The 72,089-nt window shown below is 43.0% G+C and overlaps 1 protein-coding gene across 5 annotated transcripts; it reads right to left on the reverse strand.

Moving 5' to 3' along the window:
• Positions 1-962: 962 nt before the first annotated feature.
• Positions 963-27,678, reverse strand: LOC133219095 (heterogeneous nuclear ribonucleoprotein K-like). 5 transcript variants are annotated; one of them, XM_061366161.1, is made up of 16 exons: positions 27,583-27,678; positions 26,355-26,433; positions 26,159-26,238; positions 25,165-25,262; positions 21,580-21,636; positions 20,062-20,105; positions 19,063-19,135; positions 18,404-18,517; positions 17,161-17,289; positions 12,464-12,771; positions 12,074-12,128; positions 7,810-7,860; positions 2,663-2,684; positions 2,506-2,573; positions 1,905-2,074; positions 963-1,123 (listed from the first exon to the last, which is right to left on the reverse strand). In XM_061366161.1, the coding sequence occupies exons 3-16, from the start codon at positions 26,205-26,207 to the stop codon at positions 1,090-1,092; spliced, it is 1,272 nt and encodes a 423-aa protein (XP_061222145.1). In that variant the 5' UTR covers positions 26,208-26,238; positions 26,355-26,433; positions 27,583-27,678; the 3' UTR covers positions 963-1,089. The 5 variants fall into 5 exon arrangements, with proteins under 5 accessions (XP_061222145.1, XP_061222144.1, XP_061222142.1 ...); XM_061366160.1 differs by having other exon boundaries at positions 963-1,062; positions 2,506-2,588; XM_061366158.1 differs by having other exon boundaries at positions 2,506-2,588.
• Between the last annotated feature and the right edge of the window lie 44,411 nt (positions 27,679-72,089).

Consider the following 72,089-nt stretch of genomic DNA (forward strand, 5'->3'; position numbering starts at 1 on the left):
TAGTAGCTGGACTTAAACCATGACAGCTGTTTAGAACCAGGGGTATTTAACCTCAACTCAGTGGCATCAAAAACTTTTTATTTATATATTGTCACCAATATGTATATACACAGTTCAAAGAGGACCAAACACTTGCAAGAACCTGTCAAAATTCATACCATGTTCATGTTAGTATTTTTGTACCTTTTCCCTTTTCCCAAATAACAAAGCTGAGCTAGTTTTTACACTGTTTCTTTTATTTGTCAAACCCCATATAATTCCATCTACATTAAATAAGCAAGCTTAACAGAATTTTCATTTACACATTGTCTTGGGGGGGGGGGGTGTTTGCATGTATCTGTTTGTGGGTGTGTGCATCCATTTTAGATACTACCTTATGCATATTAAAAAAGAGACCACCAATAACAGGTTCACTAAATTTATTTAAAAACCATAAAATATATCTTAAAAAAGAGCATTACATTCTGCACACTGCTCTAGAAGAATGCCAGGGACATGTGGACAGCCTGTTTTCTCCCCTCTTAAAAAAAAAAAAACCCAACCAAAACCAAACAACAAAATAGAAAACAACCAACCACAAATCAACCCCCCTCCAAAAAGAAAACACTCATGCACAAATAACCAACACCACATCCCCTCACCACCCCGCAACAAGGAAAAAAACAAAAAACCCCAAAACAAACAACTCAACCCAATGTACATAAAAAGCAGGGCCTTCACAATAGTTACAGAAAAAACATTATAATTTACCACCACCAAACAAAAATAAAATCCACTCTGCTGCTGTTTCAAAAAAATCTCAGTGCTAGTCTTTTGCGGCCTTTCCCTCCCTCCCTCAAATATTTGTAATGAGTTAAAATATTACATCTGGTGAACAGCAGATTCCACTACATCTCAAATGCAGAACACATATGAAGCAGAGGAATGTTGGCTTTTTAAACAGAAGAAGGTATTTGAGAGGAAAAAAAAAATAAACTTTCTTTTTTGGGGGAGGGGGAAAGGTGCAGGACTCCTTCAGATCTTCACTAGTCTTAGAAAAACTTTCCAGAATACTGCTTCACACTATAAAAAAGAAAAAATAATCTTGCATTAGAATCCTTCAACATCTGCATACTGCTTCACACTATAAAAGAAAAAGAAAAAAAAGCATGTATTAGAATGATTGACCATACATCTTGCATCAGTATTCACAATGGTATTCTTAAACTACAAATTCCCTATATATTTAAAAGTAAAAAAAAATGATGGCTAGTAATTACAGGCATATAATTTTAAGCATATTTAAATATTAGTAACCAAAAGCCAAGCATTCAAGTTAAACGTTAACAAATGCTATGATAGCAAACATGTTATTTAAGCAAAATTAAGAAAACTAAGTTCAAAACTGCTAATATTTGCCAGAAGAGAAAGCAATGCCAGCAAGGTATGAAAGCTGCAGAACAGCACAAACTGATTTCAACTTGGTCTGTAGAGGCATGGTCTGTGCCATATGGCAGACTGTAATTTGTTGTCGGTTAAGTTATGTAAAAACAACAAAATCACTAGTCTTCCACACAGAACTAGACCAATGTCCACTGAACTCTTCTATATTTTCTACAGGTTCTAAGTAATTTATTACTTATTTTTTTTCTTCTTCTGGTGAAAAGAATTTTTCACCAGTTAAATGAGAGAACAGCTTGGTTAAAGTGTTTGCCATCAAGATTAGTTTTGAGGGCAATTTCATTTTACTTATAACAGAGAAAAGAGGAGACTCAAGGCAATACTACCCCTGAGAAGTTAGGTTCAATAGTTACTTAAAACCTGACTTCTGAAAACTATATTGCAGAGAAGAACAGCTTTAGAATGTAGTAGTAGAAAAGTCAGTTTAAAATTGACAGCAAGAACAGTGTTAAGCTTCAACTTGCCTGTTCTGCAGTAAATACTGAGCATTTTGTATCTGGTCCTGTGTTCCCGTAATTGTTATTATTCGATCTTCTGAGCCTTCTAGTGGTTCATCAATTTTGATTGAAGCTCCTGACTCATGACGTATTTGTTTGATTCGCTGGCCTCCCTTTCCAATAATAGATCCTGCCAGCTAGGGAAGAAAATAAAGCATTCATTTCTTGATAGAACTTTCTCTGCAGAAACACAGTACTGTTCAAGTAGCTTCCATCAATTTAAACAGTTACAATGAAAGCTTCCTCTTACAGCCTCAAAACATCTTCTGTAATGTTTATTATATAAACACAGGTGTGATAGAGCTGGAAGAGACAGAAGCTTATTTGTAAAAAGAAGTTATGTAGACCATCTCTATTACTGAATAACAACAACAAGTTCAGTGCATCTCTAAAGTGAAGAAGAAAACGTCTTTAAGAATAATCTTTCGGTGATTTAGAAACACTTACTGTATATTAAAAGCACTTGTCAAGCATCCCAAATGCTTCTGATTTACTTACATAGCCTAAGAAAAGGCTGTGACATTCTATCTATTTATACGTAAGTGTAAAGCAAGTCAGCTGCACTTACATCTTTGGGAATTGTTACTTGTGTTGTGATGATGGGCCCACCAAGATCTCCATATGAACCACGGCCCCCTGTGTAAGAATAGTCTGATTTAAACATATGCATCAAGCCTCTTACTAGCTAAATGAAATGTATGTCAAAATTCTCTATAAAAACTTACCATATCCAGAGCCACCCTCAAACTATAAGAAAAAGAGAAAGAAAATCCTTAAATAGCAGGCAGCCATGATCATTAACATATTTTCATCTCAAGTATCATACTATTAACTTTGAGCTTATTTTATGCAAAAATCCTAATCCGGAACCTTATTAAAGGCAAACTGTGAACTGTGGAATAAGGGAGATCAAGAACAAGGGGGAAGGGGGAAGGAAGGAATCTCCAATGACAACCTCTTAGCCTGTTCTATTAAGACATCCAAGAATAAGTCATCAAGATCCAGACATACCAGCTTACCAAGCAACCATACCAATTCCGCTGGTAAACAGCTATTAATGCAGAAAGTCCTGACTCTTGGACTAAACTGACATTCAAATCAAAAGATCAGAGTTCAGCCTTATTACTACTACCTATACAGCTGAGTAGAAATTAAAGTCTTAGTTTGGGACAAGATGTTTACCTGGTAACTATCAACCCTCCTACTCTATCTGTATCTTGAGGAAATAACTTCATAATTGGTCTCTTCATTCAGACTACACTACAATGTTTTGTATCTTAGAAATGACAATCATGACAGGTTATTTTCTCCTCTCTACAGTTGTGGCCCACGACATTAGAAGAAATAGACAGACCCAGTCCATTAATACATGGCTCCATCAGTGGTGTCACTGCCACAATTTTGTTTGTTGGGTTTTTTTTTTTTGTTTGTTTGTTTATTTTTATAATAGGATGGCCTGTGCAGCACCAGGATTGCTGATGTCAGATAGGATTCACCTTTTCCAAAGGATGAAGAGGGTCCTTGCTCATGAGCTAGTGGGGCTCATTAACAAGTTTTAAACTAGACATGATGGAGGAAGGGGGGCAATATCAAGCTCACCCATGACAAGGTGTGGGATGATATACCAAGGTTAGAGGGTCAGGGTGCTACTGAGGACCTTCAGGCCAGTGGCTCCGAGACATGTTGGTCACACTGTAACACACTTGAAATCTTACAGAGATAAGGAAGGGGCACCTGAGGAAATAAGAGCCAACAGGGAAACACCAGTGAAACACTTCATAGAAATCAAGAGGTGCTCCTCTAAGGAGACAAGGCCAGCAGCCCAGCTGAAGTGCTGCTACACCAATGCATGCAGCATGGGAAACAAACAGGAAGTTGGAAGCCACCATCAAGCTAGAAAGCTACGACCTGCTGGCCATTACTGAAACTTGGTGAGACAAATCCCATGACTGGAGTGTGGCTATCAATGGCTACAGGCTATTCAGAAGGGATAGACAAGGAAGGGTGGAGGGGTTGCCCTCTATATCAAGAGATGGACAGAGCATGAAGAGTTGTTTCTGAAGAATAGCTACAACCAGGTTGAGAGCCGATGGGTAAAAATGAGAGATCAAGGCAAAGGGAACCTTGTGGTTGGTGTCTATTACAAGCTGCCCAATCAGAGGGAGACTACTGAAGCCTTCTTACTCCAGCTATAAGAGGCTCTTGTCCTGCTAGGGGACTTCAACCACCCTGACCCCTGCTGGAAAAGTAGCACAGTGAGCTGTAGTCAATCCAAGAGACTCCTGGAGTGCACTGAGGATACCTTCTTAAACCAGGTAATAGACAGCCCTACCAGGGGGGATGAGACAGTGCACCTGATGGTCACCAATGCAAGTGAACTAATTGGTGACATCAAAACTGGAAGCATCCTGGGCTGCAGTAATCATGCACTTGTGGAGTTCACAGTCCTAAGGGAGGCGAGACAGGCAAAATGTAGTCAGGACCTTGAATTTCAGGAAAGACAACTTCCAGCTCTTCAAGAAGTTAGTCAATAGGACCCCCTGAGAAATTGCCCTCAGGAAGAAGGGAGCAGAACAGACATGGCAGATCTTCAAGGACACTTTCCACAGAGCACAAGAGCTCACGATCCCCCAGTGTAAGAAATTGAATAAAGAAGGCAAGAAGCTGGCATGGCTGAGTCAAGAACTGCTGATCAAACAAAAGGGCAAGGCAGTGTGAAATTCACAGGCAGTGGGAGCAGCAACAGGTAACCTGGGAAGAGTATAGGAACACTGTCCAGTTGTGCAGATAGGGTCATGAAGGCCAAGGCACAGCTGGAACTGAACTTGGCACGGGATGCAAAGAACAACAAAAAGCTTCTATGGGTATGGCAACCAGAAGAGGGAGGTCAAAGAAAGTGTGCCCCCCCCCCCCACTGAGCAAGACTGGTAAACCTGTAACAGTGGACAAGAAGGCTGAGGTACTCAATATTTCTGCCTCAATCTTCATTGGCAGGCTCTCTCCCCACACCTCTTGAGCAGATGAACTGCAGGGTGGGAACTGGGGGAGAAAAGTCCCTCCCACTGTAAGTAAAGATCAGGTCTGTGACCATTTGAGGAACCTGAACATACACAAATCTATGGGATCTGATGAGATCCATCCCAGAGTGCTGAGGGAATTGGCTGATGCAGTTGCCAAGCCACTCTCCATGATATTTGAGAAGTCGTGGCAGTCAGGTGAAGTCCCTGGTGACTGGAAAAAGGGCAATATCACACCCATTTTTAAAAAGGCTAGAGAGGAGGACCCCAGGAACTACTGACCTGTCAGCCTCACCTCTGTGCCTGGGAAGATCATGGAATCGATCCTCCTAGGAGCTATGCTAAGCCACATGAAGGACAGGGAAGCGATTTGAGACAGCCATCATGGCTTCACCAAGGGCAAGTCCTGCCTAACCAACCTAATGGCCTTCTATGATGGAGTAACTACATCAGTGGACAAAGGAAGGGCTATGGATGTTGTCTATCTGGACTTCTGAAAAGCCTTTGACACAGTCCCCCTGCAACACCCTTCTCTCTAAACTGGAGAGACATGCATTTGATGGGTGGACTGTTCAGTGGATGAGGAATTGGCTGGATGATTGCATCCAGAAGGTAGTAGTCAATGGCTCAGTGTCTGGATGGACACCAGTGACAAGAGGCAGCCCTTAGGGGTCTGTACTGGGACCAGTACTCTTTAAAATCTTCAACAACATAGTGAGATTGAGTACACCATCAGCAAGTTTGCAGATGACACCAAGCTGAGTGATGCAGTTGAAATGTCCAAGGAATAGGATGCCATCTAGAGGGACTTGGACAAGCTCAAGAAGCGGGCTCATGGAAACCTTATGAGACTCAGAGGCCAAGTGCAGGGTCCTGCACCTGTGTTGGGGCAACCTCTGGTATTAAATACAGGCTGGGGGATGAAGGGATTGACAGTACCCCTGACTTAGGGGTATTCATGGATGAAAGACCAGACATGAGCTAGCAATTTGAGCTTGCAGCCCAGAAAGCCAATCATATCTTGGGCTGCATCCAAAGAAGCATGGCCAGCAGGTCAAGGGAGGCGCTTCTTCCTGTCTACTTTGCTCTGGTGAGACCCCACCTGGAGTACTGCATCTAGCTCTGGAGTCCTCAGTACAGTAAAGATATGGACATGTTGGAGAAGGTCAAGAGGAGGGCCACAAAAATCAGAGAGATGATGAGGTATGGCTGAGAGAGTTGGGGTTGTTCAGCCTGAAGAAAATTCCAGGGAGACCTTATTGCGGCCTTTTAGTACTTAAAAGAGGCCTGTAAGAAAAATGGGGAGAGACTTTTTAGCAGGGCCTGTTGTGATAAGATAAGGGGGGATGGTTTTAAGCTAAGAGGGGAGATTCAGGCTAGATGCAGGGAAGAAATTTTTTATAAGGAGGGTGGTAAAACGCTGGCACAGGTTGCCCAGAGAGGTAGTAGATGTGCCATTCCTGGAGACATTCGAGGCCAGGCTGGATGTGGTTCTGGACAACCTGATCTAGCTGAAGATGCCCCTGCTCCTTGCAGGGGGTTTGGACTAGATGACATTTGAAGGTCCCTTCCAACCCATACTAATTACAGCTATTCTGCTAAAACTACCGCATACCAAATTCAAATCACTACAATGCAGCGCCCCTGAGTGTTTTATGTTCAAGATTTGTAGACTGGCACTTGATATCAAGTACTTAATTTCATCTAATGACCTCTAAATATGCAAACACCCATTTTAATATCTTCCTGTAGAAGCAGAGACTAGATGTACACATTTCTCTAGAATTCAATTTTTATCACTGAAATACAGGAATTTGTGTGAATTACTTGTTTGCAGATGTTGCAATGCAACAACTTTGTCCAAAAAACTATTTGCTTGCTAGCTTTTTGAAACAGCATCAAAACGGTAGCTATTCAGAAAAAAATTGTTCATCTATTTCCAAGCAATCCATATTGTGCAAGCACATCGCTTAGCAATACAGACCATAATACAACATAATAGAGCTCATAGTGGAGTGTAAAATACAAAAAAAAGGACACTGCTTAGATATTAATTCAGAGGTTGATCAGAGCTAGCTGCATTATTCCACATACATACTCTTCTGCCTATTTCTGCTGATATTTTGCACAGGGAAACCCTTTTTCAGGCTAACTTGCTTCAGTGAGCAATCCTTTTCTTGACTCTTGCTGCTGATTCTCCTCCCCAGCCTACAATACAGCAAATGAGTAATTATAACTGCAGTGGTCATGTAAGCTAGGAACTAAAATTTAGTATTTGGCAGCACTTTGCCATCTTCCAGAGGGCATGAACACTTGCTGACACCTTTTGAACTTTTGTTCCTGAACCCCCCAAGAGTAAGAAGCCTGATCAAACAGAAATCAAATGGAATACTTTCAAATATTTGGATAGGTAACACATAATAGTTTATCTAGAACTATAAGAATTATTTTTAACATTCCTTATTTCAAACAGGAAAAAACGTAATATGAAGTTAACATAAAACACTTCTATATAGATGCATCTACAGGGTCTTGAAAAGCAAGACTTACAGTGAATTACAACTTAGAACGCTAAAAATAGGGTACAAAAGAGGCAATACAACAAAAACTTCTCTTAGTTGTGCTGCTGCATACTTCCATTGTGGAACATTAGCTACCTGCATAGGATTCACTGTTCAGGACAAACTGCCAATAACATGAGTTAGGAGACCAGCTTCAGGGATTTTTCAACAGATGCAAGCTGCCACTGACTACATCCAATCTCAAGAAATTCCAGTTATCACTTAACCAATTAAAAAGATTTTTCTCAAAAATCAACTATTAAACCAGTCAAATAAAAGCATGAGCACACTCACCAACTCTGGTGGCTGCATGTCATCGCAGGCATCCACATGACACTGCATCATCTTTCAGACACAACATAATAGGAGGAAAAGAGGAAATAAATCGGAATTAAGGCCATGTCATGGAGGCTTATAGCTAACTTGGCAAGAAAACACATACCAATATAGAGAGACATTTTCCTGCACTATTTAAAATACTACAAAGTCTCAAAAGCACATGATATTGACCAGTTACAAGATTAACTCCTTTTTATTTTCACTGCAAGAACTGTAACTGGTCGTATCTTCCTTGTTTCTGTGGTGTAAAGATTTTCCTCTTACAAAGAGCATCAGACAGCTAAGGGGAAAACAAATGTTGAACAGCTTGTTGTTTTAAACACCTCTGTATACTAAAACTACTATATACTAGAAGATGCTACTACTCCCAGATACCAAAGCCTTCTATTTCTCTCATGCATTTAAAAAAAATCAAAAACACCTCCCCCCCAAAAAAACCAACCCCAAAACACCCCACAAAACACACACCAGAAAAGGAATTTAATAAAAAAGTAATTGTCACTGATATATTTATGTCAACAGCAGGTCAAGCAGGAAGGACATGGCTTCTCATTTTATTATTTCTATACAGAATCATAGAACAGTTAGGGTTGGAAAGGACCTTAAGATCATCTAGTTCCAACCCCCTTGCCATGGGCAGGGACACCTCACTCTAAACCATATCACCCAAGGCCTCGTCCAACCTGGCCCTGAACACTGCCAGAGATGGAGCATTCACAACCTCCTTGGGCAACCTATTCCAGTGCCTCACCAGCCTAACAGGAAAGAATTTCCTCCTTATAACCAATCTAAACTTTCCCCGTTTAAGTTTTAACCCATTACCCCTTGTCCTATCACTACAGTCCCTAATGAAGAGTCCATCCCCAGCATCCTTATAGGCCCCCTTCAGATACTGGAAGGCTGCTATGAGGTCTCCACGCAGCCTTCTCTTCTCCGGGCTGAACAGCCCCAACTTTCTCAGCCTATCTTCATATGGGAGGTGCTCCAGTCCCCTGATCATCCTCGTGGCCCTCCTCTGGACTTGTTCCAACAGATCCATGTCCTTTTTATGTTGAGGACACCAGAACTGCACACAATACTCCAAGTGAGGTCTCACGAGAGCAGAATAAAGGGGCAGGATCACCTCCTTCAACCTGCTATAAGTCACTAGGCTAAACTAACAATCTACTACTGCCTAATTATATTTGAAAACAAACTAGTTTCTAATTTACTTTAAATTACTACTAAGGCAAAAGCCTTTGCTGGGTTAAAACACGCAACACAACATGAATAGCACATTATATATAAGTGCTCATTTAAAACAGTTCCCAAATTATCCTGCACCTAGTATTTTAAGATACATAACAGAATTTTCTTATCTACAGACTCATTTGTGCTAGCTACTACTGGTAACCAAAGGAAATGAAATAGAAACCAAATGAAACATTGATTGGTTAAGACAACGGGCATAGTACTGATAAGAATTTACTGACTTTTATATCTATAAATAATACACATGCAGTATTAACTGACATCAAATTCCTTACTGTAACTTTCCTTTGTTTTAAAGGGACCGGCCTAGAAGAGTGAAATTTTATTTTTTAGTATTTATATAGATAAATGTGACAAACATCTCCATTGATTTTTTACATGCTCCCTAATGCCTTAAACATGAAGCACTTTTAACATTTTTAGCGCATGTACCTTTATTGAAGTGCTTATACAGATGTGTATACACATGGAATCATATATGATGTTAGGAAATATCTAGAAATAGGAATCATTTGAATAAGCAAAACCAGATTAGATTTCTGAACATACACTGTTTTTAAACAGACATTCTGATTTAGTTCTCAATTAACTCAAATTTGAAGATACTTGAAAGGAAAGGAACTGATTATTAAAAAAGGAGGGGGATTAAATGGCTTTATATGCCCTTCTCCACCCTGGTATGCTTTTGTGTATTTGTATATCTAAAGCACCCATGCGGATGGGAGTGTTAAAGAAATAGTGGAAACATATTCATGCTTTCTCAGCTATCAAAATAGCCATTAGATTTGGAGTAGTTACACCCTAAAATATATACCTCTGTAATAAGAGAAACAATGTGTGTATGTCCATCAGTAAAATGCCTCAGAATAGAGATTTTTACATGTCTATAAAAATATTCCCCCCCCCCATCTTTGAATTAAGGCTGTCAATATTGTCACATCTCAGAAAATTCAAGTTTCACCATCCAATCTTGGTTCACTATCTCACAAGTCTTTTACTACTGAACTTTTCCACCTTTAGCAGAGAAGAGAATCAGCAGAAAATTAGGATTTCCATAGATTTGATATCTCCAAGATTTTGGTCTGAAAAGTGAACCTATTCTTGCCTTTTAATAGATTTACGTAAAATGTTAGTCCTGCTCTCTCAAAGTAGCATTTCCCATGCGTTACTTTACAAATCACATCAATGTCAGTTTACTCCAAGTTTAAACGTTTTGCTAGAGAATGGTTTGTATATGAAATGCATAGTGGCAAGACCACCTTATATTTCTGGCATGATAATACTTCCAGCTTAAGCCTCTCAATCTATGGAAAGACTTCTCATCTGTTTATACAGTTAAGGATAATGTGATTATTGCTAGCTAAAACTAGAAATTAAATACAATTTGTCTTTGTCTCATTGTAGACAGGCTATGAAACTTGTGCATAAAGCAGCCAAAGCTGTATGGAAAATGAACAGAGATGACTCCCACTTACTTGTAGAAACTCATGTCAAGAAAGCCAAGTTCAACCTGTCCAAAGTCAGACTAAATAGAGTTCAAATCGATTTTCTATTTTAAATTAAATGGAACAGAACTAAAACACACTATTTCCAAAGCTAAAGATTCCATTCAACCAAAAACCAAAGGGCAGGCTGTTCTGTTTTATATACAGATACTGGTTTTACTAGCTACAAATCTGAAAATACAAAAACTGAGCTCTGAAAACATAATACAAATAAAGGATCTTAGAGGTATAGTACACAAGTCTTCTAGTTTCTTAAGATCCAGAGTAGCATAGGCAACTTAGTGGTTCTGGTGGTGTTTTGGTGTTGGTGTTGGTTTGTGGGTTTTTTTGGGGGGTGAGGAGGGGGAAATAGGGCTTTTTTTTGTTCATTTTTAGCAATTTTAAGTGTCTTTCCTTTCGATATATTTTGACATGCTTGTAACAAGTACTTCCAGTGTGTATTACTGGAAGCAACTGCCTCTTCCTCCCAGAAGGAGGCAGTGTGTAAACCTTATCTAAGTAGCCCATTCCATAGCTCCTCAACTTCTTCCTATTCCATTCATTTAAACAAATGAAAAACAAACAAATCAAAAACCAAAAAACCCACCACCAAACAAAACCAAACAAGCAAAACAAAAAATCCCCAAACCCACCTAACCTGTCATCTTAAGGAATGTACCAAACAAAACCAGGGAAGAAATAAAGATTATTAATCAAAGATTTACCTCCAAGATGCCTATGTTTTCTCTTCCCAGGAAAGAGGGTACAACAGTCCATGACTACCAGGAAGTCACATTTCAGAGTACAACACAGAAGAGTATCCTTAGGCCTTTTTTAATTCTCCCAACCCCCCAACGTGGTTGAATGTACCTAACTTCATTTAAAATTCAACTTATCAGTGGCCCTGGCTCCAAAACATTTTGAATTACAGTAGATATTTTTTTGCAGACACAGTAATTGGCATAAAGACAAGAACTGATTTGAAAAAGTAATCATCTGCCAGACTATCTAGAGCTCTTTATAAATATCATTCATGTTCTCTCAATCCTGCTAACATCTGCTGGAAAACAGTTTTGACATGCTTTCTTGATCTGAAAAGCCTCCTGACTCCAATTTCTGTCATCCCAATTAAAAAGTTTAAAAGAAGGTCCATGTAATAAAACCTGCAGGGACTGTGCTCCACCAACTTTTATTCCATTGTTGATAGAAATCAGGGAGAACCAACGAAGAAAAAACCCACAACCAAAACTCAAATAACCAAGCCCCACAAACCAAACCTACACAGCAGATAACATCCCAAAAACCCTTTACACCCCAAACAGTCATCATCTTGGAAGAACCATTTGTATGGCCAAAACATTTTGGCAGTATCAAAGTTTATCAGAAGCACACATGCCTCACACTTAAATGTATGCATACAAGAACAGTTTCCTCAGCTATCTGAAGTACTAACTAAACAAAACAATATGAATTTTAACTCCTACCATTCCATCATAACGGTCTCCAGCTCTACCCCTTCGGTCATAAGACATAAGATCTCTAAAATGAGAAAAAGCAGCAGCACATGACTCAAGTTATAAACTAGTTTATATAATCTAATTCAAGTTCTCATTATTTGCACACAACTATAAATTTCTGAATGCTTTAGCCAAGTTCTGAATAACATAAAATAAAGTCACAAAACTACATCCTGATGGACTGTTACACTGCAGAAATAACTGAATTCAAATACTCTGAAATTCTCTGGTACAATATACACTCAATCCTGCATAATCATTACCATCATGGAACGTGAAACAAGTCCTGGCAACATAAGAACAATTCAGCAAATTTTAGTCAACTTAAGTTTTGTAAAATGCATTTATGCAACTTACCCACCACGAGGAGGTGGTGGAGGAGGAAGAGGAAGATTACGAGCTCTGCTGCCACCTCTGCCACCATGACCTGGTGGAGGTGGTGGAGGTCCTCTGCGAGGGCTCATATCATCATAATCTCGTCTTGATGGAGGCATGGGTCGTCCACCACGACCAGGAGGCATTCGATCAAAACCTCCTCTTCCACGCATTGGAAAGCCTACTGGACGTCCCCTTCTATCATCAAACATCATTGTGAAGCCACCATAGTCATATGTTTCATCATAGAAATTGGGATCATAAGGCTGGGCCCGTCCTTTAATTGGAGACTAAGACACACACACACACACACACACACACACACACACAAAAAAAAAAAAAAAAAAAAAAAAACACACCCAAAACCAACAACACCGATCCCCCCAGTTAGCATTGGCTGTTAAAATTACATTAAATCACTACATTAAATGAATATAAATTTATATGTTCTGAACTTATCTCTTGAGGCAAGGGTGCATAATGGGCAGGGCTACACTCAATGTGCCCTGGTGGAGGTACTATTGCAGCAGGTGGCTGAACTGCAGGAGACTATCAGTAAGCTAATATGTCAGGGAAACTGACAAGGAGCTGGACTACTTGCCCCAGGCCCAAACTGTGCAGAGGCCACAAGTGTCCATCATACCACATACAGGAAAGGAGGGCATTAATCCAGGAAGTTGGAAGCTAGTAACAAAAAAAACACACACAAAAAAAAAAAAGGAGGAATAATACAATTAAAAGCAAGGGGGTTCCTCTAAAATCTGACATCCCCACCCAGAACAGCTTTGCAGTTCTGCAGGGGGCTAATAAGGAAATTCACACCTTAACAAATGAGCAACCACTTGATACACCATTAGAAAGGATAACTACTAGTGCCTCCAGGAAAAAGCGGCAGGTCAGAGCAGTAGGTGACTCTATTTTGAAAGGTATAGAAGCACACGTCTGTCAGCCTGACCCAGTCTCAAGGGAGGTGTGTTGCCTACCAGGGGCTCGGATCAGGGATGTTGTAGAGAGGCTGCCTGATCTTGTAAATCCTCCTGTTTCTCACTTCTAGTGGTCTATGTGGGCGCTAAGATAGATAGCAGTAGCCTGGAGAACACTGAGGACTACAGAGCCCTGGGAGAGGTGATTAGGGGCTTTGGGGCTCAGATAGTTGCTTCATCAATCCTCCAGGTTAAAGGAGGCACTTCGAAAAGGCCAGGCAGATTTGGAAGGTTAAGAAATGGTAAGAATGGTGGTGCCACAGTCAGGGGTTTGGTTATTTAGAACATGGGACTCGATTTGGGAGGCCAGGCCTACTGGAGGCTGGTGAAGCTGGTCTGACAAAGGGAAAGAGCTGCTTTGGTAGGAGACTTGCCAGGCTAGTCAAGGCAGCTTTAAACTAGATGTGTTGGTGGAGAGGGCGGTATCAATCCCTCCCAACCCTCCCAGTCAGTTACCAGCACCTGTAATAAATGTTTGGAGCCATGCAAAGATATTTCAGCTACTCCAGCCAATGAGTCAGCTTTATTTGGAACTGAGCTCAGGTGCCTTTATACAAACACCCATAGTATGGGGAACAAACAAGAGGAATTAGAGATGTGTACAGGGATATATCATTGGCAACACAGAAACATGGTGGGATGGCTCCTATGACTGGAGTGCTGGAAGGGAAGGTTATAGGATCTTTAGAAAAGACAGGTCTGGCAGACAATGAGGAAGAGTAGCTATTTTTGTCAGTGAAAGGCTGCAAAGTATGGAACTCTCTGGGGACAGGTGATTAGCCGACAAAGAGCTTGTGGGTCAGTGTCAAAGGGAGAAGAGCAATGAGGACATTACTCTGGGGATCTGTTACAGGCTGCCTGATCGGGAGGACTCTGTGGATGAAGCGCTCTATAGACAGATAGGAGGAACCTCACACTCACAGGCCCTTGTCCTTTTGGGGGACTTCAACAATCCTGATAGCTGTTGGAGGGAGGGTATGACCTGGTACAAGCAGATCAGGAGGCTCCTTGATTGTGTGGAAGACGACTTCCTCTTGCAAGTAATAGAGACAACAAGGAGAGGTGCTATACTTGACCTCGTGCTCACTAACATAGAGGGGCTGGTTGGAAATGTGACACTCCAGGGCAGCCGTGGCTGTAGCGATCATGAGATGATTGAGTTTGAGATCCTCAGGGTAGTGAGAAGGGCATGCAGCAAGCTCACTTCCCTGGACTTCAAGAGAGCAGACTTTGGCCTCTCCAGGAACCTGCTTAGTAAAGTTCCATGGAATAAAGCCATAGAGGGCAGGGGGGCCCAAGACTGCTGGCTGATATTCAAGGATCACCTGCTGCAAGCTCAGGAGCGTTGCATCCTGACTAGAAGAAAATGTGTCAGAAGGGCCAGGAGACCTACACGGATGGATAAGTTGCCACTGAAAAAACTTAAGAGGGAAAAAAAGAAGCTTATAAATGGTGGAAGCAAGGACAGGCAGCCTGGGAAGAATACAGGGATATTGTCCAGGAAGCTAGGGACCAGGTCAGGAAAGGTAAGGACTAGGAAGAATTAAATCTGGCAAGAGATGTGAGAGATAACAGGAAGGGCTTCTATAGGTATGAAGTGAACAAAAGACAGACTAGGGACAATGTGGGCCCTCTCCAGAAGCTATCAGGAGAACTGGCTACACAGGGTTTGGAGAAGGCTGAGGTTCTCAATGACTTCTTTGCATCAGTCTTCACTGGCAAATGTTCTGACCACACCACACAAGACTTGGATGACAGATGCAAAGACTGTGGGAATGAAGACTTTAGGCCCACTGTAGGAGAGGATCAGGTTTGAGATCTTCTTAAAAACCTCAATGTGTACAAGTCCATGGTAAATGATGAAATCCATCTGAGGGTCCCAAAAGAGATGGCAAATGAGGCTGCTAAGCTACTGTCCATCATATTTGAAAAAAATCACATCAATCAGGTGAAGCTCCCAACAACTGGAAAAAGGGTAATATAACCCACATTTTCAAGAATGGGAAAATGCAAGACTCAGGAAACTAAAGACCAGTTAGTCTCATCTCTGTGCCTGGAAAAATCTTGGAGCAGATTCTCTTAGAAAGCATGCTAAGGCACATGAAAAACAAGGTGGTTGGTGACAGCCAAAATGGCTTCACCAAGTGGAAACCCTGTCTGACCAATTTGATGGCCTTCTATGATAGGGCTACAGAACTGATGGACGGGGGCAGAGCAGTTGACATTATCTACCTGGACTTGTGCAAAGCGCTCAACACTGTCCTGCACGGCATCCTTGTCTCTAAATTGGAGAGACATCAATTTGGTAGGTGGACCACTCAGTGGATAAAGAACTGGCTGGATGGCCACACGCAGAGTTATTGTCAATGGCTCAATGCCCAGCTGGAGGCCAGTAATGAGCGGTGTCCCTCAGGGATTGGTGTTGGGACCAGTCTTGTTCAACGTCTTTGTCAGCAACAATGTCAATGGGACTGAGTGCACCCCCAACAAGTTTGCCAAAGACACCAAGCTGTGTGGTGCAGTTTATATGCTGAAGGGAAGGAATGCCATCCAGAGGGACCTTGGCATGCTTGTGAGGTGGGCTGATGCCAACCTCATGAAGTTCAACAAAGTCAAGTGCAAACTGCTACACCTCGATTGGGGCAATCCCAAGCACAGCTACAGGCTGAGTGGAGAAGAGATTCAGAGCAGTCCTGCAGAGCAGGACTTGTAGGTGTTGGTTGATGAGAAACTGAACATGAGCTAGCAGTGTGTGCTTGCAGCCCAGAAAGCCAACTGTATCCTGAGCTGTATGAAAAGGAGTGTGACCAGCAGGTCAAAGGAGGTGATCCTGCCTCTCTACTCTGCTCTCGTGAGACCTCACTTGGAAAATTTTGTACAGTTCTGGGGTCCTCATCGTAAAAAAGGACACGGAACTGTTAGAGCAAGTCCAGAGGAAGGCCATGAGGATAATCAGGGGGCTGGAGCACTTCTCAAGTGAAGACAGGCTGAGAAAGTTGGGGCTGTTCAGCCTGGAGAAGACTGCATGGAGACCTCACAGCAGCCTTCCAGTATCTGAAGGGAGACTACAAGGATGCTGGGGAGGGACTCTTCATTAGGGACTGCGATGATAGGACAAGGAGTAATGGGTTCAAACTTAAACAGGGGAAGTTTAGGTTAGATATAAGGAAGAATTTCTTCTCTGTGAGGGTGGTGAGGCACTGGAACAGGTTGCCTGAGGAAGTTGTCAATGTTTCTTCCCTGGTAGTGCTCAAGTCCAGGGTGGATGGAGTCTTGGGTGACATGGCTTAGAGCGAGGTGTCCCTGCCCATGGCAGGGGGGTTGAAACTAGATTATCTTAAGGTCCTTTACAACCCTAACTATTCTATGATTCTATTATTTTTCAATACTGACAAGGCAGGCATGGATGTTACTGATGCACATACATTTGTCTCACTCCCCAATTTAATATTTCTTCATTTTGCTAATATATGAAGCATGACTAACAGCCCACAGATACCTAAAATGGCTTCCATCTCCGATAAGTTACACCCCAGTTCTAGGAAAGAAGAATAATTTCAAGGGTGATCACAGTCTAACACTTATTTTGTTACTGAAGAGGCAGCACATTCAAAATATAAATGGAAAGATATTTTTTTCTTGCAAATAATCCCAACTTTCATGAATACCAATGAAAGAATAAATTTAAGACATTACCTCAGAGATAAGATCCAAGATAATCTTTATACATTCCACAACTCTATCAGGTTTTCCACCAATAAGCACCACTCTATCAGTGGAATGAGGACAACACTCTTGGAAGAGCTTAATGGTGGTCTGAGTGTTCTGTTGAAAAAAAAACCAAACCAACAACAACAAAAAAAAAAAAAAAAAAAAAACAAAAAAAGGTAACAAAACAAGCAAACCAATCTTTAAAAGAAGGAATTCAACACAATTTTATAAACTTAATGAAAACAAAATGGGTAAGATACAGACTATAACATTTTAAAAGAAACAAACAAACCAAGCCATTAAACTTGAAGACATTTTAAATTAATGCCTGCTTCCTAGTTCTTGAACAAATTTAATCTTCAGATATTATATTTTTTTAAGACCTGCAATGACATCAGTTTGCATGAAAAGCTAATGAACATGAAAAAAATTTTAATCCTTTCAGTTACAGATCATCTACATGGTCATTTAAATCAAATATTAGCAAAAGGACCAGATATCTATTATAAGCTTATGGGCTCTATAAGCCTCCATATATCATAAAAACATGCTTTGGATGCAAGACAGCAGCTTTGCCAGGATTATGTCTAGTCCTCTTGCCTTATTCAGTCCACACAAATAGTAGCTTACACCTAAACTGACCTTTAATTGCCTTTGACACAATGACAGTAAAAGACAGAAATCAACACTCTAGATTCAGAGACCACTAGCTTTTAAGAACAAAACATGACTCCTTTATGAGGAATACTCCTTCACAAAGGAAACAGTGGTCTTTGAGGAAGCAGAACTTAAAACCCCACCCCATGCTAACTTTTTATAGCAACATTCAAACAGCTATTAAATTATCATTTTTAGAGTTTATGGAAATTCATCCACACTAAACCATTTTCCATGCCCAACACCACCAATATAGTCATCATTCAGCAGCTCATTTCAGAAGAAGTGATGAATGGCATTTAAAAAAAATATCCTTTATTTATCAAGCTTATTGTTAATATGTTTAAAAGCTTTTAAGTCCTAGGCTCTATTACCAAAAGCCACTTTATTTCTGACTTTTTGCAAGAAAATTTTAATAAGTAACTCTGATCTCAGAACACATAAATTGTATATGAAATATGTTCTGAAGGAATTTCTGTACATATGATGCTTACACTCACCATTTATGGACACAAAACCCTAATCTGTTTATAGAATAAAAGTAGAACGTGAACAGAACAGGAAATAGTACCTCTCTGAGTTCTTTGATTTTAGCACCCTTGACACCAATAATTCCTCCTGCTAGACTTTGGTGAATTAGAAGCCTTAATTCACAGTCAAAGTCACTACCTTTGTAGTGTTGATACTGTAAGAAAGATACATACAATGAAAGAATAAAATATTACTCAAGGGAAAAAAAAAGGAAAATTGAAAGCATCAAAATTCTAGATGGGGGTGGGGGCTGTTAAGCTTTTTTCTTCAAGCATCCTGGATTAACTTAAATTTGTTGCTGAACTGTAATGCTGTATTTTCTGACAGAATCACGCCTATTTAAGTACTTTGCCTCAGCATGAGGTAATGTCAAATTAGTTTTCCTTATTTCTTTTATCATTATTATTGTATAAAATTTTAAGGTAACAAACAGCACAACACACTTGCTTAAAAAGCCAAGGCAGGATGGAAATTAAAATACAGCTACTTCAAACTGAAGACTAAATAAGCCAAGAGACACGTGTTTTGAAGGGAAGACTTCCAAATATTATGTTCTAAGAAGAGATTATCTCCATTAAAACAAACAAACAAAAGCCAACACAGTTTGAGAGCTATAGGCACACAACAATCATCCAGAATTATCTTGTTTTAAAATCTAAATTTATACTTCTAAAGAAGAAACAAACCTAAGGCACATACCTCTTCTAAAGTAGGGATAATCTTCTTCAAGATTTCTCCAATTGTCTCTGTATCTGCACTTATACTCAAGATGCTGTTAGAGGCCATAGTGTCAGAAAAGTAGTTTAGTATTCGTAGCTATACACAAAATTCTAACAAGACTGACTACACAGAAGAATTTACAATTTATATTCTCCATTTAAAGTAAACCTGTTCACTGGATTTACAACACATGCATCTTTGTTTATGCCCAATATATATGCATGATGAATGTAAGATTAGGTAGGTCTTGCAGAAAGAGTGAGAGAACATGAGCAAGCACGAACTTTTGGAAGGCTCAAATTAAGTGTGCAAGAAATCCAAGCAGAACTGAAAGTAGAAGTGAATATTCATGTTCTCCACCATCACTAATTTAGTATACCCTTGCCATTACACTGGTAAAACAGGCACACCTTCTTGTAGAAAAAGTGGGGATATGCAAGTGGTCAACATTATATCTAGAGTAAGGTTGAAAGACTGGTTGGAAATTAGATTACTAATAGGCTCCGCAGAAAAGGACCAAAAATACAGGAGGGAGAACAAAACAGACTCCAAACAAAAATATAACTCAAATGAGAAGCGAAGGAAAGTGAACTATAGTATTCCATCAGAAATAATTATGAACAATATTAGGGGGAGCAAGGTGGACGACAAAGAGCAAGAGACTCTTGAAAAAAACCTGAGTTATAATGCAGTGAATATGCAACACCTGAAGCTGCGCTCCTTCCATTGAAGTAAAATTAGTGGTTTATTTGGGTGGCCAACTCATGTAAAAGTTCAGTGACAAAAAGACTTAATGGGGAAAATAAGACAGAAAATAAACAAAAAAAAAAACAAACAACCAAACAAACAAAAAACCAACAAACCACCACCAAAACAATACACTGTCTATAAGGAGATACTATTTAATTATATAAAAGGTAATAAAATACATTTCTCTCTTTCTAATCAGGCAGCGATGCATAAACTGTTGGGACATACCGCTCAGGGCCACTGCTGTCTGGGACTGAAACACTTGCATTGTACTGCATTGGTCATTGGCGTTCGTGGATGTTGGCATTGGGCATGGGCATTCAACCAGAAGTTGTCAAGTATGGCACCCATATGGCAATGGGCACATTTTTGGCCATAGCCAACCAGGGTTTTCACATTAGCGTTCAGGGGCAGATGGGCCAACGTCATGGTGGGCAACGCAGGGGCAAGTCGATCCAGTACATGGGTAACGGAGATATATGGCCAAAAAAACAAGGAGAGGGAAAAGGCGGAAAAGCAATGAATTTTAATTTAAACTATACTCATTACTCTCAGTTAACGAAACAAGCTTAAGTTATTCTGAAGACTAACACAATAACGGATTGCTACACTGACTGTGGCTTAACAGTATGGATAATAATGAGTTACTTTATCTGACTAAACTTTTTTGACATACTGATGTTTCAGTAGCAGGCTGGCTACTGTGTAGCCACAAAAACTGTTGAGATCCATATTACTGAAACCTTGGGTGAGTTGGGAAAGTTTGTATTCCAGATCAATTAAACCATCTAGACTTAAACACACTAGCTGTCAAAGTTAGAAAGTGTATGTATGATTCCAGACCATTTCAGCTTCAACCTCAATTCTAGTTACTACAGTTTGTGAACTTAAGAGGGAACCGATTCTGTAATGATATATTAGCAAATAACATGTTGAACAGTCTCACTTGAAAAAATTTGCTGAATTGTAGCTGATGCTACAGGAGTGTAAAAAAATGGAATTTAAGAAGCACTGCTAAGTTTTATAAATACGTAACATTTATCCTGAACACGTGTCTAATCACAAGAGTCAACTCCCTATAAAATATGAATAGGTAAATAAGTCATGACCATTTCAAAATGCTTCCGAGTAACAGAATAAAATGTTTCTTTACTGTTCTAAACTCTTAATTAAACCATGCAACCTTAACATGAATGTCTTTGTGCTTTATGTTCAAGCTGTTAAAGTAAGAACAAAAGGACCATTATTTTGGTTGGTGGGGTTTGTTGTTTTGGGGTGGTTTTTTTTTTGTGTGTTTTGTGGGGTTTTTTTGTGGGCTTTTTTTTTTTTTAAAGGAAGTTTAAGAAGTCCTCTATCACTGGATTAAACCAGCCACCTGCAATAGTTTTCAGTAGTACTATAACCGATTCACACACATGGGAAAAGGTATGGTTAAAAATGTTAAGCTTTGACAATATTTCTAATTAGAAATGTTAACTCATTTGAAGTGTGTAATTTAGAAGAACCCTGTTTGAAAGCAAAGAGATTTAACATAAGCCTCTATTCCCACGTAATTTAAGATGGGCATTAATTACAACACAAGTGGAAAAAAAAAGTTATCTCCTCTAGTAATTATTATAAATGACTTACAGATTATTGTTATCTAGATTTGAATTTCTCATTTCCTAGAAATGTATGCAATCAATTTTTCAATGCAGTGCTCTGATAGAATTAGTGTTAAATTAATTCAAAATCATATATACTCACATCAGTACGAAGTGCCTTAATATTTTTGCCACCTTTTCCAATCACTGCTCCAGCATTCTGGAAAACAGTTTTCAGAAGTTACATTATTTAATACAGCACAGACTACATTTTTGAACTGAAGACCAAAACCAATGCATCTATTTCAGCATTACCTTGTGAGGTGCATTTAGGGGTGAGGCTTGTTTTGCTTCTGAAAGGTTCAAATTAAATAAAAACATAAACTGACATGGTTTTATCACGGGGGGGGGGGGGGGGGGGGGGAAGGTGGTGTGTCAAAACAGCTCTTATCATTTAACTTTGGAAAGAGATAAAAAATCACAATAACCATTTTAAATTTAAGTTTCTAGGTAATTCTGCCTGTGGTAAAACTATCTCATAGTTAGAGTATGACTGGAAAAATACCTTATGGGATTCCATGCATATTATGTAGGTCAAGGGTTTTCCTATTTAATATCTATAAATTCCACTTCTACACTCCATACATTTGATAATTTCAAATGCTACTTTTGATTTAAACCTACGTAACCCAACTGACCACTCAAGTAGGCACAGTCTGGAGCATGTAAAAAGCCAACAGTGTGAGGTGTCCCTGCCCATAACAGGGGGACTGGAACTAAATGACCTTAAGGTCCTTTCCAAACCTAACTATTCTATGAATATAAACAATCACTATTCACCAGTTGATAAAATCAACAGGAATAAACTCAGATACTCATGAGGGGCAATTATAAAACTACATGTTCTGACCACACCACCCAAGAAGGCAAACGCAGGGACTGGGAAAATGAAGTCCTTGGAGCCACTGTATGAGAGATTCTGGTTTGAGACCATCTGAAGAACCTGAACATACACAAGTCCAGGGGACCTGATGAAATCCATCCACAGGTCGTAAAGGAGCTGTCAAATGAAGCTGCTAAGCCACTGTTATTCACATTTGAAAAACCACGGCAGTCAGGTGAAGTTCGCAACGACTGGAAGAAGAGTAACATAACCCCCATTTTCAAGAAGGGGGAATTGGGTGACCCAGGGAACTAGAGAACAGTCAATCTCACCTCTGCGCCTGGCAAAATCTTGGAGCAGATTCTCCTGGAAGGCATGCTAAGGCACATTAAAAAAACCAAGGTGCTTGATAACAGTCAGCATAGCTTCACTAAGGGGAAATCCTACCTGACCAAATAGGTGACCTTCTATGATAGGGCTACAGAACTGATGTACAGGGGTAGAGCAGTTGATGTCATCTACCTGGACTTGTGGAAAGCGTTCGACACTGTCCTGCACAGCATCCTTGTTTCTAAACTGGAAAGACATTGATTTGATAGGTGGACCCCTTGGTGGATAAAGAACTGTCTGGATGGCCACACGCAAAGAGTTGTGGTCAATGGCTCAAGGTCCGGCTGAAGACCAGTAACGAGTGGTGTTCCACAGGGATAGGTGTTGGGACCAGTCTTGTTCAACATCTTTGTCAGTGACATGGACAGTGGGATACATAGAATCATAGAATAGTTAGGGTTGGAAAGGACCTTAAGATCATCAAGTTCCAACCCCCCTGCCATGGGCAGGGACACCTCGCTCTAAACCATATTACCAAAGGCCTCGTCCAACCTAGCCTTGAACACTGCCAGGGATGAAGCACTAACAACCTCCCTGGACAACCTATTCCAGTGCCTCACCACCCTAACAGGAAAGAATTTCCTCCTTATATCCAATCTAAACTTCCCCTGTTTAAGTTTTAACCCATTACCCCTTGTCCTACCACTACAGTCCCTAATGAAGAGTCCACCTCATTTTAAATGGGATTGAGTGCATCCTCAGCAAGTTTGCTGATGACACCAAACTGTGTGGTTCGGTTGATACATCAGAGGGAAGGAATGCCATCCAGAGGGATCTTGACATGCTTGTGAGGTGGGCTGATGCCAACCTCATGAAGTTCAACAAAGCCAAGTGCAAGCTGCTACACCTGGGTTGGAGCAATCCCAGGCACAGCTACAGGTTGGGTGGAGAAGAGATTCATAGCAGCCCTGCAGAGAAGCACTTGGAAGTGTTGGTTGATGAGAAACTGAACATGAGCCAGCAGTGTGCACTCACAGCCCAGCAACCCAACCATATCCTGAGCTGCATCAAAAGGAGTGTGACCAGCAGGTCAAAGGAGGTGATCCTGCCCCTCTACTCTGATCTTGTGAGACCTCACTTGGAGTATTGTGTACAGTTCTGGTGTCCTCAAAATAAAAAGGACACAGAACTGTTGGATCAATTCCAGAGGAGTGCCTCTAGGATGCTCTGGGGGCTGCAGCATCTCCCATGTAAAGAGAGGCTGATAAAGTTGGGGCTGTTTAGGCTGGAGAAGAGAAGGCTGTGTGAAGACCTCATAGCAGCCTTCCAGTATCTGAAGGGGGCCTATAGGGATGCTGGGGAGAGACTAATCATTAGAGACTGTAGTGATATGACAAGGGGTAATGGGTTAAAACTTAAACAGGGGAAGTTCTTTACTGTTAGGGTGGTGAGGCACTGGCATGGGTTGCCCAGAGAAGTTGTGAATGCTCAATCCCTGGTAGTGTTCAAGGCCAGGTTGGACATAGCCTTGGGTGGCATTGTTTAGTGGGAGGTGTCCCTGCCCATTGCAAGGGGGTTGGAACTGGATGATCTTAAGGTCTTTTCCAAGCCATCTTCTATGATTCTAAGAAGTCAAAATGCCTTGGAAATAGTTTCAGAGCACAAGGCAATGCTCCTTTAAGTTGCACAAAGGTAATTTACAGTTAATCTGTAACAATGTTGCAATGAGACAGTGAATGATTCTTTATGAGTAGCTGTGAAGATGTAACTAGAACAACAGTTATGATTCCATGATTCTATCTTTACCTGGCTATTTCAAGAACTACATGCAAATTTATCACTTTCATTACCTAGTTCACACATGATGCTAACAGCACCACAAACATTTTGCAGTACAACATAACTTGACAATTCATTCAGAGTTAAGGTAACATTCCCCTGCCCTGACACAAAAGACTGAGTTACTTCAGACAGTACAAACACATGTAGCGACTGGAAACACTAAAGATTTGCAAATAGCAATTTTACTGTGACAATTTATACTAGTCAATGAAGTGACTGCAATCCCTGAAACATTGCTCCCCTATTTCCTCCTGTTGAAGCATATAGATTTAGTAAACCTGTGAAAATTACCAAAATCCTGAGGAAGTCCTCAACTTTTCTTTCATGTTTAGTTTACAATCATAAGCTGACCATTCTCTAAAGAGTAATACACAGTCTTTTGCCAGGAACAAATAGGTTCCACTCAAACACAAGAAAAATAGCTTATAATTTCTATTGCTTCAATTAGTACTCCTTAAAAAAAATAAATAAAATAATCAAAGTAGTCCCATAGGTCATTAAAGACTCATCCTTAACAAAATTTAGTGAATATAATATCATAGCAATACACTACTATCATTCACACAGACTTACAAATGTTTCCAAGTTATTTTATATAAAGCATACATTCTTTATAAACATATACCACAACATACATTTTGTCACCACTGTCTTAAGTATGAGCAAGAACACTGCAATACTGAAAAAGCATACTTTGCTTTGAAGCAGGATGCGCAACTCAACCATCTCATCTGTATTACGAGATCTTTTGAAGGCCTGTTCTTCCTCCATATCTTCTGCAGGGCGTTTGCCTGTAGACAGGTCCATGGAGGGAGGGGGGAAACACAGGATGGATGGACACAAAAATATACTTAACTTTCTAAGGCACAATAAAATTGTATATCAAGCTAATGCACTGTATTCCTAATGAAGCATTCCCTCCTATTAGCCCAATGCTAACTTCCAACATCTACCCTGAGAATCTGTAGCACAGGAACAGGTTTTTATTTCAGTGTACATTTTAATTCATTATTGAAGACTCATTCCAAATCTGTCAACTACAGTTGAAATAAGAATTTTGCAAACTTAGTGAAAAATTTACAACATGTTGTTTAAATCAGCACTGAATCACCTACCTAGTATTTCTTTTATGATTGGGAAAATCTTAAAGCCTGAAAGACCAAAAGCAGTTTGTCCAGTACTAAAATACTGGTGAAACAATAGAAAAGCAGTATTTCAAATAGCTCTGCAAAGCTTGCATGAATCAACTCAATGCTAATGCCCTAACTCTTCTTCACTAATTACGTCCCAAAAAAAAAAAATTCATTTAGCTAATAAAGATATTTTACATATATATACATTCCTTCAAAGGACTGCAATGAATAAAATACATTAATAGATATGCCTGACAGTATTTTTTACATGATCACAGTCCAGATGAGCAGTGAGTATTTAGCTATTAAATATTTTCAAATCCTTAGTTATAGCTTTGAGTCATTTATGCCATGTCTAAAATGCTCCCACAGAAAAAATACATTTGTAATACAAAACCCATATAAAACCATACAGCACACTTAAAAAATTAAAAAAAGCAAGAATACTGCAATTATAAACATTTGATACGGCTAAAGCATTCTGAAATAACTGGAAACACCACGACTTAAAAAGGTGTCCCAACCCCCATAAAAGAGCCCTTTAAATAAATTACCATTTGTCTCTGTGTTGGTAAAGGTTTCCTCCTGTTGTTCAGTCTCCATTACCTTTTATTCTTAGGTGTGCAGATAAAACCTGTCGCAGAACAAAAAAAAGAGCCAGTACACCTATTTTGGGTATCCGTGTGGGGTGCAAATTGTACATTGCACTGAAGGGAAAACCAAAAAGATATACCCACTTCTAGAACTTACCAGTTTTATATATGCTTGCAGAGCAAAACTCAAGTGTTCTGGGCAGGATCAAAATCCAACAGCCTACTGCTTCAGAAGCCTATGAAAACAGCATATACCCTCTGTTCGCTTACAGAGTGTGATTCTCACTATAACTAAAAATGGGGGTTTGACCTGACTTTTTGCTGCAAAGCTTTTCTTTATAAATGAGAAAACATAAGGCCAAACACATCACTAAGAGAAGAAATAAAGTCTGTAAACTTACAGATAAACAATCAGTCTGAACAATTAGGGACTTGGTCAGAGTTCAAATATTTGTTAGTTTTAAGCAATTATATTTACTAATGATTTTCAGGTATTTAAAGTGAACAATTATCCAGTTCCCATTTTTATAATGTTATATGATACATATCTTGAATTTCCTTCTTAAGAGACACTATGTATCAATCTGCTTATTGTTTAAACCATTTAAGGTAAAATTATTATAATCACCAGCATTAATTAATAAGTTATCAATCTACTAGCAGACATTATCATGTCTTCCATTCAATATAACTAATGAACAAAAAGAAATGATACATGCCAAGCTAGAAAAATTATGTTAAACTACCACACTGCAGTCATGTATAATTCTCTGCACACATGCACAAAGAATCTCAAAAGTAACTAAGTTTTTTGATTTTGTGAAACAGATACCTCTTTAAAGATTTATTTTTTTCAAGTTTACATGAGAACATTTGTAAAACACTACAAATCCAAGAAAAAAAAAAAAACAAACAAAAAACCACCTTTGCACCTTGTCCTTTTAAAAAATAAAACTAAAAAAATCACTTGCTCAGATAACGTCCAAAGAATGCTATTTCCCTCCCTTGGATTCTGGAAGTATTCAAAAAACATGTACATGAGGCCCTCAGTGACATGGTTTAGTGGTGGCCCTAGCAGTCCCGGGGTAATGGTTGGACTTTATGATCTTAAAGGTCTCTTCCAACCTAGTTAATTCTATAGGACAAGACACTTTCAGTTACCCTGCTGTTCTGTAAATCGAGTTTGCAGAATTAAACTGACTAATGCAATGATTTTACAAATATATAAAAGATAAAGCAGCCATAAACATAAATACAGGGCTAGAAGATGACGACGCGTGTCTACTCCCATTCCCTCCGGGATGAACGGCCCTTTCCGCCTGGACGCCTCCCCTTCCACAACCTACGCGCAAGTCGCGCCACGGTCTGCTCAGACTCACGTTTACCTTTATCTCTTACACGGCTTCCACCACCTACTGCCGGAGAGCGCTCGGAAACCCAGCTCATAGCATGAGCGGAGGGGGCACCGTTACATAACCCCCCGCAGACCGCGGTGGCGAGGACTAACAGAAATGGCGGCTGTTGTAATGGCGCCTACCCACTGCTAGGCGGAGCCGGGAGCCGAAAAACGACCACCATGCGGTCACCAGATTTCTCCCGCTTTACCCAGATAGACACAAAGGAGGCACTCGGTGGCCCTAACCCAAGCTCAAGGGGGACCGACAGAACGCAACGGCGCCGACACAACTCCGCCGTTAGCCCCTAAAAGCAGTCCCTGCTGCAGAACGCTCCCCAGTTGGTTTGGCACAGCTGTTTCTGCACAGGCAGGAGCTGAGAGCGCCCTCCCTCCTCTTCCTCTCTGCTCACCATAATTCCAAAACCTCGCCCCATACAGTTACCCATTCACCCGGCCTTAGCACGCATCCGACAGTGCAGCCGACATTCACCACATCTCCACTCCGGAGGCAGCACCGTTTGGGCCACCGTGCCCGCAATAAGGTCGCTGAGGTATGATAGTTGCCAGCAGAGACACAGATCACCCTTTTCGCCCTTCTCCTGAGAACAGATGGGCCCCCTTGGGCCCGCATGTTGCGCCAAGCCACTCTACATTAAGGAGTCACTCCCAGCTCCCTCCTTCTCCACACAGCAAACCCCAGACCCAATTCTGCACCCCCCTCCCCGCCAACAGTGAAGAGCGCTGTCCCTGCGGGAAGCCACAAAAATCCTGAGGCCTATCAACGACTCAGGCCCCCCACGTTACTAAGTCACTGCAGCATCGACAGAGCCGCGATCAACAGCTCCGCTTCCCTCCGCTTCCCTCAACCCACCTTAGCCCCCCGCCCCCCAGAACACACACAACACACCCCACCACCTACACGCGCAAGCCGCGCTTACCTATACTCACCACGTATGAAAAAGAAAACAGCGAACAATTCCTATCACCAGCACATAGAACTACCAGCACCTCCAAATGACTAGCCCAGCCACCTCCTCTCCTCCCCTTCGTGGGGACCTACTGCAGCCCCATTGGGCAAGACAGCTGCCTGTCAGGACAGAGATGGCCTCCAGTTCGCCCCGCCCTCCGTGTGAACCATAGAGACAAGGCTTGAGTGTAATGGAGGAGAGTGATTTATTTTGTATTGCCATAGTGTGCCTAAGTTGATTGTTTTACTTGCCTGATAGGGGCTACGAGAAGAGCGGTAACAACAGTGGAGACAAGGGAATGCGGTAAAAGAGAGCAAGAGGGACCGCAAGGCTTGCTTTTTTCTTTGTGGTTTTATGTTTGTGGTTTTTTGTTTGTTTGTGTGCGTGTGCGCGCGTGTGAAAATGGCGTCTGTGAGTACTGCATCTTGTGCTTGTATCCTACCATTGAAGAAGGCGGAGCGAGATTCTTGCGGTGCTTAAAGGCGTACGTGGCTCCATGCTGCCTATTGGATGTTGGGGGGGGGGGTGGTGGGGGTGGTTGGGGACTGTTTAACAGAGAGTTGGTGTATTCTTTTCTTCCTTCCCACCCACAACTTGGGGAGGCGGGCTGTCCTGCTGGTTCTACCAGTTCGTTTAGCATCATCCCTGCCCTAAGAGTAGGGTGCGGGGGAAGGGGCTTGGGTTCTGGTCAGCTTGTTTGAAGAGTAGGGAGGTATGTGTCCCATACCTGATATTGTTAACGTAGGAACAAACACATAACCACCGGAATGGTTATATGAGGTGCTTTATTGCAGCGCTGGGAAACCAGGGGTACGCACTCAAATCCGGTTCCAACCTCGTCACATCGCGTTCGCAATTTATACACATTTAGTACGGATTACAACATTAGCTAATGCATATGTATTAAGGATTGCCACATCAGAAATGTTACGACATCAGCCTCTTCTACGCTTGCGCAGCCCCCTCTAGTGGTCGTCTGGTGGTCGTTCTGATGAAGTAAGGAGTCTTCCTCAGGTTGTCCTCTTCACCTTTCCCTTATTGGGACATATTCCAACCCTTGTGTGGACGCTAGCATTTTCTTATCTTCCTTTGACTGCTTTGGGTATGCTCTTCTGGCTATCTTATGCATAGGTTCTACTTGGGTATAGTCTCCAGTACATACTTTTCTAAATCCACCCATACACCTTTCACCATATATGGTTATGTTAGGTTTTTGCTAATAAGACTACCATTGCAACACTGGTTACAGAGCAGCCGTGATACAAAACTGCAAAGTTACAACATTTTCTAATATACAAAACCCCACTATTGATTTATAAATTTCTCAAACAATCATTTCTACTATTTTATATGATTATTTTTATCATAAAACTTTGTCCTTTTCCAACAATATGACTCTGGTGGGGGGGGGAACGGGACATCTCACCTCGCCGTCCATCGCTGTCTCCACTGCAGCTAGTCAGTGCCCTCAGGGATGAGGGATGACAGCTGGCCTCGGCACCCCTGAGAGTCTTGGCACAAGGTAGCAGCACAAAGTGGTTGACAGGCTGTGCAGCCGAGATGAGAAACTTCTAATAAACAGTGTGATGTTCTGGTCCTTGCCTTATAGAAGGCCCACAGATTTAGACCTATTCACTATATTTTGTTATATTATTGTTATATTATTATTATATTATTATTATATTATATTATTACATTACCCTAAAGGGTAATATAACCCCCATTTTCAAAAAGGGGAAAATGCAAGTCTCAGGGAACTACAGACCAGTCAGTCTCACCTCTGTGCCTGGTAAAATCTTGGGGCAGATTCTCTTGGAAAGCATGCTAAGGCACATGAAAAACAATGAGGTGGTTGGTGACAGCCAAAATGGCTTCACTAAGGGGAAATCCTGCCTGACCAATTTGGTGACCTTTTATGATGGGGCTGCGGAACTGATGGACGGGGCAGAGCAGTTGACATCATCTACCTGGACTTATGCACAGCATTCGACACTGTCCTGCACAGCATCCTTGTTTCTAAATTGGAGAGACATTGATTTGATAAGTGGACCACTCGGTGTATAAGGAACTGTCTGGATGGCCACACTCAAAGAGTGGTGGTCAATGGCTCAGTGTCCAGTTGGAAAACAGTAATGAGTGGTGTTCCACAGGGATAGGTGTTGGGACCAGTCTTGTTCAACATCTTTGTTGGTGACATGGACAGTGGGATTGAGTGCATCCTCAGCAAGTTTGCTGATGACACCAAACTGTGTGGTTCGGTTGATACGTCAGAGGGAAGGAATGCCATCCAGAGGGATCTTGACATGCTTGTGAGGTGGGCCAATGAAAACCTCATGAAGTTCAGCAAAGCCAAGTCCAAGCTGCTACACCTGGGTTGGAGCAATCCCAGGCACAGCTACAGGTTGGGTGGAGAAGAGATTCATAGCAGCCCTGCAGAGAAGGACTTGGAGGTGTTGGTCAATGAGAAACTGAACATGAGCCAGCAGTGTGCACTCGCAGCCCAGCAAGCCAACTGTATCCTGGGCTGTATGAAAAGGAGGGTGTCCAGCAGGTTGAAGGAGGTGATCCTGCCCCTCTACTCTGATCTCGTGAGACCTCACTTGGAGTATTGTGTACAGTTCCGATGTCCTCAACATAAAAAGGGCATGGAACTGTTGGATCAAGTCCAGAGGAGGGCCATGAAGATGCTCTGGGGACTGCAGCATCTCCCATGTGAAGAGAGGCTGCGAAAGTTGGGGCTGTTTAGGCTGGAGAAGAGAAGGAGACCTCATAGCAGCCTTCCAGTATCTGAAGGAAGACTACAAGGATGCTGGGGAGGGACTCTTCATTAGGGACTGTGATGATAGGACAAGGGGTAATGGGTTCAAACATAAACAGGGGAAGTTTAGGTTAGATATAAGGAAGAATTTCTTCTCTGTGAGGGTGGTGAGGCACTGGAACAGGTTGCCTGAGGAAGTTGTCAGTGTTCTTTCCCTGGTAGTGTTCAAGGCCAGGGTGGTTGGAGTTTTGGGTGACATTGATACAGGGTTAACTAATTCACAAGGGGGTTAGAGGAATTCGATTGCTTAAACAAAAGTATTGTCTGTACTTCTCATGCCTACTAAGCAGCTATTGATAAGGAGAAGCAGATGCCTGATAAGGGGGAGAAGCAGATGGTTTATGGCTGGGACACCGACCAAACCCTAAGGCCATACGTGAAGACTAAAAGGTGAAAAGTTTAAGAAGAGGAAGACTCATTTACTTCATCTTGAAGACCCCTACCCACAGGAGGAAGAATAATTTACTTTGTCTTGAGGCCCATGACCAGAGGGGGGCACTGCGCAGGCGCAAAGGAACTTCTAGCTCATTATAATACGAAGCAGGGATAGATACTAAATATATATAGGCCTATCAAGTAATCTAAGGCATATGTATACCTTAAGAGAACAAATGTAGAGGGAAAAACGACCCTGGGTATGCATACTTTGGAGGAACTATCCCCATGCACCTCAGTGCTGAATAAAAAGCATACCTACTTTACAACTTTAACGAGTTGTGGAGTCAATCCGTGTATCAACATGGTTTAGAGCGAGGTGTCCCTGCCAATGGCAGGGGCGTTGGAACTAGATGATCTTAAGGTCCTTCCAACCCGAACTATTCTATGATTCTAAGTAACTGCATGTTTTTTTTCCTAAGTGTTGGAGTTCTGGGGAGAGCTTTAAGGCAGGCTTTTTTTTTTCTTAGCAGCAGGTTATACCATCAGAAGAGAAGCCTTGTGTTTCTTAACTATGCTTGCAGTAATTTTTCTTTGGTGTAATTCTGTAGGGAGGTTGAGCTCCATTCTCATCCCCCTTAAGGGTATAAACAGGTTCCAAATGCATTTACCCAAACATATATAGCTCTGTTGGAATGACGGTACAGCCAGGCACAAGCAATCCATGAGGTTCCTCGATTGTGTGGAAGACAACTTCCTTCTGCAAGTAATAGAGGAACCGACAAGGAGAGGTGCCATGCTTTGACCTTGTGCTCACCAACAGGGAAGGGCTCGTTGGAAATGTGGCACTGCAGGGCAGCCTTGGATGCAGCGACCACGAGATGGTTGAATTTGAGATCCTTAGGACAGTGAGAAGAGCGTGCAGCAAGCTCACTGCCCTAGACTTCAAAAAAGCAGACTTTGGCCTCTTCAGGAACCTGCTTAGTAAGGTTCCATGGGATATAGCCCTAGAGGGCAGGGGGGCTCAAGACTCTTGGTTGGTCTTCAAGGATCACCTGCTACAAGCTCAGGAGTGTTGCATCCCAACCAGAAGGAAGTGCAGCAGGAGGGCCAGGAGACCTCCTTGGATGGATAAGGAGCTCCTGAGGAAAATTCAAATGAAAAAAGAGTTTTATAGAAAGTGGAAGCAAGGACAGGCGGCCTGGGAAGAGTACAGGGTTATTGTCCGGGAAGCTAGAGACCAGGTTAGGAAAGCTAAGGCCCAGTTAGAATTAAACTTGGCTAGGGATATTAAGGATAACAGGAAGGGATTCTACACGTACATAGCAAAAAAAAAAAAAAAACAGATTAGGGAGAATGTAGGCCCCCTCAGGAAGCTCTCAGGTGAACTATCTACACAGGATTTGGAGAAGAATGAGGTTCTGAATGACTTCTTTGCCTCGGTCTTCTCTAGCAAAGGCTCTGACTGCACCACCCAAGTCTTGGAAGGCAGACGCAGGGACTGTGAGAATGAAGACCTTGGGCCCACTGTAGGAGAAGAATTGGTTCAAGACCATCTTAAAAATCTGAACGTGCACAAGTCCATGGGTCCTCATGAAATCCATCCGCGGGTCCTGAAGGAGCTGGCGAATGAAGTTGCTATGCCGCTGGCCATCATATTTGAAAAATCATGGCAGTCAGGTGAAGTTCCTGATGACTGGAAAAAGGGAAATATAACCCCCATTTTCAAGAAGGGGAAAATGGATGACCCGGGGAATTACAGAGCAGTCAGTCTCACCTCTGTGCCTGGCAAAATCTTGGAGCAGATTCTCCTGGAAGGCATGCTAAGGCACATGAAAAACAACAAGGTGCTTGGTGACAGCCAGCATGGCTTCACCAAGGGGAAATCCTGCCTGACCAATTTGGTGGCCTTCTATGATGGGGCTACAGAACTGATGGACAGCGGTAAAGCAGTTGATGTCATCTACCTGGAATTGTGTAAAGCATTCGACACTGTCCCACACGACATTCTTGTCTCTAAATTGGAGAGACATCAATTTGATGAATGGACCACTCAGTGGATAAAGAACTGGCTGGATGGCCGCACACAAAGAGTTGTGGTCAATGGCTCAATGTCCAGCTGGAGACCAGTTAGGAGTGGTGTCCCTCAGGGATCAGTGTTGGGACCAGTCTTGTTTAACATCTTCGTCGCTGACATGGACAGTCGATGACATCTCACAGTTGATGAGAAAATGAACATGAGCCAGCAGTGTGCGCTTGCAGCCCAGAAAGCCAACCGAATCGCCATCAAAAGGACCTTGACAAGCATGTCAAGAGGTGACCGCCCCTTACTGCCCAACCTCACTGAAGTATTATGACAGTTCAAGGTCCTGATTCCGGAAAAACTCCAGGAACAAACTTGCCAACTAAGTTTTCAAGCTGACAAGCAGGTATTCTTTATTGCAGCGCCAGGAGACATGGGGGATAGCTCCTCCTAACGTGTGTCCCCCCTATTGCTATACAAGCCATCCTTATATAGTCCCTGGGCATACATACATATTCATGAGGCTACGTATATGGATTACATCATTTTCCAGAGAGTTCCCCGCATGCGTACAGAATTGTGGTGGTGGTCTCTGAGGATCGGTTACTTCTTCCAACAATCTTCATCACTTCTGGCAGCCTTTGAAGCACGTGCAGTAGATGCTCATACCAGTTTAATTGGTTCGTTAGCACCAGAGACATAATAATCCTCCTATCCTCCTACTTATCAGTTAGTTTAACTGTAGCCCATCCTGGACACCTGCAATTCCCAGATACTCCTTATCCCTGTGTCCTGTTCTTCTAGACTGTTTTTCTTAAAACTAGGCCAACTATAACGATTTATCTTGTGAGAATTCTCAGTATGTTCTCTAGCTGTACTCTATTTTTTTTCTCTATGTATCATGCACCTCAGTAATTTTCCATTGCTACTGTTACAAAGCCATCAAACTTAACATTACTTAAAACTACTTATAAAGGTTTCTATATCCCATTTTGTGATTTTGTGCCCCTTTGTCTCAAATTCCCCCCTTTTTTCTGTCCTTTTGCAAATTCTTTTGCAACATTTTATATATTACCATTACCATCAAAAGTCTTTTTGAAATAATTCCCCCTTTCTACCTGGTGCTTAGTTTCATTCCTTTTCCAATCTTCGTAATTTATCATAAACCTCTTACAACACCAGAGGGAACATTGTATCATACCACAAGTAATCAATATTAAAATAATTAACACCAATATTCCTGCAACCAGTTGCCTCAACCAGGAGAGATTGGGTAACCATGAAGTTAACTTTTTCCATGTTTCTTCAAAACCCCAGGAGGTGTCATCCATGGCCATTTCATGAAATATCTTAGTTTGTTTCCAAATTTCCTCCAGATCTGTTTCAATTCTGCCACTTTAGTCTGTATAGGAACACCAACTTTCATTGATTATGGAAGAAACCCCTCTTTGTGATGCCAGTAACATGTCTAGAGCCATTTGGTTTTGTAATATCACCTTAGATAGGCTAGTTATCTCTTGTTGTTCTGCCTGGATTATATCGATGTTTTTACTTTCCATTTCCTCTATGGTTGCCGAGATATTTACAATTGCCTTCTCTAATTCACTTACTGCCAAAGATGGAATTAGCCCTTTTACAAAACTATGAAATGAGTTGTGCCGTTCAATAACAGGGTTAAACCCTCACTTAATTCGTTTAGCAAAACTTCTAATCCAGGTCCCGGAAGGGTACCTGTTGATAATAGTAAAATTGGGTATTATAGCACCTAAGGTGCGTGCCCCCTTCCAGTTGGGGGTAGAATCTTATAAGCATTTTTTCCACATAACCAATACCATCCTTTCCCTTTAGGAACGGGCCATCACTGAACTACGATACCATAACACTATATTAATTGTATGATTGCAATTTGAATGGTGACCTACATCTGTGGCATTTAAACAAGCCTGATCTCCTACCCTGGTTACTGGTGTAATACATCTTTGTGCACAGGTGTAGTATTTATTACCTGGGTTAGGATTAACTATTCCAAATGTTAACCTTTCCTTCGAATACAGATTGCTAGTGTTCACCCACAAATTTGTCCATGAGACAGTGTTAGGAATTGGAACTCCAATTAATGGGAGATCCAGGCTTTCTCCTGATTTAGGCAACTGTGCACACACCCAACAGTCACTATGATTAAAACATTAGTAACATTCTGCACTAATTTTAGGTATAAGTTCTGGTCCCAAGCTTGTGCGCCAGTTATCATATGAGTCCAAATTATGACCGACACAATTTCATACGCAAGGGTACTGAAGGTTCGATCCGCCATGTCTTCTCTGGCTCTGGTGCTTTCTTTATTCTTGAATAATGTATCCAAGCAGGTTGTTCCTTTATCTTCACTGCTGTAAAGGTGGTCAATAATATCTGGTATAGTCCGCTCCACTTCTCCTGTAGAGGATCTCCTGAAAAATTCTTAACATAAACCCAGTCTCCAGATCTGAAAGGGTGAATTTGGATAATCCAAACCTCTTGCTCTTTTCCCTATTATCTCCTCCAATTGTTTTCCCAGATTGATCAGAAACTGTCGGAGATAGCCTTCTTCCACTTCCTGAAGACTTTCTCCTTTAAACTGGGACTGATACGGTCTTCCATACAAAATCTCAAATGGGCTAACCTCTTCTTTTGACCGGGGTTTAGTTCGAATTCTTAATAGAGCCAGTGGTAATGCCTGGTACCAATATAAATTCGTTTCCTGACATATTTTACCAATTTGTTGTTTAATCAGGTGGTTCATCTTTTCTACTTGCCCACTGGCCTGAGGCCTATATGGAACATGTAGTTGCCAATCAGTTTCTAATTTTTTGCTAATTTCTTGTAACAATTTTGCACTAAAGTGCGAGCCTCGGTCAGAAGAAATTGCCTCTGGTACCCCAAAACGAGCTTATTATCTCGTTAAATAATATTTTAATCACTTGTTTTGCATTATTTATTCTATAAGGGAATGCTTCTGGCCAGCCTGAAAAAGTATCCATTAATACCCATAAATATTGATAACACCCCCCCCCCTTTTTTTTTTGGTAATTCAGAAAAATCTATTTCCCACTGCTGTCCAGATAACTTCCTCTCCCAATTGTCCCAGTTTGATTTCTATTTTCAGTCTTAGGATTATTCTTAAGACATAGCTGACATTGTTTTGTCACTAATTGAACTGTGGTGTACAGATTTGTTTGTCTAAATATTTATGCAAAGGGTTGCTACCCAAATGAGTTTTATTATGTTCTTCCTGAGCTAACATCCAGAGCTGGTTATAGGGGATTACAATTCGCCCACCAGGTATTTGAGCCCAACCCTCTATTTTCCTGTCCCTTTAGATCCTCAATCAATTTTCTATCCTCTTTTGAATATCTAGGTTTAGATTTTTCAATTGTTAGTTTGCCATCAGGGATTAAGGACATGATTTGAAATTGTTCAGCTGCTCGTTTGGCTTCAAAATTGGCCAAATTATTTCCAATTTCTTGATCAGAGCCACCTTGTTGATGCACTTTACAGTACATAACAGCTACTTCTTCAGGTAGCTGAACAGTTTCCAGTAATTGTAGAATTTCCTGCATATCCTGCCTTTCATTTACCATTTTTCATGAAGCTACTACCATCAGTAAACCAAGAATCACCATCTTCCAGAGGTTTTTCTTTCAAGTCTGGTCGGCCTGAATATACAGTCTCTATGGTGGTCAAGCAGTTGTGTGTTAGTGGTTCTGTCAATTGTTCCTGCAAAAGGATGCTGGATTCACAACGTTAGTGACCACAATTTCTGTATCATCCTGTTCTACAGTGGTGGCCTGGTATTTAAAAAAACGTGAAGGAGATAACTAGTGGGCTCCTTTCTGCTCCAGGACTACTGATACCACATGGGACACTAGTACAGTAATCTTTTGTCCCAAAGTAAATTTGCAAGCCTCTTCAGTATTTGTGATAACTGCTGCCATAGCTTTTAGGCATCTGGGCCATCCTTTGCTCGCTTCATCCAGCTGTTTTGAAAAATAGGCCACTGCCCTTCTGTAGGGTCCTAGTTTTTGAGCAAGGACCCCCAAAGCTATTCCCTGTTCTTCACAGGAATATAGCCAAAACTATTTAGTCACATCCAGGAGTCACAGAGCTGCAGTTCTCATTAGCTCTGTTTTTAAATTTCTAGAAACCCCCTCTGCTGTATCAGTCCATTCTAAAGAGGGAGAGTTTCCTTTCAACAGTTCATATAGTGGTCTTACCAGAACACCATAATCATGGATCCAAAGTCTGCACCATCCAGTCATTCCCAGGGATGTCCGGAGCTCCTTGACGGTCAATGGTCTTGGAGTCTGGCAAATGGCTTCTTTTCTAGCAGTTCCAAGTTCTCTCTGTCCTCCTGTTATTTCATATCCTAGGTAGGAAACTTGGGTTTGGGTTAGTTGGGCCTTTTGTCTGGATACCCGATAACCATTCAGTCCCAGAAAATTTAACAATTCCACTGTCCACTTGATACATTCTTCCTTTGTTTCTGTAGCAATTAACAGGTCATCCACATATTGTAACAGAGTCCCGTTTGAGTAGGTGGCTTCCATGATTCTAGTTCTCATGCTAGCTGATTTCCAAAAATTGCCGGACTGTTTTTTTTTTTTTAACCCTTTAGGTAATACTGTCCAAGTTAATTGAGTTTCCCTTCCTCTGTCAGGATTTTCCCATTTGAAAGCAAATAATTGTGGCTTTCTTTGGCCAATGGTAAGCAAAAGAAAGTGTCCTTTAAATCCAGGATGGCAAACAATTTCTGATTATTATTCAATTTAGTCAATCAGTCATACGAATTAACTACTACTGGACGAATATCCTGTGCAATTTTGTTGATTGCCCTGAGATTGTGAACCAATCTACAACTTTTCTCATCATATTTCTTTACTGTCCAGATAGGAGTATTATATTCCAATTCACATTCAATTAATAATCTATATTTTAAAATTTATCAATTTTTTTTTTATTCCCTTTGATCTTCTAATTTTAAGGGATACTGTTTTATTCTAATTGGGTAGGCCCCCCTTTTTATTTCCACTTTAACAGGCAAAGCATTTTTCGCCTTACCTGGAACTTCAGGTGCCCATACTCCCACATATACCTGATTAAGGATTTCTTCTATTTCAGGGAGGTCCTCCTTTTTGCTTTTCTGTTGAATTAAACTCAAAACTGCAATTAATTGTTTTTAACTCTGAATTCCATTTTGCCTTCTTTAAATGTTGCTTCTCGCCCTAACAAAGATTTTAGAGAATTTGGCATGCATAAAAATTTATGCATTCCGATTTGTTTTCCCAATTTGTACTTTAAAGGTTCCAAAAAGAATGCCTTTTTTTTTTTTTCCTCTTTTCCTTGGTGGCCAGTAGCTCCCACATCTGTAACGAATTCTTTTCTCTCTTATTTAACACCAAATAAGTTACTCCTGTATCCACTAAAATTCCACTTTATTTCCCCTAGTTCATAGTCTTAATGTAACCAGTGGATCTGCTAGGGTAGATTCCCCAGGTCCTCGTCAGTTTAGTTCCAGTTCAGTCACCGGAGCCACTCCATGGCACTGCCCTCCCCAGGCAGTCTCACTTCCAGCGTCCAAAACCCCCCATAGCACGCACAGCGGTCCGGTCCCACAGAAGAGAAGAGCCCACTCCCCCACCTCCTGCACACATCCCTCCTCCCACGCTCAAACACTGGAGCTGCTCGAGCTCCCCTCCTTTCCCCCTTGGTTTTCCTTTTTTTTTTTTTCTTTTTCTCACAGCAGCTCCCCCTGCTCTGCAGGGCCTGCAGATGCCTGCCTCTGCAACAGCACTTCTGGTTTAACCCCTTCTTAACTCTGAATGTGGATGTGCCGCTTGTTGCCAGTGACAGAAATCTCTTCCTCCTTATCAATATCAGATAGGACAGATGCAGAGGGTGCTCCTCTCGGAGGTACCTGTGGTACGTGATTTTCCACCTTGTGTTCCTGATTACTGTTTTTTAACTTTAAACATCTTTCCCCAATGTCACAGGCTGAGCATCTCCAGCTTAACTTTCAGTTTTTCCCTGTCCTTTTCCAAAGCCAAAATTAAGGAATCTGGCAGAGCTATATTAATTTTGCATTCAGTCTGTCACTCTGTGTGATTTCTTAAAGTGAAAAACGTATCTGCATACATTACTTCATCCCATTTTCCTTGCCCCCTTAAAACAACATTAATTGTAACAATGTATTATAGTTCAGAGTTCCATTTTTAGGCCATTTTTCCTGATCTTCCAAAGTATACAAAGGCCACCATTGGTTACAATATTTTACCAATATTTTCTTATTTACCAAGCCCCCAGGAGACCCTCCAAGTTCTTTCCAGTGTGCCAAAATGCACCCAAAAGGATTCTTTTTTCAAGATCTCTTCACTCTGCTGATTTTCCATTATCAATCTCACATTCACACACACACAGACGGGATCCCCAGACATACTCCACACAGTTACAACACTTGAGACAAAGACAGAGACTTAAATTCAACCAAACAAACAACAGTTAATAACACAGTTATAACATCCTGTCACCAGTACCAGAATCACAAGACCAAAATCATTACTGTAACAAGCCACAAAATAGGCGAATACCAGTAGAATCAAAAGCAATACTTCCTAACCCTTATAGCTCAGACCATATTGTAACATTAATAGGGGGGTTTCCTTGAACCCTTTATAGTTGACCAGCCTGTCAGTGTCCCAGGAAGGATGAGACCCTTGTGTCCAACCAGCCTGTCTGCGTCCCACTGTGGGAACCATACTGAACAGCCCACTGTATCGGAGGGTGATTCTACTAACCTATTCAGGGACCCCCGCTGACAGCATCACTGAAAAAAATCCCTTATGGGCTGTTGATAGCACACTGGACCCAAAACCATTTCCACAAGACACCCCCCTGTGTCTTGTAGGACCTAAATCACAAGATGCCCCCTGCTTAGTTATAACAGTCTGTCACTGATACCAAAACCACAAGACCAAAATCCTTAATATAACAAGCCACAAAATAAATCAAATACCAGTAAAATCCAAAACCTTTTTCTGCAAGACACCCCCTGCGTCTTGCAGGACCCAAACCACAAGAAGCCCCTTCTTCCTTTGGGTGTATACCAGTAAAATCCAAAACCTTTTCTGCAAGACACCCCCTGTGTCCTGCAGGACCCAAACCACAAGAAGCCCCCTGCTTCCTTTGGGTGTATACCAGTAAAATCCAAAACCTTTTTCTGCAAGACACCCCCTGCGTCTTGCAGGACCCAAACCACAAGAAGCCCCCTGCTTCTTGTGGGTGTATCCCGAACGGACGCTAGCAGCCGGGTATACGCCTTTACCTACGAGATTTCTTATCTCGATTTACGGAAGGCTTCCAAACCATGCGTACGCTTACCAAACCAATTTACCAAACCAATTTACCAAACCGAGGTGCCCCCTGCACCTTACAGACTATACAAAAAAAAGAATACCTTTTATGAGATGGTCCTTGTCTGCTCCCGCAGCGATCCGATGGAGTCGAGGGGTCCCTCCGGGAAAAATTCCCGAGGGCACTAGGGAGCCCTGTCCTCAGCGGGTCCTGCAGCTGAGCAGAGAGGGTCCCATCTGGGTCGCCAAAATGATTCGGAGAAAACTCCAGGAACAAACTTGCCAACAAAGTTTTCAAGCTGACAAGCAGGTATTCTTTATTGCGGCGCCGGGAGACACGGGGGATAACTCCTCCTAACGTGTGTCCCCCCTATTGCTATACAAGCCATCCTTATATAGTCCCTGGGCATACATACATATTCATGAGGCTACGTATGGATTACATCATTTTCCAGAGAGTTCCCCGCATGCATACAGAATTGTGGTGGTGGTCTCTGAGGGTCGTTTACTTCTTCCAACAGTCTTCATCACTTCTGGCAACCTTTGAAGCACGCGCAGTAGATGCTCATACCAGTTTAATTGGTTCGTTAGCACCAGAGACATAATAATCCCCCTATCCTCCTACTTATCAGTTAGTTTAACTGTAGCCCATCCTGGACACCTGCAGTTCCCAGATACTCCTTATCCCTGTGTCCTGTTCTTCTAGACTGTTTTTCTTAAAACTAGGCCAACTATAACGATTTATCTTGTGAGAATTCTCAGTATGTTCTCTAGCTGTACAATATTTTTTTTTCTCTATGTATCATGCACCTCAGTAATTTTCCATTGCTACTGTTACAAAGCCATCAAACTTAACATTACTTAAAACTACCTATAAAGGTTTCTATATCCCATTTTGTAATTTTGTGCCCCTTTGTCTCATCCTCAACATAAAAAGAACATGGATCTGTTGGAACAAATCCAGAGGAGGGCCACGAGAATGATCAGGGGACTGGAGCACCTCCCATATGAAGATCGGCTGAGAAAGTTGGGGCTGTTCAGCCTGGAGAAGAGAAGGCTGCATGGAGACCTCATAGTAGCCTTCCAGTATCTGAAGGGGGCATATAGGGATGCTGGGGATGGACTCTTCATTAGGGACTGTAGTAGTAGGACAAGGGGTAATGGGTTAAAACTTAAACAGGGGAAGTTTAGATTGGATATAAGGAGGAAATTCTTTCCTGTTAGGATGGTGAGGCACTGGAATAGGTTGTCCAGGGAGGTTGTGAATTCTCCATTCTTGGCAGTGTTCAAGGCCAGGTTGGACGAGGCCTTGGGTAATATGGTTTAGAGCGAGGTGTCCCTGCCCATGGCAGGGGCGTTGGAACTTGATGATCTTAAGGTCCTTTCCAACCCTAACTATTCTATGATTCTATGATTTCCAAAACTAACAAGGAGCTAGAGCTTATTAACCAGTGATGTTCTTAAGAAAGTGAACATGAAAACGTGGTACTATTGCAGCCAAACCGTGGACTGGATAACACTGATGTTTCAGGCTACCTTTCTGTTGTCAGTTCCAAAGCCTTAATTGTGTTAAAGTGTAAAAATTGCCTCTGCGTACAAATACTTACATGTGGAAGCGTGGTTGGCAGGCAAGGGTTATGTTCCCATGGCTGAACTTGGCCAGGGACCAGTTTTGTAAAAGTCAGTGAGAAGCCCAGCTGGGTAAAAAACACCAGCTGGGCAGGGGTGTAAACTGACCTTGTAGTTAATGAGTATCTTGAAGGGAGGAATAAGGAGGTTAGAAAACAGGATGTGCCTGTAAATAATAAAACCGCAGAAGTTTCCCATGAATATGTGTGAATAGCAGCCTAGCTCTATATATACCCCAGGCTTAAGCAGAATAAACGGATCACTTCTATCAATCATATTGGTTGTGCTGTGTTCCCTCCGCATCGCGACGACATAGAGTCTCCGACACTTACAGATCCCAACTTGTTTGTATTGTAAATAGGGCTTCTCCCTTTTGTTCATAACACTGCTAATGATATGGGAGAATAAGTTCTTGAGTCATTTTTTAAAGTTGACTGGATATGAAAAGCAGCATTGATAGGAATAAACCAGAAAATCATTGGAGGAGAGCCTTTCTTCTAGTTATTATATGTTCTCTTTTCATCCACAGCTGCCATGGTTTAAGCCTAGCTGACAGTTAATACCCTGCAGCAACTGGTTTACTTCCCCTGCAGCCAGTGGCATGGGGGAACAACCTGGATTGAGATCAGGACAGTTTTATAGTTGAAATAAAGTAACACATAATAATAAAAGGAAATAAAGAGGGAGAAAGGAATACCACCACCCCCCAAAAAAAAACCAACCAAAACCAGCCCAAAACCAACACCCAACAAAAACCAAAACAAACCCAATCAACCGAAAAAACACACAACCAAGACACCCACCCTCCCAAAAAAAAACCAACAAAAACCCAAACAGAAACAAATGACAAGTAATGCATACCGCCTGCTGACAGATGCCCACCCTGTCCCAAAGCAGCAGTCAGCCCCTTCTGGCTAACTTCCCCTGTGTTTATACAGTGAGCATGATGTTCTATGGTATGGAATATCCCTTTTGCCAGTTTAGGTCAGCTTCTCTGGCTCCCTTGCTGCTTCTTGTGCACCTCCTCAATGGAGAGCATGAGAGACTGGAAAGTCCTTGGCTAGGCTAAGTGCTGCTTAGCAACAACTAAAACATCAGTGTGTTATCAGCATTATTCTCAGACTAAAGCCAAAACGCAGCACTGCACCAGCTACTAGGAGAAAAATTAACTATCCCAGCTGAAACCAGGACAACAGCAAAAGAATTTCACATCTATACTTCCAATTGAATTAACAGGAAAAGATGAAGCCACCAAGATGGGTTGCTTGTAGAAGTCTCACTACTTTCCTGATATTAATTCTAGATGCCTTGTATCTGCATCCCATAGAGCAGTTGAAGAATTGTTTGAATACATAATGGGTGCAAGCCTGATAGATCACATATTAAGAAAAGTTTAAGTCAAGATTTCCCCTGAAGGACTGTTGAAAATTAAATTTTAAAGTTAAGTGGTATGCCTTTTCTTTCTCAGGAACAATAGTGTAAAATTGAGAGGAAGGAGATGTCTTAGCAAGTAGGAATTTACTAGTTTGTTTCTTATGGTGGCAATATTGAAATATACTTTTGAACTCTTTTGGCTTGATTTAAAATATTTCTGTATCCCTTTCCTTCTGCAAAATCCTCTGTCTTCTTGACTGGTGATCTGGGGTAGCAGACTGTCAGGAAATGGATAATAAAAGAACAAATCAGCTTATTCTTACACTTTTTTCCAAGGATGATTATTTACCTGATTTTTAAAAGGTAGTTATAAGACACTACCAGCTTGGAGTAAAGCATTTGAGTACATTTAAAAAAAGAATCTTTGTTTAGATGCAGTCACTTCCAGTAATGCCAATTTGAAATCCCATATGTATTCAGTGTGCAAGAGCCTGAAGTGTAGGGAAATGAAAGATTTTCTTCTAAATATTCTGGTGAGGAAAACAAGTGTATACATAAATGGGATTAAATGCTATGTACTTATTTAAAACAACAAAATGACACCCCCCCCCCAATGTTTCTAATGTCACTTAGCAACCGAAAAGAATAATTCTAACACACAGGAAATCTGTTTTTTGGCATGTTAATAATTGCTAATTGTTTTGAACCCACAACCAACCTTATTCAGTATCTCTTAATGTTTACTAGTCTAACCTGATAAGACTACAATGTAGTCAAATACTTGCATTCCAAATATGTTGTGCATGTATACTTATGTTTGCCTTAATTTAGATGGTTTTAATTTTTGCTTATGGAATGACAAAGTATAAATAAATAAAAACTTGATTTTTTTTTTTTTTCCCAAAATAATGTAAAATTGGTAGTTGAAAGAGGAGGGTTTTTTGATTGTACTGTCAGTATAATATTAATCCAAATAATAGCTGTTAGACCATGGGGAACTTCTCTAAGAGACTTTCATTATTGTCATCCCCCCCACTACTGCCTCCCATTTTAGTATCATCAGCAAACTTGACAATGGTGCATTCAACTCCTGCATCCAGATCATTGATAAAGATACTGAACAGAGCTGGCCCTAGAATTGAGCCCTGAGGAATAGCACTGGTGACCACTCACCAGCAAGATGGAGCCCCATTCACTACAACCCTGGGAGCCCTGCCCTTCAGTCAAGTATTCACCCGGTGCATTGTATACCTGCTCATCTCACAGTTCACAGTATCACAGTATGTTAGAGATTGGAAGGGACCTCAAAAGATCATCTAGTCCAATTCCCCTGCCAGAGCAGGAACACCTAGATAAGGTTACACAGGAACGTGTCCAGGTGGGCTTTGAATGTCTCCAAAGAAGGAGATTCCACAACCTCCCTGGGCAGCCTGTTCCAGTGTTCCGTCACCCTCACTGAGAAGTTTCTTCTCAGGTTTAAGTGGAACCTCTTGTGTTCCAATTTATACCCATTTCCCCTTGTCCTTTCATTGTTTGCCACTGAGAAGAGCCTGGCTCCATCCTCGTGACACTCCCCCTTTATATATTTATATACACTAATAAGGTCACCCCTCAATCTCCTCTTCTCCAAACTATAGAGACCCAGCTCCCTCAGTCTTTCCTCATAAGGGAGATGCTCCACTCCCTTAATCATCTTAGCTGCCCTGCGCTGGACTCTCTCCAGCAGGTCCCTGTCCTTCTTGAACTGAGGGGCCCAGAACTGGACACAATATTCCAGATGAGGTCTCACCAGGGCTGAGTAGAGGGGAAGGAGAACCTCTCTCGACCTACTAACCACCCCCCTTCTAATACACCCCAGGATGCCATTGGCCTTCTTGGCCACAAGGGCACAGTGTCGGCTCATGGTCATCCTGTCGTCCACTAGGACCCCCAGGTCCCTCTCCCATACACTGCTCTCTAACAGGTCGTTCCCCAATCTATACTGGAACCTGGGGTTGTTCCTGCCCAGATGCAGGACTCTACACTTTCCCTTGTTATATTTCATCAAGTTATTCCCCGCCCAACTCTCCAGCCTGTCCAGGTCTCTCTGGATGGCAGCACAGCCTTCTGACGTGTCGGCCACCCCTCCCAGCTTAGTGTCATCAGCAAACTTGCTGATAGTACACTCAATTCCCTCATCTGAATCGTTGATGAATATATTAAATAATACTGGTCCCAGTACCGACCCTTGAGGCACTCCACTAGATACAGGCCTCCAACTAGACTCCGCCCCATAGACTACAACTCTCTGGCTTCTCTCCTTCAGCCAGTTCACAGTCCACCTCACTACCCAATCATCCAGACCACACTTCCTCAATTTAGCTGCAAGGATGCTGTGGGAGACTGTGTCAAACGCTTTGCTGAAGTCAAGGTAGACCACATCCACCGCTCTGCCATCATCCATCCACCGTGTTATTTCCTCATAAAAGGCTACGAGATTGGTGAAGCCATGCTGACTGCCCCTCATAACCCTCTTATCCTTGATATGCCTTAAGATGGCACCAAGGATAAGGTGTTCCATCACTTTCCCAGGAATGGAGGTGAGGCTAACCGGTCTATAGTTACCCGGGTCCTCCTTCTTGCCCTTTTTGAAGACAAGAGTGACATTTGCTTTCCTCCAGTCCTCAGGCACCTCTCCCGTTTCCCAAGACTTGGTAAAGATGATGGAGAGCGGTCTAGCAATGACCTCAGCCAGTTCCCTCAGCACCCGCGGGTGCATCCCATCTGGACCCATGGATTTATGGATGTCCAGATTGCTCAACTGGTCTTTAACCCATTCCTCATCGACTAAGGCAGACCGCTCCGTTGACCTATCTTCATAGTTGGACAACTATATCCACTGTAGCTTCAGACCCATACGCCTACAGAGAATAACACTGAGTCTGAAGCACCTTGGACCCTGGTGACTCAGAAAAGCAGGGCTCCACCTCAACCTTCACCCTCCAGATCAATAACAGATGTTTTAAAGGCTTTTGCTATCCATGAGTAAGTACAACAAGGAGAACTTGTACCAGCAGTGCATTGTGGTTAACATAAAAAGAAATGTTGAGTGATAATAGTGGGCAACTTTAATGGATGGGAACCTAGCTGAGAGTTGATTTCCACTCATGACTGAGATACATAAAGTATATTTTTTGTCAAAGTGTATTTGGTAGGTGTCGTGGTTTAAGTTCTGTCGGCAAGCCAGCCACGCAGTTTCCACTCCCCCCCTTTTTCTTCCCTTCCCCCCCCCCCACTCCCAGAGGGAGGAGGAGGAGAATCAAAAGAATGTAAATCCCATTGGTTGAGATAAGAACAGTCCAGTAACTAAGGTATAACACAAATCACTACTGCTACCACCAATAATAATAATGATAAGAGAAATAATAAGGGAAGAGAATATGATAGCACCCGCCGAAATGAGTCTGACCAAGCAGAGAGTGTCCTTTCAGGTAACTCCCAGTTACACCCCCGGGCATGACGTGCTGTGGTATGGAATACCTCTTTGGTCAGTTTGGGTCAGGTGTCCTGTCTCTGCTTCCTCCCAGCTTCCCCTCCTCCTTGGCAGAGCATGAGACTCACAAAGTCCTTGGTCAGACTAAATATCAGTGTTATCAGCTCTGTTCCCAGGCCAAAAGTCAAAACCACAACACTGCACCAGCTACTAAGAAGGAGAAAAAATGACTGCTACTGCTAAACCCAGGACAGTATCCACCCCTTGTTCCATACCATTCACATAATGCTCAGATCCCACATTTTCAATATACCATTGCTCTTACATAAATATACATCCACATACACACACAGAGAGAAAGAGGTCATTTCTTAGTGCATGGACCAATCCCTATAAAGCTGCTGAGTCCATTCAGTCCATGATGTCAGGTTCCATCTCTTGTAAGATTCTTCCGGGGCAGGAGAGGCTGTGTGCAGTGCTGGATCATTGCCTGCTGATGCTGATCATTCCCTTACTGCAGATATCGTCTGGTTCTATCAAAGTTAATACGCTGTTGGGATGATGGTTAAAGGGAAGTCAGGGCCAGTCGCTGGTGACCTGAAGACATCTGGTTGATGGGCTATTAAAGTATTACACAGCAGGCAACAACATACAATTAAGTTCATTGGCTGTTTTCCCCTAAAATCAAATCCCCTTGAGATATACATTGGACTTCCCCATCTTTCTGCATTACCCACCAAGTATATCCAGGTCCCTGAGCAAAAGCAACCCCACGAGTGGGTTTGTCTTTACTTGAAGCAGGAATAACCCAGACTGTCTTCCCCAGCAAATTCTTCATATGCACCACAGGAACTTTGTCCCCCTCTACAATATGTAAAAGTTCTGATTGGGCTGGGCCAGCCCTGTTGGCAGATCCTCTGGTGTTGACCAACCAGGTGGCCTTTGGTAAGTGTGTATCCCAATGCTTGAAAGTTCCCCCACCCATTGCTCTCAGTGTAGTTTTTAACAGCCCATTGTACCTTTCAATTTTCCCAGAGGCTGGTGCATGGTAGGGGATGTGATATACCCACTCAATGCCATGCTCTTTGGCCCAAGTGTCTATAAGGTTATTCCGGAAATGAGTCCCATTGTCTGACTCAATTCTCTCTGGGGTGCCGTGTCGCCACAAAATGTGTTTCTCAAGGCCCAGGATAGTGTTCCGGGCAGTGGCATGGGGCACAGCGTACGTTTCCAGCCATCCGGTGGTTGCTTCCACCATGGTAAGCACATGGCGCTTACCTTGGCGGGTTGGTGGCAGTGTGATATAGTCAATCTGCCAGGCCTCCCCATATTTATACTTCAGCCATCGTCCTCCATACCAAAGAGGCTTTAACCGTTTGGCTTGTTTAATTGCAGCACATGTTTCACACTCATGAATAACCTGGGCAATAGTGTCCATTGTTAAGTCCACCCCTCGATCACGGGCCCATCTATATGTTGCATCTCTGCCCTGATGGCCTGAAGTGTCATGGGCCCACCAGGCCAAAAATAATTCACTTTTATGTTGCCAATCTAAGTCCATCTGAGCCACTTCAATCTTAGCAGCTTTATCCACTTGTTGGTTGTTCTGGTGTTCCTCAGTGGCCCGACTCTTGGGTACATGGGCATCTACATGACGTACCTTCACCACCAGGTTTTGCACCCGGGCAGCAATATCTTTCCACAGTGCAGCAGCCCAGATAGGTTTACCTCTACGTTGCCAGTTGCTCTGTTTCCATTGCTGCAACCACCCCCACAGGGCATTCGCCACCATCCATGACTCAGTATAGAGATAAAGTACTGTCCACTTTTCTCTTTCAGCAATGTCCAGGGCCAGCTGGATGGCTTTCACCTCGGCAAACTGACTCGATTCACCCTCTCCTTTAGCAGTTTCTGTAGCTTGTCGTTGAGGACTCCATACAGCTGCCTTCCACCTCCGATGCTTTCCCAGAATATGTCAAGACCCATCACTAAGCAAGGCATACTGTTTTTCAGTTTCCGACAGTTTATTATATGGTAGGGCCTCTTCAGGATGCCTCACCTCCTCCTCTGGTGATATTACAAAATTTTTTCCCTCTGGCCAGTCCAAGATGACTTCTAAAATGCCTGGATGACTGGGATTTCCTATTTGATCTTGTTGTGTAATTAGTGCAGCCCATTTACTCCATGTAGCATCAGTTGCATGATGTGTAGAGGAGACCCTGCCTTCTAACATCCAGTCCTGCACAGGCAACCAGGGTGCCAGGAGGAGCTGTACTTCAGTGCCAATCAATTCTGAAGCAGCTAGAACCCCTTCATAAGCTGCCAGTATCTCTTTCTCAGTTGGGATATAGCTGGCCTCAGGTCCTCTGTATCCCTGACTCCGAAAGCCGAGTGGTCACCCTCAAATCTTCCCTGGAGCTTTCTGCCAGAGGCTCCAGGTAGGACCATTCTCCCAGGCTGTGGTTTAGAGTACATTTTTTACATCTGGCCCTGTCCGGACTGGTCCAAAGTCTCCTGCATGAACTATCTCGCATTTAATTTGTTCAAAGGCTTGTTGTTGCTCAGGGTCCCATTTAAAATCATTCTTCTTCTGCGTCACATGATAGAGAGGGCTTACAGTCAATCTGTAATTTGGGTTGTGCATTCTTCAGAACCCCAGAGCACTCAAGAAAGCCTGTTTCGTTCTTATTAGTTAGTGGAGACATTGCTGTTATCTTGTGGATCACATCTGTGGGGATCTGGTGACATCCATCTTGCCATTTTATTCCCCAAAATTGAATCTCCTGTGCAGGTCCCTTGACCTTACTCCATTTTATGGCAAAACCGGCTTTCAGCAGGATTTGGATTATTTCCCTCCCTTTCTCAAAAGCTTCTTATGCTGTATCGCCCCACACAATAATGTCATAAATGTATTGCAGGTGTTCTGGAGCTTGCCCCTGTTCCAGTGCAGTCTGGATCAGTCCATGGCAGATGGTAGGGCTGTGTTTCCAGCCCTGGGGCATTCGGTTCCAAGTGAACCGGACACCCCTCCAAGTAAAAACAAACTGTGGCCTGCACTCCGCTGCCAAAGGAATTGAGAAAAATGCATTGGCAATATCAGTTGTGGCATACCACTTGGCTGCCTTTGACTCTACTTCATACTGAAGTTCTTTCATCCGGTATGGCAGTCCTCAGTGGTGGTGTGACTTCATTCAGGCCATGATAGTTTACTGTTATTCTCCACTCTCTGTTAGACTTTCTCACTGGCCATATGGGGCTATTAAAGGGTGAGTGGGTCCTGCTGATCATTCCCTGACTCTCCAGTGTGTAGATCAGCTTATGGTTGGGAATCAGGGAGTCTCAGTTGGTGCGATATTGCCGCAGGTGCACTGTTGTGGTCATGATTGGCACTTGTTGTTCTTTGACTTTCAGCAACCCCACAACAGAAGGATCCTCTGAAATACCAGGCAACGTGGACAGCTGCTCAATTTCCTCAGTCTCCAAAGTAGCAATACCAAAAGCCCATCGGTACCCTTTTGGGTCTTTGAAGTACCCTCTCCTGAGGTAGTCTATGCCGAGGACGTATGGAGCCTCTGGACCAGTCACAATGGGGTGCTTTTGCCATTCCCTCCCAGTCAGGCTGATTTCAGCCTCCAGTACAGTCAACTGTTGGGATCCTCCTGTCACTCCAGAAATAGAATTGGGTTTCACCCCTTGACAGCTTGATGACATCAGGGTACGGTGTGCACCGGTATCTACTAGAGCCTTATACTTCTGTGGGACTGATGTGCCAGGCCATCTGATCCACACAGTCCAGTAAATCCAATTGTCCCCTACCTCCCTCTGGCTGGAGGCAGGGCCCATCTCATAGTCATCACAACGTTGGACACTTAAGTCTTGTTGAAAGGGATTATTCTTTGTTATCACAGGAGCTGGAGTAAAATCAGCTCTTCCACTCCATCTGGGAACCTGCTCAGCAAAGACTGAATCTGCAGTTCTCATGGGATGATCCGCCTTGACCCTTGTTCCCCTCTTCAATTCACCCACCCATACCTCCAAAGCTGAGGTAGGTTTTCCATCCCACTTCGTCATGTCTTCTCCGTGATCCCACAGGTAAAACCATAGGGTGGCCCATGGCATATACCTTTCTATATCTTCTCTCTCGAACAATAGGACACCTTTTATTAATAGCTGTGACTTGTGTTGATACATGTGAGGAGATAGATATATCAGATAGATTGTCCCTCAGTTGTTTGGGATCCTGGGACAGTTTTTCCACAGCTGAGATGATGGAAGGGATAAGAGTGTTTTCAAACTCTTGGAGTTTATGAATCATTTCATCCACTGTTAGTGGTACTATGTCATTCCAGGTTACTGTTGCCAATGAATGTGCGTATGATGACAGTGCATTCCGTGTAATTTTTTGCCTCATGGGTCATGTACATTCAACTTCATCTGGGTCTATGGGTATATCCCCGTTATTCGGCTTGATGTGATAGATCATCTCTACGATGGCTGATTCCCTCAGAGACTGGATGCCTTTGTCTAAAGTAGTCCACTTGGCCGAATGACTCATAACATCATCCTTGTATGGAAACCTTTCTTTGACAGCTGCCAAGAGCCGCCTTCAAAGACTGAGGAACATTTTCTCTCTTGCAATTGCTTTGTCAGTTCCCCCTTCTCCAGCAAATGATCCCAGCTTCTTGGCTTCTGTACCTTCTAGTTTGTGACCATCGGCCCTATTGTCCCAGCATAGGAGCAACCAGGTGATGATGTGCTCCCCTGGTTGACGGGTAAAATCTTTTCAGATATTCCGTAGCTTGGTTGGGGTCCAAGGTAGAGAAGTCACTTATTATTATTATTATTTCTCTGATTCATGTAATAATAACTCCTGGTCACATGCTGTCCCGGGTGTTGAGTGCATTTTTTCTTCATCTTGCTTCATCTTCCTTGCCCCTTTTTTGCGTTTCCCCTTGTGTACAGGGTCAACTGATACTGGTACAAGTTGGTCCTCTGGTTTAGCTGCAGTGATTATCACTGTGGTTTCAGTAGCGACTGTACTTGTCGCTGGGGGTGGTATAGCTGCTGTGCTTGGAGGCAGGGTAGCTGCGCTGTCTGTTGCATTCAAAGTTTGAGTAGCTGCTCTTCTTGGAGCTGGGGTAGCTGTGCTGTCTATTGCAGTCAATGTTTGAGTAGCTGTTGTACTTGTCACTGGGGTAGCTGCACTATCTGCTGCAGCCAAAGTTTGAGTAGTGACTGTACTTGACGCTCTGGGTGGTGTAGCTGCTGTGCTTGGAGCTGAAGTAGACATGCTGACTGTTGCTTTGCCCTCAGCTCCAGGGAAATCTTTTTCCTTTTGAAGGTGCTGGATAGTGTTGAACAAGGTCCTGTAAGCATAGGCCAAGCCCCAGCACATTGCCATGATTTGTCCATCTCTGGTATTCCCAGAATGACAAAACACCTCATTTAAGTTTTTTACTATTTTTTCCAGATTTTGTACCTCTTTGGTGGTGAAATTCCAAAGTACTGGAGGGTCCCACTGACCTAGATACTTGCCCATACTATCCCACACACACTGCCACTCATGGCTGTCCAGCCTCGGGGAAAATCTCTTGGTCCTCCTATATCATCGTTTAACCCCAGACAAGACCCAAACCTGACTCTGCTTAACTATTGAAATCAGACAAAATGGTCGTGGGCAAAACAGTCTGTATGCATGCCAACATGGTGATCCCCATCACAATCAGCAAACAGGTCTCAACAATATTAAAAGGCCATTCAAAAACTTCAAAACTCTCAAATGATGGTGTAAATGGTCTGGGGATGGGGACAGGGGCGGGGTCAGGACTGGGAGGATAAAAGAATGTCTCCTTCACAGGTTGACCACCCAAGAAGGAGAAAAAAGATGTGTAATTGCTAAGCACTTCTATTATATACCTCCCAAAGTGGTGACCACACCTGGAACATAAGCCAGATCAGTTTCATGATCAAAGATTCTATTGTATTACAAGACATTACCATAAAGTACAATGAGACAAGAACCTTAGCCCAAGCCCCACACTTGAAAAACATTAACACAGCAAATACCGGCTGCAAGTAAGGTGCAATATACTGAAACTGTGAGATCAAGAGAAACAACTTTGAGAGCCAATAAATCAGCATTGTGACGAGTAACTATTAATCTAAAACAATGACTGCTTATCACAAATACAATTAGACACACTCCAGTGAAATCTGTTGTTATCTCAAACCCTTGTGCCCCACGTAGGGTGCCAAAAGAATTGTCATGGTTTAAACCCAGTCAGCCACACAGTTTCTACTCCTTCCCCCCTCTTTCTTTCCTTCTCACTCCCAGCTCCCGGAGGGAGGGGGAGGAGAATTGAAAGATTGCAACTCCCATGGATTGAGATAAGAACGTTCCAGTAACTAAGGTATAACACAAATCATTCCTGCCACCACCAATAATAATAATGATAAGAGAAATAACAAGGGAAGATAATATGATGCCATCTGCCGAAACGAGCCCAACCAAGAAGAGAGCATGCCCTTCCGGGTAACTCTCAGTTACATCCCCGGGCATGACATACTGTGGTATGGAATACCCCTTTGGCTAGTTTGAGTCAGGTGTCCTGTGCCTGCTTCCTCACGGCCTCCCCTCCTCCCTGGCAGAGCATGAGACTCACAAAGTCCTTGGTCAGTCTAAACATCAGTGTTATCAGCTCTGTTCCCAGGCCGAAAGTCAAAAACACAACGCTGCACCAGCTACTAAGAAGGTGAAAAAATGACTGCTACTGCTAAACCCAGGACAGTAGAGTATATATGTTTATGTACATCATGACTGTTTGTTGGAAAGAGACAGGCAAATAGGTGTGCAGCTGTTCTATGATCTTCATAATTGTCTGCGCCTGGGTTCCTGGCCAACATTCACAGGGTGGACAACAGTGAGATCGTTAGAAACTGGGCCCTGCAAGTAAAGAATGACAGATCTGGCATAAAGCCAGTTGTTTTTCTAAAGGTATAAAACCAGGACCCTCTTGTGCCTGAATCCGAAGCCACATGGCTGGACACACTGTGTTGTAACTGTTCCAGATTTCAAGGATTCCGGGTTGAGAGAAATGCAATACAATAAAGAATCACAACTAGTTTATTAATACAGGGATAATATATAGAGAAAACAAAAGATACAGTAAAAGATATTTCTGATGTTTGGTAATTTTACCAACCCCAAAGACCATATAATGATGATCAGGAAACCAGCTCTGAGAAATATCATCACAATGCGAGGTGGCAGGCTCAACCATAGTGGGTGTCCCCGCAGAGGCAACATTGACCTGGGTGGTATGATGTTCTGCCTCCCCGCATCACGTGAAGCTCTGGCTTTTATACTAGCAAAAATGCACACTCATTCTGATGTAGGGGACCAGCTATATCTAGAAAGGTCTCCAAGGGTTGGGACTTTTCTGGGGATGAGCCAAAGCAGGACCTTCCAGGGAGGAGCCAAAGCGGGGCTTTTCAGGGAGGAGCCACTGTGGACAAACAGTACTTTTCTATTTTTGTATTTAGACCATTATCTATTGTCACTGACACAGGAACTTTCCCAGTTACCTAAGACTCCTGGCATTGGCTGCAACAGGGCTTCACAGGTTGAAGTGTGGGCCTGGATGATGATTTGGTGGTAACTGGTGATATATTTCTTCTTAATCTGTTCTCTCTATGCAGTGATGATTTGGTGCATTGCTAATTTTCCTCTGTACTTTAATTATATCTCTGATTTGCTTTTTTGTACTTATTTACTATAGAGAGAGATATATAGACCTGATTCACATTAGTGTGCTTGTTTGCTTTAGTGTGCTTGTTTCCTTTAGTGTTCTTTTTAATAAACTGCATGTTATACAGCTGGTGTGTGGTGGTTTTGTAGCATACCCTGCTGTGGAGACAGTGTTCTCACGGGAGAATGGATAATTGGTACATAAACTCTGAATAATCCTGAAAGATACAGCAAGGCCATGAGAGGCCCGAGGAAGCTTAAGCAAGCAAGATAAGAAGAAGCTGTAATTCACTGAGTTATGAGAACTGTGGGCTGTTGGCAAGCTTTTGAGGTCAAGTTCTCACACCTCTGCTTAACCAATTATATGCTAGTCGCTAAGGGTCTTCAAGACATGTATCCAATCATAATGTGCCTGTAAGAAATGGTATATAAGGAGTTAAAGCTTTGTAATAAATTGGCAATTGCTGATCACATTGATCGTCTCTGTGTTGTCCGTGACTCCTGCGTCGACACCCTGCCTGTCAGCAGAGCATGAGTCTCTGTTAAGGGTCACTGAGGCACCTGTCTGCCTGTCTGAGAGTTAGAAGTATGCTGCCTACTGTGGGCTAGGATCTGTGGTGTTGCCAAGAGGGTTCCCTGCTTTGTCAGGAGCACAGAGTACTACCCACTTACTTTTTCATGTGAGTACAAATAACACAAGCCGAAAAATAGGTAAGAACAAGGAAGAATACAGAGGTCTGGTGAGGCAGGTGAAAAACATTGGTGCCCAAGTCATCTTCTCATCTATCCTACTGCTTTGTGAAATAGGGACAGCCAGAAGTAGACGCAGATCAGTGACTGGCTTCATGGCTGGTGTCGTCAGGGTTTTGGCTTTTAGGACAATGGGTTATGCTTTAGTGATTATAGATTGTTAGGGAGGGATAGGAACCATCTGTCTAAAAAGGGCAAAAGAATTTCTGGCTGCAGGATGGTCAATTTGGTGAGACGGACTTTAAAGTGAGGCCTTGGGGGATGACGTCCAAAGTGGCAATGCTCATGCCATTGCTTCCTCTGGGGGAGTAGGTCATACCAACCTGTGCAGTGACAGAGGTTCCATGACTGCCTTTCAAAATGAGGATCGAAGGGCTAACCACATTGAGGCTGTTTATGGTTATGGTGAATCCTCTTCCACCCCTTCTAGGGAACCTGGTTGTGAAACTACCTCTCTCATGTACCTGTATATGGGAAATAAACAGGATGAACTGGAAATCTATGTGGGGTCACAGGGCCATGATCTTATTGCAGTTAGTGAGACATGGTGGGATAGCTCACATGGCTGGAATGTTGTCATGGACAGCTATGTACATTTTAGAAAGAACAGGTTAGGGAGGTGAGGTGGTGGAGTTGTTCTTTATGTGAGAGAACAACTGGAATGTATTGAGCTCTACCCAGGGACAGATGAATGAATTGAAAATCTATGGGTGAGCATTAAGGGATAATCTAATATGGGTGACACTATTGTGGGCATTTATTATAGGATCAGGAGGAGGAACTTGATGAGGCTTTCTACGTGCAGCTGGAAATAGCCTTGTGGTTGCAGGCCCTGGTTCTCCTGGGGGCTTCAACTACCCAGATATTTGTTGGAGTGACAACATGGACAAGCACACACAGTTCAGGGAGTTTTTACAGATAACTGAAGTTAAATTGCTGTTACAAGTGGTGGAGGAGCCAACCAGGAAAGGTGTGTTGATGGACCTTGTACTAACAAACCAGGAAAGACTGGTTGAAGGCATAAAGGTTGGGGGCAGCCTCGGCTGTAGCAACCATGGTGGAACTCAGGGTTCTGTGTGAGGGAAGCAAAAGAGTAACCAGGACTAGAACCCTAAACTTACAGAGAGAGAAACTCAACCTCTTCAAAGACCTACTTAGTGGAATCCCATGGGATAGGGCTCTAGAAGGGAAGGGAGTCCAAGAGAGCTGGTCAGTATTTCAGCACCACTTCCTCCAAGCCCAAACCAGTGTATTGCCATGATGAAGAAATCAGGCAAAGGGGGCAGAAGACCTGCATGGATGAGCAGGAAGCTCCTAGGAAATCTTAAAATCAAGAATGAAACTTATGGGATGTGGAAAAAGGTCCAGGCCAAGTGGGAGGAATATAGGAACATCATCAGTGTATGCAGGGATGCAACAAGGAAGGCCAAGTATTTGAGCCTGGCAAAGGACATCAAGGACAACAAGAAGGGCTTATATAAGTATATCAGCAGCAAAAAGATTAGGGAAACTGTGGGGACACTGCTGAATCAGATGGGTGTCCTGGTAACAGAAGACACAGAGAAGGTAGAATTATTGAACACCTTCTTTACATTAGTCTTTACCTCTAAGAATGGCCCTTGGGAGTCCCAGACCTCAGAGGTTAAAGGCCAGAGAAAGGAAAACTTCCCCCTGGTTGCAGAGGGTTGGGTTAGGGATAGGCTAGACAGACTTTACACCCATAAATCCATGGGCCCTGATGGGATGCACCCAAGGGTAAAACGGAGCTGCCACATGTTGTTGCTCTACCACTCTTCATCATCTCAGAAAAATCATGGAGAATAGGAGAGGTGCCTGATATTTGGAGGAAGGCCAGCATTACTCCCACCTTCAAAAAAAGCAAGAAGGAGGACTCGGGAAACTACTGGCCATCCAGCCTCATCTCCATCCCTGAAAAGTTGATTGTCCTGGGTTCAGCTACTGCAGTTATTTTTCTCCTTAGTAGCTGGTGCAGTGCTATGTTTTCAACTTTAGCCTGCGGATAACGCTGATAACACACCAATGTTCTGAGTTGTTGCTGAGTATTGCTTACTACATCAAGGACTTTTCAGTCTCATGCTCTGCTGGTAAGGAGGGACACAAGAAGCTGGGAGAAAGCAGAGACAGGGCACCTGACCCAAACTATCCAAAGGGGTATTCCATACTACAGCATGTCATGCCCAGTATATAAACTGGGGGGAGTTACCCAGAAGGCCCAGATCGCTGCTCGGGTTGTCCTGGGTATCGCTTGGCAGGTGGTGAGCAATTGTATTCTCTCCAGTTGTTATTTCCCTTATCATTGTTATCATTGGTGGTAGCAGTAGTAGTTTTGTATTATAACTTAGTTACTGGACTGTTCTTATCTCAACCCATGGGAATTACATTCTGTCAATTCTCCTTCCCATCCCTGCGGGAACAGGGGGAGGAAGAAAGGGATGAATGGGCGAGTGGCTACGTGATTCTGAGTTACTGGCTGGGTTTAAACCACAACAGATCTTTTTTGTGCCCAGTGTGGGTCTCGAAGGATTGAGATAAAGACATATCTGACTGGAGTGTGTCTAATTATATTTGTGATATGCACTCATTGTTTTGGATTAATAGTCACTTGTTACAATTTTGATTTATTTGCTCTCAGAGTTGTGGTGCTTGGTCTCAGAGTATCATCATGTCATACTTTACTTGCAGCCAGTTTTTGCTGTTCTAACTTTTATCATCTTTGGGGCCTGGGCTAAGGTTCTTGTTTTGCTGTACTTCATGGTAATGACTTGTAATACAATAGACTACTTGATCGTGAAATTGGGCTGGTATGTGTCCTTGGCGTGGTCATCACCTCTATAATATGGGAGGCATGTAATGGGAACATTTAACAATTAAACATTTTTCTTTCCCCCCCCTCTGGTGGTCAACCTAAGGAGGAGATATTCCCTCTCACCCTCCAGTCCTCCACCAGGCTATTTACAGTAGGAGTAGATTCTGGAAAAGTTAAAGATCTTGAATATCCTTTCAGTGCCCTTGAAAGCATTCTGCTCCTTTTCCTGGGAACCAGCTTGTTGCTGCATATACTCTCTACATTTTGCCTACAGCATGACCACCCTGAGAACACAGGATCACGTCCAGTCTTGGAAACTAAGCAAGGTCCGGCTTGAGTCTTGTCTAAGGTTAAATGACTATTTAAGTATACTACCAAGAGATCTTCTCCAAGGCTGGACAGCCATGAGTGGCAGGGTGTGTGGGATTGTATGGACAAGCACTTAAGCCAGTGGGCCCCTCCAGTGCTTTGGGACTTCAGCCCTGAAGAAGTGTGAAATCTAGAAAAACTAGTAAAACACTTAAACAAAGTGTTCAGTCATCCTGGCAATACCGGAGAGTGAAAAATCATGGCAAAGTACTGGGGCTTAGCCTACACCTACAGAGCATCTATGGAAAAAGATGTCTCTGGATCTGATGGCAAAGCAACTGACAGTGCAGCTACTCAACCCCAAGCACAGCAGCTACACCAATCCTGACAACAGACACTGCAGCCACTCCAAACACAGTAATACGCACTGCAGCCACTCCAACCCAAATGAAAAACACTGCAGCTAAAACAAAGGACCCATCTGTGCTAATATCATTTGCTCCATAAGCAAGAGGTAAAGCAAATGACAGCCACAAAGAGCAACCTGTGCAGTAAAGAGATGAAGGCCTAATGCGTGTACTAGAGAGGATGACATCTAAACAAGAGTTATTAATACATGAATCAGAGGAAGAAGTAACTTCTCAACTCTGGATTTCAACCGAGCTACAGAATATGTGAAAAGATTTTACCCGTCAACCAGGGGAGCACATCATCATGTGGTTGCTCCGATGCTGGGACAATGGGGCTGAAAGTCACAAACTAGAAGGTAGGGAAGTCAAGCAGCTTGGATCACTTGCTAGGGAAGGGGGAATTGACAAAGCAATTGAAAAAGAGAAATGGTCCCTCAGCCTTCAGAGGCGGCTCTTGGCAGCTGTGAAAGAAAGGTTTCCTTGTTAGCGTAAGGACTGACACATAACCACCGGAATGGTTATATGAGGTGCTTTATTGCAGCGCTGGGAAGCCAGGGGCACGCGCCCAAATCTGGCTTCGACCTCGTCACATCGCGTTCGCAATTTATACACTGAAGGTTACATAACTAATACATATTCAATACAGATTGCATCATTAACTAATACATATGCATTAAGGATTGCCACATCAGTCTATTATGACATCAGCCTCTTCTGCGCTTGCGCAGCCCCCCTCTGGTGGTCGCCCTGATGAAGTAAGGAGTCTTCCTCGGATGAAGCAAGAAGTCTTCCTTGGCTTGTTCTTTTCACCTTTTTGTCCTCTGGACATATCCCAACCATTATGTGGATGCCAGCATTGTTCTATTTTCCCTTGAATACCTCTGGTAATTTCTAGGTTTTGCTTGGATAGAATTTCACAATATACCTCTCTAAATTCACCCATACACCCTTCACCATATATGGTTATATAAGCTCTTGCTACCAAGACTACCACTGTATCACTGGTTACAGGTTAACCATGATACCGGACTGCAGATGGAACTGCAAAATTATAGCTCTTTCTAATCTACAAAATCACACTATTGATTTATAAACCTCTCAAACATAATCATTCCTACCATTTTATGTGATTATTTATCTTAAAAACTTCACTCTTTTCTAACATCCTTACAGGGACGATGTTATGAGTTGTTTGGCCAAGTGGGCTATGCTAGAGAAAGACATCCAGTCTCTGAGAGATTCAGCCATTGTAGAGATGACGTATTGCAGGCCAGATGCTGGGAAAGGAACCATAGATTCAGATGAAGTCGAAAGTACATGACCCATGTGGTGGAAATTTACAAGGAATGCACCATCATCATATGCCCATTCACTGGCATCAATGACCTCGATTGAGGCCATACCGTCAACAGTTGCTGAACTGAGTCATCAACTCCAAGAGTTCAAAGACAATCTCACCCTTTCCATCATTTTATCTGTGGAAAAACTCCTGTCCCAGGAGGTCAAGCAATTGAAAGATGATCTATCCAGCTCCCCACGTGTAGAGACTCGCATCTCAGTTATTAACAGAAGGCTCCCTATTGCCCAGGAGAGAAAATATAGGAGGTACATGCTACAGGTCCCCCTATGGTTTTATCTGTGGGATCATGGAGAAGACATGAGAAAGTGGAATGGAACAGGTGCATGAATTCAAGAGGAAAACGACAGTCAAGAATGATCATCCCCAGAAAGTTGATGCTCCAGTCTTTGGTGAGCACCTTTCCAGATGGAGTAGAAAAGTTAATTTTACTCCAAATCCTGTGATAAGGAATTCTCATCCCTTTCTAGAGGATGTAAGTGAAGAATTTTATGATCACTATTAAAGGGGCCCTGCCTCCAACCAGGTGGAGCAGAAGGACAATCGGGTTTACAGGACTGTGTGGATCAGGTGGCCTGCCACATCCATCCTACAGGAGTATAAAGCTATAGTAGATACAGGTGCACAGTGTCCCCTGATGCCATCAAGCTATCAAAGGGTGGAACCCATTCATGTTTCTGGAGTGACAGAAGAATCCCAAGATCTGACTGTACTGGAGGCTGAAATCAGCCTAACTGGGAAGGTGTGGCAAAAGGACAACATTGTGACTGGTCCAGAGGCTCCATGCATCCTTCACATAGAATATCTCAGGAGAGGGTATTTCAGGGACCCAAAAGGGTACCTATGGGCTTTTGGTATTGCTGCCATGGAGATGGAGGCAATAGTGCACAAACTGAGACTCCCTGATTCCCATCCATAAGCTGATCTATCCACTGGAGAGACAAGGAGCTATCAGTAGGACCTGCTCATCCTTTAATAGCCCCATGTGGCCAGTGCAAAAGTCTAACAGAGAGCAGAGAATAACAGTAGACTATCGTGACCTGAATGAAGTCATACCACCAATGAGTGCTGCCGTACCAGACATGCTAGAACTTTAATGAGAAGTGGAGTCAAAGGGAGCCAAGTGGGATGCCACAACTGATATTGCCAATGCATTTTTCTCAATTCCTGTGGCAGCAGAGTGCAGGCCACAGTTTGCTTTTACTTGGAGGGGTGTCCAGTACACTTGGAATTGACTGCCACCTGTGGTGGAAACACAGCCCTACCATCTGCCATGGACTGATACAGACTGTACTGGACAGGGGCAAGCAACCTGCAATGCAGGATAACATTATTGTGTGGGGCGATGCAGCAGAATCTTCCTGAAGGCTGGTTTTGCCATAAAACGGAGTAAGGTCAAGAACAGAAAGTTCCAGAGGAGACTCAAGGTCAACCCCTCAGCTTTTAGAAATGGGATGCAGAAGATCTGAAGGATCTGAAGACAGCTCTACACCAACTGAAAAAGAGATACTGGCAGCCTATGAAGGGATTCGAGCTGCTTCGGAAGTGATTGGCACTGAAGCACAGCTCCTCCTGGCACCCGGTTGCCTGTGTAGGCCTGGATGTTCTAAGGCAGGGCCTCCTCTACACATCATGCAACTGATGCTACATGGAGTAGCATCCAGGAGTTCTAGAAGTCATCTTGGACTGGCCAGAGGGCAAAGATTTTGGAATGTCACCAGAGGAGGAGGTGATGTGTGCTGAAGAGGCCCCACCATATAATAAACTATCAGAAAGTGAAAAGCAATATGCTTTGTTTACTGTTAGGTCTTGCTGTATTGTGGGAAAGTATCAGGGATGGAAGGCAGCTGTATGGAGTCCTCAATGACAAGCTGCAGAAACTGCTGAAGGAGAGGGTGAATCGAGTCAGTTTGCTGAGGTGAAAGCCATCCAGCTGGCCCTGGACATTGCTGAGCGAGAAAAATGGCCAGTACTTTATCTCTATACTGACTCATGGATGGTGGCAAATGCCCTGTGGGGGTGGTTGCAGCAATGGAAGCAAAGCAACTGGCAAGGCAGAAGTAAACCCATCTGGGCTGCTGCCCTGTGCCAATATATTGCTGCCCAGGTGCAGAACCTTATGTTGAAGGTATGCCATGTAGATGCTCATGTACCCAAGAGTCGGCCCACTGAGGAATATCAGAACAACTGAGGTGGATAAAGCTGCTAAGATTGAAGTGGCTCATATGGATTTATATCGTCAACATAAGGGTGAATTATTTTTAGCCCAGTGGGTACTTTTTAGATGTCACTGCTGAAAGAAAACTGGCTAAATGTAATACGTGATTTTCAAAGGTCTCTTCCAACCCTAATAATCCTGTGATTCTGTGATTTTGTCTTGCCTTCATCCAGTAGTTGGGTGACCTTATTGTAGAATAATATCAGATTAAACAGGATTTTCCCTTTTTGAACCCATGTTGAATATGTCTGATGATTGCATTGTCCTCTCTGTTTTTCACTATCAGCTAGTATGATCTTCTTAATTTTTCCAAGTACTGAGGTTAGTCTAACAGGTCTGTAGTTTCCTGGGTCTTCCCTCACACCCTCTTGTAAATTGGAATAACACTAGTGAGCTTCTAATTCCTGGTATCTCCACAGACTCCCAAGGTCTTTGGTAGGTGTCCTGCTGATTTAGTGGGTCTTGCTGGAACATCCACTAGCTCCTTCAGTACTCAGGGATGAATCCCATTTGGCCCCATGGACTTAATGAACATTCAGCTGATACAGCTGGTTCCTTGCAGTTGTGTTCACAAATGATAAATCACTGTTTCCACAGTTGTGGTCCTCCAACTCAAGAGTACCAGGCAGCCCAAGTTCTATCAGTATTATTAAAGACTTATTTTTAAATTTATTCACTCTCAAATTGTAAAATAATGTGGGGAGTAAAGGTGATAAGATTTGCATGAAAAAGAGTTTGGGAATGAGCTCTGAGGCCTTGGTGCTTGACAAGCTCTGGGACAATGAGTTGGAATGCTGAAGAACAGGGAAGGTAAACCAGCAAGCCTTGGGAGGATGTGCCATGATGTAGTTGTGGCGGGAATCTCAGTTGGAGGCCAGAGGCTGTGGGGATTGTGAGAGGATCTGCAACACTGTGATTGGAATATTTACCTGGAGAGTTTCACAGTGGCCAGTGAGATTTAATGTTGTATATATGTGCAGGTTGGGGAAGTACCGAGCAAGGGGATAAAAAGGGCTTGGTGGTAATAAACAAAGAACTGAGTCTCTGCATCAACTTGAGTCCATGTCGTGAAATGCCACAAATGGCGCCCGCCACGTGGAGCATGAAAAGCGATTAATTGTTGATCTGGTGGCGTGTCTCAGGCGAACTGATTGCTGAATGTAAGCAAATGGAGGCTGAAAGGAAGCAAATTCAAACTGTACAGATTGCCTCTTGCAGGATGGGGGTAAGTGTCTGAGAATTATGGGGTCTTTAACAAAGGAGCAGGGAAATGTTCTAGAAGTTTTTGCTATGATTCTTAAGCAGTATGGGAAAAAAGTTGACAAGGAAGAATTGAAAAGTATCCTTCTCTCAGCATCAAAAGTCTATCCATCTATTGATTCCACTAATTTTTATAATCCTGAGATTTGGGACAAAACTGGTGTTAATTTGCAGGACTGTGCTACAAAAAATGATGAAGTTGCCGCCACTTTATTGAGCTCATGGTGAACTATTTCTGAAACTTTGAAATTTCAAGCCAGCTCACAAGCACAGGGGACAGAAGCAGCACCTTCGACTCTCTTACCACCACCCTCTTTGCCTGACTCTGCTGTGAAATCAAAAAATCAGTCTGCTGTTGTTGCTCCTGTGATTCTGCCGCCTGATAATTCTGATGCTTACCTGGATATTCACAGAATCATAGAATCATATAATAGTTAGGGTTGGAAAGGACCTTAAGATCATCAAGTTCCAACCCCCCTACCATGGGCAGGGACACCTCACACTAAACCATATCACCCAAGGCTTTGTCCAACCTGGTCTTGAACACTGCCAGGGATGGAGCATTCACAACCTCCCTGAGCAACCTGTTCCAGTGCCTCACCACCCTCACAGAGAAGAAATTCTTCCTTATATCTAACCTAAACTTCCCCAGTTTAAGTTTTAACCCATTACCCCTTGTCCTATCACTACAGTCCCTAATGAATAGCCCCTCCCCAGAACCCCTATAGGCCCCCTTCAGATACTGGAAGGCTGCTATTAGGTCTCCACGCAGCATTCTCTTCTCCAGGCTGAACAGCCCCAACTTTCTCAGCCTATCTTCATATGGGAGGTGCTTCAGTCCTCTGATCATCCTCATGGCCCTCCTCTGGACTTGTTCCAACAGTTCCATGTCCTTTTTATGTTGAGGACACCAGAACTACACACAATACTCAAGGTGCGGTCTCACGAGAGCAGAGTAAATGGCAGGATCACCTCCTTCGAGCTGCTGGTCACGCTCCTTTTGATACAGCCCAGGATACAGTTGGCTTTCTGGGCTGCAAGCACACAGTGCTGGTTCATGTTCACTTTCTCATCGACCAGCACCCCCAAGTCCTTCTCTGCAGGGCTGCTCTGAATCTCTTCTCTGCCCAACCTGTACCTGTGCCTGGGATTGCTCCGACCCAGGTGTAGCAGCTTGCACTTGGCTTTGTTGAACTTCATGAGGTTTGCATTGGCCCACCTCACAAGCGTGTCAAGGTCCCTCTGGATGGCATTGCTTCCCTCCAGCGTATTAACTGAACCATACAGTTTGGTGTCATTGGCAAACTTGCTGAGGGCACACTCAATCCCAGTCCATGTCAGCGACTAAAATGTTAAACAAGACCAGTCCCATCATAGATCCGTGGGGGACACCACTCGTTACTAGTCTCCAGCTGGACATTGAGCCACTGACCACTCTTTGTGTGCGGCCATCCAGCTGGTTCTTTATCTACCGAGTGGTCCACCTATCAAACTGATGTCTCTCCATCATGAGGCTCACAAAGTCCTTGGCCAAACCAAAACATCAGTGTTATCATCTCTGTTCCCAGGCCAAAAGTCAAAACACAGCACTGCACCAGCTACCAAGAAGGAGACAAATGACTGCTACTGCTAAACCTAGGACACTTCATCATCCATTTTTCCCTTCTTGAAAATGGGGGTTATATTTCCCTTTTTCCAGTCATCAGGAACTTCACCTGACTGCCATGATTTCTCAAATATGATGGCCAGCGGCATAGCAACTTCATTCTCCAGCTCCTTCAGGACCCGCGGATGGATTTCATGAGGACCCATGGACTTGTGCACGTTCAGATTTTTAAGATGGTCTTGAACCAATTCTTCTCCTACAGTGGGCCCAAGGTCTTCATTCTCATAGTCCCTGCATCTGCCTTCCAAGACTTGGGTGTTGTGGTCAGAGCCTTTTCCAGTGAAGACCAAGGCAAAGAAGTCATTCAGAACCTCAGCCTTCTCCAAATCCTGGGTAGCTAGTTCTCCCGAGAGCTTCCTGAGGGGGCCTATGTTCTCCCTAGTCTGTTTTTTATTTGCTATGTTCCTGTAGAATCCCTTCCTGTTATCCTTAATATCCCTAGCCAAGTTTAATTCTAACTGGGCCTTAGCTTTCCTAACCTGGTCCCTAGCTTCCCAGACATCATCCCTGTACTCTTCCCAGGCCGCCTGTCCTTGCTTCCACTTTCTATAAAACTCTTTTTTCATTTGAATTTTCCTCAGGAGCTCCTTATCCATCCAAGGAGGTCTTCTCGCCCTTCTGCTGCACTTCCTTCTAGTTGGGATGCAACACTCCTGAGCTTGTAGCAGGTGATCCTTGAAGACCAACCAAGAGTCTTGCGCCCCCATGCCCTCTAGGGCTATATCCCATGGAACCTTATGAAGCAGGTTCCTGAAGGGGCCAAAGTCTGCTCGCTTGAAGTCCAGGGCAGTGAGCTTGCTGCATGCTCTTCTCACTGTCCTGAGGATCTCAAATTTGACCATCTTGTGATTGCTGCATCCAAGGCTGCCCTGGAGCATCACATTTCCAAGGTTCCCTTCCCTGTTGGTAAGTACGAGGTCAAGCATGGCACCTCTCCTTGTTGTCTCCTCTATTGCAGAAGGAAGTTGTCTTCCACATAATCAAGGAACCTCCTGGATTGCTTCTGCCGGGAAGTCCTGTCATTCCAACAGACAGGGTGGTTGAAGTCCCCTATGAGAACAAGGACCTGCGAACGTGAGTCTTTTCCTGTTTGTCTATAGAGTGCTTCATCCACAGGTTCTCCTTGATCAGGCGGTCTGTAACAGATCCCCACAGTGATGTCTCCCATAGCTGTTTTGCCTTTAATCCTGACCCACAAACTGTTGACTGCTCACCTGTCTCCAGAAAGAGTTCCATACTCTCCAGCATATCCCTAACATAAAGGGCAACTCCCCCTCCCTGCCTGCCAGGTCTGTCTTTTCTAAAAAGCCTGTAACCTTCCATTCCAACACTCCAGTCATTGGAGCCATCCCACCATGTTTCTGCGATGCCTATTATATCATACCCCCGTAGACGTGTGCACATGTCTAATTCCTCTTGTTTGTTCCCCATGCTACAGGTGTTTGTATAGAGGCATCCGAACTGAGCTCCAAATGAAGCCGGCTCATTGTCTGGAATATCTCTGCATTGCTCCGAGCATTTATTATAGGTCCTGGCAACTGCCTGGGTGTTTTGGGATGGAATGATGCCCCCCTCCCCCGGCACATCTAGTTTAAAGCCTCCTTGACCAGTCTGGCAAGCCTCCTACCAAAACTGCTCTTCCCCTTCTTTAAACCAGCTCCACCAGCCCCCGCTAGACCTGGCCTACAAACTTGGGTCCCATGTTCAAGACACCCAAACCCCTTACTGTGACACCACCTGGCTAATCCTCCTAGCTTTTTTAGGTCCTCCCCTGTATCCTGGAGAATTGACAAAAAGACCATCTGAGCTCCAGAGCCCCTAATCACCTCTCTGAGGGTCTGTAGTCCTTATTTATGTTCCCCAGGCTACTACTATCTATATCCCTAGCACCCACATGTATCACTAGAAGTGGGTAATAGTCCTTTTGACCTGGGGCCTATGGATCCAAAAAAGGAGCCAGATTTATATCCCCCAGATCCTTATGACAAATGGGCAGCTGTAAAGGGAGAAGTGAGACTGAAGGGGGATGCAGATGGATTGTGTGCTTTCCCTGTGGTGTATCTGCTGCATCAAAATATGCAGTGGGGAGGTCTCTCCTACGCTCTTATCAAAGATGTCAGGTGAACGTTGACGGACCATGGACACCAGGCCCCATATACAACTCATTTGATACACTTGATCTGCGGAAAAGACTCCGAAGCAAAGTTTCAGAGTAGGTATGTCTATTCAGCGCTGGGCAGCATGGGGGATTGCTTCACCACAGGCATGCTGAACCCTTCTGGGCTTACATTGCTCACTTATATTTTGCAAGCTAATTACATATTCATAAGATTGCTTCACGCCTAATACATATGTAAAACCTATTCCTGTTTGCTATTATAATTAGTCCTCTGGCATTAGTCCTATCATTGTGCCTGCGCAGTGCCTCTTGGTGGTGGTTGCCGAGGGTTGTGGGGATGAAGGCCGAAGGTTTCTCATCGTCACCGCTAGTTGACATCACAATGTTGCTCAGGCTTAGTGGAGTTTGATATTTGCCCAAACCGCAACTCTGGTACATAAACAGGAACTTATCACCCTTGCAAGATTTATTGCTACCTTGTCCTTTTGTCCACTTCCTTAACTTCATTAGTATTGCTATACATCTGTATCCCTACATTGTCCTTATGTCCACTTCCTTATCTTTGTTAGTATTGCTACAGTACACTAATACTGCTCTATCAATTCCCCCCTTTTCTGTAGAGTTAGTAAATTCTTATACCAAATTATTCCTTCCTGTGGAGACAGTGTTCTCACGGGAGAACGCATAATTGGTACATAAACTGATTAATCCTGACAGATACAGCAAGCCGTGAGAGGCCCAAGGAAGCTTAAACAAGCAAGATAAGAAGAAGCTGTAATTCACTGAGTTAATGAGAACTGTGGACTGTTGGCAAGCTTTCGAGGTCAAGTTCTCACACCTGTGCTTAACCAATTATGTGTTAGTCGCTAAGGGTCTTCAAGACATGTATCCAATCATAATATGCCAAATCACTGTAAGTGCCTGTAAGAAATGGTATATAAGGAGTTAAAGCTTTGTAATAAATTGGCAATTGCTGATCACATTGATCGTTCCTGCGTTGTCCGTGACTCCTGCGTCAACAAATGGCGCCCGAACAGGGACCCTCAGATCGGTAACTTGCGTCATACAAGTTTGAAGGTCCTATCAAAGAAGAGGGGGTGGAGAGCCAGCAGAAATTCAGCGCTGCCCTGGCGCTGTGAAGTCAGACGTCTGCAAACTGTGGGATCTCGCCTTGATCAGGTGAGCGGACGGGGAGGAGAAGGGCACTTGCTATCCAAATATGAACAGGCAGTGATAGAGCTCCTCCAACATATTCTCTCTAAGAGAGGACTGCAACATGATAGTGCTGCCTCACAGAGGCTGTTAAAGTGGGCCCCACAGCGCAAGCTACCTTTGAGGTTTCTGAGTGGGAATGTATAGGCCTGGCATTGTGGGATGAGATTAGTAAAGGGAGAAAGGAAGCCCTGAAGTATTCGTTATGGAGATTGATAATTGAGACTTTAAAGGAAATGAAATCAGAACAGGCAGCAGTGGCATCTGTTTTCCTGGCCGCTGCTCCTTCACAAAGTCAGTCAGAGGTAGAGAAGAGTGCTATGTCTATGGTATTTGCCCCCCCACCGCTGTGCCTGGCACGGCATCACAGAAGCCGTGAAATGGCACTTGCCCCCGAAAGTACAGGCAGAGAGTGGAAATGCGGTCACCTCCGACCCAGAGCAAGGAGACCCCGAATCGGAATTGTAACCTGACCCAGAGTCTCCGGCAGAACCGGACTTGTACCCTTCCCTTCCTGATCCCAACTCAGACTCAGATGTCTCAGACAGTTCGACTTGTCGGCAGATCTGAACCAGCCTCAGTGATGGTCAGCTGCGACAGCTGATGAAGAAATTAAAGTATTGGAGACAAAAGAAACCTCCGAACCCTCTGCCCCACCCTCCTACAATCCAGTAGTAAAGAAAGGGGAGTGGGAGGGGGGTGTTGGGCACAGGGTAGGGGATTATGGTGATAACCCTGCTAAAGGTTGGTGTGGGATGATCAAAGATGCAGTTGTTATGGGGGAATTTTCGACTATGGGTCCCTCGGCATTCCGGGTGTTTAACATTCCACAGGGGGGAAAGGAGGGGGAGGCATTGGATTTAAAGGTAGTAAAGGAGGTGGGTCAACCAGTAACATCCTACGGGTTAAAATCATCATATACTCAGTCAATTACTGCACATATTTTTTCTGCATATATCTTAGCACCATATGATATCTGTATGATAGCTTAATCTTTGCTTACTCCCCACCTTCAGATATGGTTTAAAGGGGGCACAGCAGAGGAAAAGGCTGGATACATGGCTACTGCCTTTTCTGCTGCTGTTAAACCCCTTCAACAATAAGGTTAGGGCGATCATGGGAGTACTAAAGGTATGAGATGTTATAATTGTGGACGGACGGGACATTTTAAAAAGAAACAGTGTACTGTAAAGAAAATTAGTTCAGCAGCCTGCCCCCCCCCCCCCAGTGGGGTTACTGGTTTTACAGATAAATGTATTAGATGTGACAAATTTGGACACAAGACAATTGAATGTCATTGCTTTCCAACCTAGCTTGCCTAGCCCTTTAATGATACCTCAGGGTTGGGATTTAATAGTAATTGATTTAAAAGACTGTTTTTTCAAAATTCCTCTATACCCAAGCAATTGTGAAAAATTTGCTTTCTCTGTCCCAGCAATTAACAAAGGAGAGCCTGCTAAGAGATATGAATGGGTTGGTTTACTTCAAGGTATAAAAAATTCTCCTGTTTGTCAACTGTATGTTGTCTGGGCATTGCAACCGATCTGACAAAAACTGCAAAAATGTGTAATCTATCACTATATGGATGATATCCTAATTGCAGGCAAAGATTTAAACAAGGACCATCTGCTCTACCTGCTATAATCAGAATTAGCGAAAGCAGGACTGGTAATTGCACCAGGCAGGGTGCAGTGTGAAGCCCTTGGAAATATCTGGGGTGGATCATTTCCAGAACTGAAATTAGGCCTCAAAAAGTTAAAATTACCACACAGATAAAAACCTTGTCTGACATGCAGAAATTGATGGGTGATATTCAATAGATCTGCCCTTTGTGTGGAATCACAAATGATAATGAGTGTTCTCATGCCCCTTCTAAAGGGTGAGTCAAAGGCAAAAAAAAAAAAAAAATTCTATTAAAAGCTCATTATGAGGGCTTAGACCACACCATGGCAAAAATCACTACCTCTTATGCTTCACAATGGAATCCAGATTTACAGGTTATTCTGTTTATCGTCAACAGTGCGTATTATCCATTTAGTCTACTAGCACAGTGGGATCTTCAAAAGACTGATTCTTTATGCATTTTAGAATGGATTTCCCTACATAAAAATGTAACTACCCGGTTAGAAGTATTTGCTCTTTTGATTGTGCGAGGTCATTCACGTTGTCAGGAAATTATGGGCTGTGATCCATCACAAATTTGTTTGCCGCTTACCAGGGTATGGTCAGACTGGGCACAACAATCTAGCTCTGCTTTTCAGTTTGCTCTGATAGGTCTTGTTGGTCCTCTTAATACACATTTTCCACCTCATAAGATGTTTACAATGCTAAAGAATAATCAGTTTGAAGATGTTACCTTTTATCCTAGTAAACCTGTTGTAGGATTAACTGTCTTTACAGATGCAAGCAAAATCGGTCACACAGCCGGATATGTTTGACAAACAGACAATGGTTGGAAAGAGCAGAAGATATTTGGTCATTTTTCCAATTTGCTACAAACACTAGAGCTAAGGGCTGTTATTGCAGTATTTCAACGATTGCCTGACACTCCTCTTAATATTGTCTGTGATTCTTTATATG

This window comes from Neopsephotus bourkii, unplaced genomic scaffold (assembly GCF_033783945.1).
Source record: "Neopsephotus bourkii isolate Nb327-2 ecotype Australia unplaced genomic scaffold, CSIRO-AGI_Nbou_v1 NB_1309, whole genome shotgun sequence".
In the NCBI taxonomy this organism is placed as follows: Eukaryota; Metazoa; Chordata; class Aves; order Psittaciformes; family Psittacidae; genus Neopsephotus; species Neopsephotus bourkii.

Excerpts from the sequence above, each read along its gene's own strand:
- LOC133219095 (XM_061366159.1), bottom strand. The coding sequence starts at position 26,207 with ATGGAGACTGAACAACAGGAGGAAACCTTTACCAACACAGAGACAAAT. Across the intron at positions 20,106-21,579 it reads TTAAGGCACTTCGTACTGAT|TACAATGCAAGTGTTTCAGT; the intron begins GTGAGTATATAT and ends TGACCAATGCAG. Across the intron at positions 2,589-2,662 it reads TGAGGGTGGCTCTGGATATG|ACTATTCTTACACAGGGGGC; the intron begins GTAAGTTTTTAT and ends TGTTTAAATCAG.